Consider the following 53,699-nt stretch of genomic DNA (forward strand, 5'->3'; position numbering starts at 1 on the left):
CTTGCGCCGCGGGCCTTCACCGGGGCGGGAACCGCTGCCGCCCGCGCGCACCCAGCCGACTCCGCGGGCGGGTGGGGATGGCAGCCCTGGTGAGCCCCCAGGGCCCGCGGCGGCCGCTCCCTCCCTTTCCCTAGGGGACTGGGGGTCAGTAGGGGGGATGCCCCCGGGTCTGGTCGCCGCGACGCTGGGCAGGTGGAGAGGGAGGGGTTGTGGATGTCAGGAGCGCGCGTCTTCGAGAAAAGGGAAGAGCTGCAGGAGCTGACACCTTCTGTCCTCCGCCACCTCCGCCCCCGCACTCTCCTCCCCGGCAGCCGAGCCTCGCTGCGGGCGGCGGCGGCTCCTCTGTCCTCAGCTCACCTCCCCGGCGGACTCGGCTGCTGCCCGCCTGGTCCACGCCTCCGCCTCTCTCTCCTCCCTTCCTCCCCTCCCGCCTCCTGGGCCCTAGCAACTTTCCGGAGTGCCCGGCTGGGGCCGTGGAGGCGGGGGGAGAGGCGCCCCCCCCCGCCCCGGCCCAGGGTGGCGCGGACAGAGCGGACGCCTGCGGGAGGTGCGGGCGCTGTCCCCGCCGCCCGGGTCCCACGGCCGCGCCGGGCGCTCCCGCAGCCGCGGGCTCCGAGCGGGCTTGGCCGGCGAGGGAGGGAGGGAGGGAGGGAGGGAGGGCCGGGCAGGCATCTGCTGCGGGCTGGAGCGCGGGGACGGGGCCAGCCTCGCCAGAGCCCTGCCAGCCGCTGTGAGTCATTTCCTTGGAATCCTACCTTTGGTGTTTATTTCCCTTAGAAGGAAACTTGTTTAAAAAAAAAAAAAAGAAAAAGAAAAAAGAAAGAAAAGAAAGAAAGAGTAATAATAGCTCTTATTCTTCAGGAGAGGCGCACGGCTCGCGCACCGTGGAAAGACAACTTGCCTTTGTTCCCAGACACTTGGGGTGTTGTTTACTTTCTCCTGCGGCCGCCGGCCGGCAGGGCTCTGCTCCCTACGTGAGAAGGGGCTCAGGGGCCCAGGCACCGACCCCTTGGGGTGTGTCTGTGCCGGAGTCTCCCGGACGTGGTGCCTGCGGGGGGGTCGGTTCTCCAGACGTCGCGACCCTGGGCCTGGGATGGGGAGACCTGGTGCCAGGGCTCGGACACCCGGACACCTCATCTTCCCCCTCAGGCCCAGCACCGGCCCTTCTCGCCCTAGGACCTGCCCTAAAGCTCCTGATCTCTCGAAGCTACAGCTGAGAAATGCACTTCTAGGGCAGACAGGTGTGCTGCAGCGAGTGGCAGAAAAGCGACATCTGTCTATTCGGAAGGGTTGAAGGATTTTATTCCACCCATTCAGCCCCTTCCACCACCACGAGCGGCAGCGGCAGCTGGACAAGCTGTTGGGATCTTGTTAAGGACAAGGAGGAGGTCGGGTTGGGGGTGGGGTGGGGTCTTGGTCCACCTGGGCAGCACGTTTTAAGACTGGCAGCATTGAACATACCAGCCCTTCTCTGCGTTTCAGTGTGGGAATCAGATCTCTAACTGCTGTGATGCTTTTAATGTTCTCTAATTTCCAGTGCGGGGGGAGGGGGAGGGGGAGGCAAAGGCAAAGAATGACCAGGAGCCCCTCTTAGATTCAAGGTGCCGCTGAACCTGTAGCCACCCTGTTCTATGTGCCTATCTCTCCTATTAGCGTTATAATGGCTCTGAGGAAAAAACATGCATAAGTCATCTGGAAAAACCAAATTGTATAGCAATGCCTGGTAACTTTACTGTGAATATTTCCTGAAAAAGCATGACATTTTAGTCGTTAGCCTTTGGGGAATGCGTGAGGTGTCATTCTGCTATGTCCAGGTGGGTGACAAAACTGACCTGCAGGAACCTGGGAATAAGAGGTTAGGACCTTTTTATTTTTTAAACCCATGTGTAGACAAAACACACTTTAACAACCTTCTTTTGAATCCACTCACCTCTGGTGTTAAAAAATACAAATCTTACCATAAATGTACATCTTTGTGGTTATATCTAATAATAACAGCACATGAATTTGTGGATTTAAACTTCTGAACTCAGTAGCAGAATTACAATGTAAATCTCATCGTACAGAGAATAGTGACAGTTTGGATCTGCACGTATAATACAAATAGTCATGTGAAACATGAGTGCTTAGCACCGCACACTCCCAATTCTTCCTGAACATTGAACTTGCCTTCTTAATTTGTTAACATCCTGGTGTAAATTCTAAATAGGCTTCCTAGGAAGACTCCATTGGAGAATCTTCTCCCAGCCCCCAAATGATCCAAAGTCACTCATATTTTATTCAGACTTACATAAATCACTTATGGAAGGGACTCAGCTTCTCCACCGTATTTGTGTGTACAGGTTTCCAGTTCAAAAAAGAAAAAACTTACAGAAATTAGATTTCACGAAGGAAAGAGCCAAGATAAGACAACTATGCCGTGTTTCAAGTTCAAATGTGTAACTGATAGAATTGCGTGTGTTGGAATCAATACTAACAAGTAGAAACACTGAAATCCTTAACCAAAAAAGCTACAACAATAAGTTATTAATATGTAAACAAACTCTTAGGAACATAAAACAGCACAGGGCCCATATAATGTCCTATTAAACAAAGGTAATTGCTTCTAGGGGCCTACAAATGCTTTCTTAAGAGGAGTGGATTTGTCAACCCTCCTCTGGTTTTATGTAATAAAAGTTCAACAGACAAAAAGCTTGGGTCTTATTCCCAGAATCCAGCACAAAAGTGAATGTGAATTTCAAGCTGGAAACCACCACTGCAGTCAACGAGAAAGGGCTACTGACCGAGAAAAAGCTATATAACTCGCGTGCTCCTGGAATAGCATTTACTGAAACAACTGTCTTTTATCATAGGTTAAGAAATTAGACCATTTATGAGAGTCTCCCAGGGAATCTGTCATCGTGAGGCTTGATAGCTTGTTTGGTTGCCGAGTTTGAGGGGTGATAGAACAGCTTCGTTTGTTAAATCAGGGCAGCCCTAAATTTTTTGATGACTCAAGAGCAAAATAAATGGTATGTCCCACTATTGCCTTTTAGAGAATTAATCAAACACCTCTTTTTTTCTTCTTCTAATAATGTTTACTAAGTCCTTGCTGCTGCCTCTTTGCAGGGAGGACAGTGTAAAAGAGAAGTGGTAGGTCATTTAGCAGCCCAAGTCATTTGGGTCCTCCTTCCAGCCACTGACATGGACACTTCCCCCTGTCTGTCAGAAGGCCTTGCTTCATTGTTCAGTGAGGTTGGGACAGAATTTAGGATCTCCAAGAGAAGCCCGAACAAAGAATGGAGTCCTGGCTGCCAAGAGCCGCTCTGTTAGCCAGAGGACATTGTCTCTTCAGTGAAGCTGTTTCCCCTTCCCCTGGTGTTTTTCCTTCTGTTACCTGGAAGTGGACCCTCCGTATAACACGTAGGTAATCACAGTCTCCCAGACAGCAGGAGATTCACCCTTTCCCCAAAACATTACAAGCTGTATAATTTGGAGAAGGAAAACGTGAAGTAGACCTTTGGCGTATGTTTGAAAGACAATCAGTCTTCAGAAAGCAGACCTGACATCACTCCTTGTGACAGTTCTTTAAATGGCAAAGTGGGATAGTGGAGGTTCAGGTCTTGTAAAGGAATTGGCAGCTAATAAAGGTGCTGAGGCCTCTCTGCCTTCACCACTGATCTCTGGCCCATAGGTCTTTTTGCTTTAGTATCAAATCCTTTTCCCCCTTGAACTCACTCTTCACCCTGCCTCGAGCCTTAGGACCAAGTGGAGACACTGAGCCCCCCTGGAAGTGGCCTGGTCCACCTGAGTTAAGCAGGGGCCCAGCGCTGCATCACAGAGCAGAGAGGCTCCCAGTCTCCCGCAGGCCCCAGGCAGGGGCGCGAACTGGAGAGGAGGGCAGTGGTGTGCCTCCTGGAAAGTTCTGCCTTGTGTCTGGGCCTCACCGAGGAAAGAGTTGCCGGCTGCCTCTGGCCCTGAAGCCCTGGCTCCTGTTTAATATTCTGCCTGCTCCGTTGATGTTGTGCTTGGCTCCTGTGGGGCTGCAACTCCCGGCTTGAAACTGGAGCCAATTTTCTGTCTTCATCTCACAGTGTTTTGACTGGAGGCAGATCCAGTTCAGGCCGATCAGGGCTGGTGGAAACAACTACCAAGTGTGTGTCTGTCTGCTTCGTTTTGGGAAAAGAAAGTGGAGGGAGCCCCGGAATGTTGTAGAGGAGCTGGCCCAGCCGAAAGGAGACAAGAGGGCCAGCCACACAGACCAAACCTGAGCGCATCAGTAGGGATTAATGGTGGAGATTTCTGCCTCCCCACCCTTTCCTTTTGATTGATTAGCGGATTTCATCAAAGGAGACTCTCTGGGGACTGACTAGAAAATTGATTTTGCCTTATTAATAGAAAGGAAGCGCAAGGGTCCGGGACTTGCCTCTTAGGGGTACATTTTGTGCGGGAAGGTCAGGGGGAAAATGTGTTAGGAGGCAAAGCAGCTGTCTCAAAGAGGGCTGAGGGGAATCTGAGAACAATAAGAAATGGGATTTTAAAGATCCGCCCATGAAATGCAGATTGCCGAACACAGAGGCTGAGCTAATAGCAGCAAGAGAGTTTGCCGAGGTTTTCTTTGAAAAAATAATCAAATGTTTCAGGGTGAAGGGGAGGACTGAGAAGTGAAAGTTTCCCAAAGCGAAGGAATGAAAATGCCAAGGCCATTCCCTGGCTTATTCTTGATTAGGGCTGTTTTCTTTCTTTCTTTCTTTCTTTTTTCTTTCCTCTTTTTTTTTTCTTTTTCTTTCTTTCTTTTTTTTTTTTTTTTTTTAGATCTGAGGCTGTCAGAGATGACTCTGGTTCTGTCCATGAATAGATTCTGCGAGCCCATTGTCTCGGAAGGAGCTGCTGAAATTGCTGGGTACCAGACACTATGGGAGGCTGACAGCTACGGAGGCCCAAGCCCCCCTGGGCCAGCACAGGCTCCTCTGCAGGGAGACCGGGGAGCCGGTCCCCCGCTGGCAGGTACTGCCCTTGACCTTCCCCTGCTGCCCTCTGCAGCTCAGCTGCCAGACTAGTGGGCGGGGGTGGTGTCTGGGGCGCCCTTCTGAGCTGAGAGAGCTCATGTTCCAGGGACTTCCCAGGCTGCCTGTACACCTCTCATAAGTGAGCCCAGGGCTCCTGGGAGGGGACCAGACGTGATACTCAAGTTGCATTCAGACCTGAGGCTACACAGGCTGCTGCTGCATGTATAAGTCATGCACCTATATTTTTAAAAGAACCAAACCAGATTTTGGAACTCTTGAGTTTGGGTTTTGGTTTTTCACCCTGTAGCACTGCATGGCTCTCTCAGAGCTACACAAGTCCTGGTGAGCTTGACAATGAAATCTTTATCCCATGAGACATAAAGGAATCTACACTTCGGGCCAGAAGCTGTGTGTCTCTTCTTTTTATTAAGCACACAACTGGCTTTCATATTCAGGGGGAAAATTTTTGAAATCTAGATGTATGTTCTTCCTGATTCTTTATTCTTATATTTTAAGGTAAGTGCCTTGGGTTTTTGTGTAGTACCCCTTAAAAAAAAACCTATAATGTAAAATAAGTACTCTTTGAAGTTTGTTTTGGATTAAAAGCTCTGTTCTTTAAAATTTAAACCCTACTTTTATTCATGGCTGACATACTATGTTTTTGAGAGGAAAAAGGACTTTGGATAGCCCAAATTTTACTTTTAAATTAAAAAGTTTTTGATTTCATATATTGAAAGAAAGAAAATTATAACTCTAATATGCAGGTAGTCATTTGCTTCCTTACCTACAGCCAATAACATTTTAAAGTTATTTGGTTGTTAGTGCTGACAGTTAAAGATGTATACATTTGAGCAGTGGTGTTATGTTATCATGGATTTAATTAAACACTTTGAACAAATACTGTTCTTTCCTTTTAGGAATTTTGCTGTTTGTGCATACAGTTAAGATTCTGAGTATTTAGTAAATGCTGAAATAGATCATTTTCCTTTATAATTACCTCGAAATCCTTGCCTAGCCTGGGCCACAATTCTGTATGATAGCAACCATTAAGACAAATGTTTATTTTTAATCACCACATGTACAGACAGATACGTAGCCAACTTATCTTCTATAAGGAAATTAAAGGAAAGTATTTTGTTTGGAGAGTCTGGCAAACCGCATGTCATTTGTCATATCTGATTTATTACCACAGGATCACATTACAGGGGAATTTCAAATCCTATAACAACATCCAAGATCACATACTTTAAGAGGAAGTATGTGGAAGAAGAGGATTTTCACCCACCACTCAGCAGCTGTAGCCATAAAGTATGTTTTTTTAATAGTCATTCTTTTTATTAAGAGTTTAAGATACTTAGTAACAGTTGCTTGATCCATTTCCAGAAATTAAATTGTTCCACCCAAGCAATGAAAATGAGCCACTTCTCAGCAGAGCCATATTAATCGTTGTCCCTTTTTTGGGTCCTGTGTTATTTTCACAAGGAATTGAGGAAAGAGCCAGCAGGAGCTCCTCTACCCAGAAATAACAAAATTACATAATCCAAGGAACATCTTTTTTACAAATGATTTGATTTTTCTTAAGTTGCATTAATGGTTATGAATGGTGTGTGCTTTCACGTGTGAACAGAAGAGCACTTGTTCTTTCCTGACCTTCCCCTTCCCCAAGCTCTAGCTCCAGTGGCCAGTGCCACTTCTGTGGGTGCCCACCTGGGAGCGGTTCCCCAGGGCTTCTCAGGACCCTTTACAGGTGGACTCCCCATCTGTTGAAAGCATGGGTGGAAGTAGAAACATGCACTTGTACACTGGCTGCATATGTTTACTTTGTTAAAATATGTAATTCATTCCCAAGAAAAGACCACAGCTAACTCTTTTGCATACATAAGAAGAAGTAGGAAACTGGCCACTAAGCTTTTCAAATACCATTTCTTTTTCTTTATGGTTATCCTCCTTTAAAAACTATCTACAGATTTAATCGAGGGAGGGTATAACCCCAGGGCTTCTGGGTGGCCCCGGTTAAGCGTCTGACTCTTGATTTTGGCTCAGGTCATGATCTCAGGGTTCCATAAAGTTCAAGTTCGAGCCCCACTTCAGGCTTCGAGCTTATAGTACAGAGCCTGCTTAGGGTTTTCTCTCTCTGCCCCTCCCCTGCTCGCTCACTCGAAATAAGTGCATGAACTTAAAAATAAGAAAAGGGAGGGTATAAGGCAAAGCATAGTTGTCTGAAACATGGAGAGGAGTTTTAATTTTTTGATGCACTTCCTCTCTGTCTCCTCTTACCCCATCTCCCCACCACCCCACAAGCTTATCCTTCAAGGTGTTGGCTTTGGCCTTGCTCATAATGACCTGGGCATGCATTGGTAGGTGCTGAGCTTTTCTCTGAATGTACAGTTCCTGCCTTTGATCCTGGGCTGGCTTTGTTCATAGTTCCTCAGGTCATGCTAACAGTTCCTTTTTTTTTTTTTTTTATGGCCTGGAAGAGGTGGCCCCCCAGGACACAAGCTGTTTATTTCTACTCTTTGGTTTTTGTGTTACGGTTGCAGCGAATTTCTAGTTGCCTCTGTACCAATCATCACATGGTGATGGTAGCACACTGCTCAGAAGTGAGTCTTTCTCATTTCTTCCTTGCATCTCTTCTCCTGCCTGGCTCCAGAAGGAAGCCTACTTTGGCCCTTCAACTGACAGATCCTTTCAGGGGAAAGGCTGTTGTCCCTCGTTCAAGCAAAGATAATTGCAAGTGTTAAACCCACAGGGACAGCCCTGAAAGCAGTTCTCATGCTCCTGGCCAGGGTTTGAAGTATACTTATTATGACCTGCATTTTGCCATCTTTCAAAAGACATTTATTTCCATGTAATGTATGAGTATATGTGTGCGCGTATGCATGTGTTTGTATACACTCACATAAAAGCACAAGTGTCTTAAGGGTACAGCTTGATGCATTTCACATAGTGAACATACCCGTGTAACTAGCACCCAGATCAAGAAACAACATAGCCAGCAACTGAGAACCTCTCTTCGTGCCTCTTGTTACTACTTTTCTGCCCCCGCCCTGAGAAACTGCTCTCCTGATTTTTAGCAGTGTAGATTTGTGTCTTTCAGCATCTCCCTCACGGGGCCATATAAGAGCGAACAACCTGACCTCCACCTGCTGAGGTCTCCATTGTGACTGGATTCCCAGGTGCTTGACCACACCAGGGATTCAGGAATGGGGGCTTGGGGGGGGGGGGGGGGGGAGACATTAGTAACACCAGGGACAGCATCCCTAAATGAATTTGGGAGAAGCAGGAGCCCAGTATTCCCAGATCCAGAGACTACCAAGAAAGAAATGTACTGTGATGACATTTTCGTGTAGTCCGTGACCTAAGTTTTCTCTTCCTTTTTTGACTTTTAGACCATCTCAATTTTTGAGGAACGAGCCCACATCCTTTATATGTCATTAGAAAAGCTAAAGTTTATCGATGATCCTGAGGTATACCTGCGAAGATCTGTCCTTATAAACAATTTGATGAAAAGGATCCATGGAGAAATCATCATGCAGAGTAACTGGTGCTTTCCTGCCTGCTCTTTCAATGGCACCTCTGCTCAAGAGTGGTTCATGGCTCAAGACTGTCCCTACCGAAAACGACCACGGATGGCCAAAGAGGAGTGTGAAAAATTTCATGCCTGCTGCTTTTACCAAGAATGTGGTGGTCACTACCTAAATGTACCCCTTTCTGTCCATGCTAGCGTTGGAAGTGCCTCCACCACTGTCCCCTCTTCCTCCTCATCCTCCTCTTCCTCTCCCCCTCTACCTTTACCGAGTTGTTCCCACCAGGTGGATTTTGACGTAGGCAGCGCACCTATTTACAAGGGTGATGGCCAGATACCTGCCAATGAAATCTTTGTTACTAATGTCAGGTCGCTAGGTGTTCAGGAAAAGGCCACCTTAAGTGATGAGAAAGCAAATCATGACACCAACAGGGATGGTGGCCCCATAAGCCATGAACCTGTGGGAAATGACCTGGCTTTTGAGTGCAAAGGCCAATTTTATGATTATTTTGAGACTGCATATAATGAAAAAAGCAATGTGAGCGAGTCTTGGAAAAAATCCTTAAGGAAAAAGGAGCCTTCACCAAGTAACAAACTGTGCTGCAGCAAAGGGAGTAAAATATGAGCCATCTTTTCACCGAAACTCTGAAGCATGCACAGCATGATCAATTAGCTCTCATAAATTTTATTTTGAATGGATTTTATAGTTTTGTACAACTGATAAAATTATGCCATGAACATGCCGTGTCGTTTTAATGCCTGGAGAGCAGATTGCATAAAACATCTGTATAGTAGGCATCAGCGAGCTACTACTTATAAATGTGGTGATTTTGCCCAAAAACCAGCTGACTTAATGCTTAAAAGTAGACCTTACTTTTCTTATGGAAAAGGTCAGTAGATTAGCCTGGGGGCAGTGTGCCCTTGTGATCTTTCCATTACCCCCAAGGAATCTGTCACTAGCTAGGAAACTTCCAACATGTTCGCCAACTAATTAGGTAGTTATTTGGTAAGCAGACCAAAACAACCAGCAAAAGATGCCTGCTTCTACGTGACTATTGTTTTTTCTGAATAAAAGACTGAAGACAGGGAGCTAGATGAAGTGGCCTCGTGGTGCCGTTAAGTATTTATATTTAACAGTCTTGCGTGACAGATGAAAAGAGGATGGAACATAATGAAACACCAGTCTTGGGGTGGCAATCAACAATATGTGTAGAGGGGTGATCCCTGCAAGTTCCTGGCTTGCCTGTGATGGGTGATTCGGCTGTTAAAGAGAGGTGTTATACAGGGCGATTTTTGGTGCCTTACTTTATCTTAATTTTTGCCAATGTGCAAATTAAGGATAAATCAGAGTTACAGCAGGGATTTAACAAACAGGAAAAAAAAAATACACAGGGTGGATCAATATCGTTTGGAAACCGTTAACTTCGAAACTATTGCGTTCAACTTTTGATTCAACATCTCTATCCTTTCTTTGTTTTTGATGCCCAATTGCTTTTGGATTTGGCATTTTTAGAAAGGGATGGGGGCAACAATAGAGCTGTTAGAAGCCAGCACTAAGCTGCTTGAGCTTTTTCTATGGCAACGGTCTGTTGCTGGGGTTTGGGTTTTTTGGGTTTTGGGTTGTTTAGTTTTGTTTTGTTTTCTTGTCCAATGCAGTTCATGAACCAGTGGCATGCATTATACTTTAATCTGTTTTGCATCATTTCACTCGTTTAGATTATGAAAGCATGTGGTTTTTTATATATGACTTTTGCTGTTGATTAAGAAGCACAATGTTAATAAATGATGTGGTGATCAATAAGGTTTTATCTTAAAGAATGTAAAGATTTTCGTTTTTGGAAAGTTATTTTGGAGAAATGGGACTCAGCTGGCAATAGCTACCATGTATTTGGTCAACATGTTTCTCAGTGATTTCTTTAATTTGCACGTTTGCAAGAGCGTGTTCAGAGTGCCCCTCTGACCGTCTGCCCTTCTGCAGCCAACTTCTTCCGCGCTGTATTGCAGTTTCCAAGGTTGCTAGTTGACTTGGGCCTCCTTAAACAATACTTCACAGGAACCAAATGCCAAACGGAGGAAAGAAGTACGTCCTCCCAGTTTCTCCAAGATAAAGCTTTTTTATTATTGCTATTAATATTAAATATAGGTCTCATTCATACAGTGTATGAGTAGGATCATTTGGACAATGTCCACAAGGACCAATTTTTAAAACATGTTCTTGTGTTATGGCTAAATAGTCTAGTAATGTTTTGTCCTTTATTTTCAATATTTGATAAACATTTGATGTTGAAAACTTAGATGATAGATGCTTGTATATGACTGTGTTGTTGTAATAAAGTGAGGTTTTCTTGATATATATTTATTAAAATGATCAAAATTCATTAAGATTTTCTTTTTTCCATTGCTCTTTCTCTTTCAAAAAACTCTAAATGTCTAGTGGACAGTGGCCATGCAGGTGTCTTCAAAATGAAAGACTACTTTAAGAGGTCAATTGGACAGGTATTTTAGAATGATGCTAGTTTGTAAGTTTAGATTCCTGTGGATTAAGAGGACAGTATTTTTTTTTTAATTTTTTTAACGTTTATTTATTTTTGAGACAGAGAGAGACAGAGCATGAACAGGGCAGGGTCAGAGAGAGAGGGAGACACAGAATCTGAAACAGGCTCCAGGCTCTGAGCGGTCAGCACAGAGCCTGACGCGGGGCTCGAACTCATGGACCGCGAGATCATGACCTGAGCCAAAGTCGGATGCTTAACCAACTGAGCCATGCTGGCGCCCCAAGGGGACAGTGTTAATAAATGATGTGGTTGGTTGTCAAGGCTTCATCTTAAAGAATCTAAACATTTTCCATTTTTGCAAAGTTTCTGACAAAAACATAGCATAATGTAAACCCTGAGTAAATCCTAGCTGATTTCCATTATGAAATGCCAAATTGTCAAAAAGATGACTCGTGTCAATGGTTGAAACCGCCATAGATCATTGCTAGTGTTACTCCATACAACTCTGTATTAATGTTATTCTTCGAGGCTAATATTTCATTTGGTAAGAGAAGGCTAGTTGAAAGCTAATTAATTTGTCGGACATAGCATTCTTACTCTGTCCTACATCATAGAGATTTAAATATGAAAGAAATAACATCCTTTTGCTTTTTAAAATCCCCCAGCATTATTAATGTTTCTCTTGATGGCCAAAGCTATAAAATGACTGAGTTGGTGATTTCCCACAGCACTCACCTGAGCTGGGGTTCAGGCTTCCACTCTGTAGAACCCACCAGAGCTTCTCTGCTGGAAGATCGGTGCCTTTCAATTCAGCAGCATTAAAATTTGTAATTTTTAGTCATCAAGTTTTTGTTTCTAGGATATTTCCAGCATACCAAAAGACCTTTCTCTTTCCCCTGCCTCCCAAAAAAACTCCTGCTAAACACCCATCGGAATAAAAATGTTCCTTTTGTTGGTGTGAGAGCATTAGGGCCTCCTGTGTGCCTGGATTGCCATGTCTACTCAGAAGATACTCAGATTTTTCCAGAGTGGCCAAGACAGGTAAATCTAGGGACTGGGTTCTATAGCTGCATCCTCAGAGACTGGTAAAGCTAAGACACTCTTCACCCCACACACTGTGTCTGTCCACCTGGAAGGAGCACCTTTTCTCATTGCTGTGCTTTGCTTTAAGGAAAACCTGATAGGGCAAGATTCTGGACTTTTAAAAGTTAAATGAAGGGAAATACTTAAGAAAATGACCCAACTCCCCCAAGAATGCCATTGATTGCTACTCCCTGAGGCATCTCGGTGCATCTTGTTAACCAAATCATTCACCTTTGCCTCTGGTTGTTCCTCTCTAAAAGTGGAGCGGAGGCCCTTTAAAAGAGCAAAGATACCGTAGTCTTCCTAGCTTCCACTCTCAAAAATCCTATTATTCTGTGCTTCACCTTGAAGGGGTCCCAAGGACAGGATTACAGCAGCCAGGATGTGGGAGGAAGGTAGAAACACTCAAAAACTTGAGGAAGTGACTGTCTGCTGACCAATTAGTAATTAGGGTCAAGCATCTTTGGCACGATCTTTTAAGACAGTGGTGATTTAGAACATTTTGTTTCGTAAATGGTGAAGCCAGCGAATGAACATTTAGTTTTGGAGATCATAGTTAACTCCATCAAAGCAGGGCTACCCACCCCTCCAATCATGAACTTGTATTACAGCTCTACTGAATGCCTTCCTTTCTGTGTATCTAGAGAAGAGCTGGGAACAACTTGGCAGCAGACATGGGCGTTAAGAGATGTCAACCTCACAATAAACATCAGACAAGGATATAAGGATTCGTATGCAACGCAGCTCAGGCTTTTATATTCCTCAAACAAATTGTGAGCAGAAAACGTTTTTGAAAATAATTAGTTGTTCAAATCCATTTTCTGTGACAGCCCCTGAAGTTTGAAGCCACTTCATTTCTACTGAAGGTTATCCATGCCAATTTTGCTAGGCCTTTTCAAAAACAGGGAGTCAGCAGGCCATGAACAGTGATGGTTTAAATGAGATGCAGAACTGTCCCAGGAAGAGGGGAAGGAAATCAATAGTTCGGTAACAAAAGAGACAATGTATGGTTTCTAGGAATTCACATTAAGATTCCTGTGTTTTGATTGTGGTTTAAAATAAAATGCATTCAGGATCTTGCAAGTTACTACTCACTGCCTCCATTGCTCTCCTAGAGTGTGTAAGCAAGGTAGATTATCTCCACATGGCTAAAACTTCTCCATTGGATGTGAGAGCTACAGGACCAAGGGTGAAACAGTTACCAGTTGAGAGATTGTTTCCAGCCCTGTGTACATGCCACATTTCAGCTGGGGGAATTCGCTTAGGAAAAGCACTTGCAAAGATGTAAGTCATGAACACTTGAATCTCGCATCCTGCCATAAAGTGCATCAGCAAGTGAGTTTAATAAAACATGCTGTTTAAAATAGTCTGTAATTTCCTGTTTCTGCGTTTTCCTTCAGTATGTGTGACAAGCTGAGGAACCATGACTACACGAAGGGCATTTACACAAGCTCGTCTGGTGGTGTTTGCAAACCATTGCCACGAGCTTTATCTTCTTTGGTAAACAATTCTCTGGTGGGCTGTCTATGATTGTTGTTTTTTTTCCTTGGTGTTGGTCCAATTTGTTAATTCTGAAAATGCAAACTACTTATTCATAGCCTGGAAACACCTGCTTTTGACCGCAGTGAAACTGATAGAACGTATGGAGATGAATTAGTCATTTCTCATGAAAGTACCCACGTTTTTCTCAACCCCATTTTTATAACTGTTCCCTTGATTTAAAATTATAAAATCTTACAAAATGCCAGATCTTGGGAGATAGAACACACATAGAAAAGAACTTGCAGAGACGGAAGTTGTGATCTTGCCTCTTGCCAAGATGCCAAGACAATGGACAAAGCAAAATTTGGGAGAGGCCCAATCCACGCGAAGGCCTGTACTGCCCAGACTGGCTTGGCTTTCAGCAAGCACTCCCTTCGTCCAGGTCATTCCATGGCAGCAGCTGGATTCAAACATCAGGCATGTGATGCTCCCTGCCCCCTGATACTAGCCTGGGGTACTTCTAGATACAGTGTTTTTTCTGCAGATGTTTTCTGAGGTGACTGCAATGAGCTACGATCAGATGTGACATAACCCTGTATCCTGGTGATCAAGAAGTGAGCAGAGCTCTCTCAGTGCACCTGGCCCAGAACTCAGGCATCTATAGCTTCCTCAAAACTCACAAACACCTCTGTGCGTGATTGGGAAAAGACGGAGAATGACAGATTATAAGGCAAGGGAATTCAGCAAAAGGTTAGGAGTTGCTCTCTGATGGAGTAGAGTGTGAGAAGTCTGAGAAACACAGTACCCCACGTGCATTGCAGAGTGAGCTCACTTTCTTTAAGGAAAAGTGTAAAGATCCAAACAGAAAGAAGAATTTCCCTGGGGGGGGGGGGGTGGTGAGTCAACCTCTTTAGGGAGATAGGAAAACTATTTCAGGGACTAAAGGATTTCCTTTACGTTTTTGCAAGAAGAGAGAAATGGTTTGTTTGCCCTTTCTGGGAGCTGGGTGTGTTTCTCATTGTTTCCCAAGTCCATAGATGCTGTGGTTTTCAATTAATCCACCAAATGATCTTTGTGACTAGGCATAGTTCTTAGCCTAATGTACCTCTCTCCTATTCAGTTCAGGCTCAGCAGTTGTGGTTTTCTCGTGAGACTGGACTATAGCAGAGGGTTAAGAGTGGGATTTGGAATCCCGCTGCTTGGATGCATCTGTAGCTATGCAAGCTTGACCTTGGCCTGCAGCCACTTCACTTCCTGGTGCCTTGATTTCCTTGTCTGTACAATGGGGTGGCATAATGTACCCACCTGACAAGGTTGCCAGGATTAAAGGCTTTATTTAATATTAGGGAAGTGACGCACCCTTGCCTAGATGCACATGATGGGTATGCAGTGACGGTGAGCCCCCATGACTTATTCACTAATGTCCCTGGATGCCCTGAAGGCTGGACCTTGATAAAACCAGATTCTCCTTTTTGTGGAAAGCGCTCAGCCTTTTGGGTTCCGTATAACAAGCTTGAAACAAATAGAGGTGTTGTCAAACCTGGGGAACCAAGACCCTTAAACACCTATAAAATAGTCATTGGTGTCCTTGAGATATTTTTAACATTTCAAAAGGTTTACTGGAAATCAAAATTTCTTGAAAGCAGTTGCATAGACTAACCCATGGCAGATTTCTTTACTGTTACTTGGAATTAAACCAACTCTGGGTTAACACAGCACAAGCTGAGAAGAAACTCTGGGAAAATGAAAGCGTTATCCTTAGTAATTACAATTGGTTTCATAGAATCTCTGAGAACATGGACTATATTAAGGGAATAAGAGGTATCCCTTATAAGTGAAAAGATGAAAAACTGCTAACCTCTGACTCATGCCTAGGATTTGTCCAAGTTCAAGTTAATTCAATTGCTGTATTAAATGATTCTCTTAAAGTTAGTTTTTACTCAGAAAAAATACAGTTTTGAGTATTTATATAATGTGGATAATTTAGACCCAAAATGATTCCTAGTGTTCTTACATCTGGCAATGGAGGCCAAAGCAGTATTTTCCGGATAATCCTAATTTTGGGGGACATGGCCTATCATAAATAAGTAGGATACAGTTTCCACCTATAAGAAGTTTAAAAAGCAGATCAGCTAGGGAGTAGTTATTCCCACTTCAAAATTTCATCTTTACCTATGTTGCCTTTCAGCTCAGAGCCCAACTGATGGCTTCAACATAAGATTCCCTTTAGCAAATGAAATTTCCACTCTCTCAACTTTTCGTAAGCGTTTGTTTTTCCATGGGGCAAAGTACACTTGTAGTGATGCTTGCTGACTGGTAAGTCTTCAAAGACAACCACCCGAACCATACAGTTTGAGAATGAGAAACAGGCACCTGGATATAATGAAAGAAAATGGCAGTGCTGTGCCATGACCATTCCAAGACTTCTCCACAACAGGTTCTCCTCCTACACTACCAGGCTCTTAGATCTCCAGTGAGAGAGATTGATTGGCACCAGCAGTTGCCATTTCAGCTGAGAGAGGCACTGGGAAGCCAGGACACCTCATTGTGCCCAGGGAGATCTAGGCTGGCCATCTCCAGACCCTCGTCCTCTCTGTATTTGGAAACTCAGCAGCTAGAATGGATACTTTTATTTTCCTGTGAGTAGAATAAATACCTACCAGCAAGGATGATTGATTAGAATTCTCAACCAGTCCAGGGAGGCCTGGGTGGCTCAGTTGGTTAGGCATCAGGCTCTTGATTTTGACTCAGGTCATGATCTCACGGTTCGTGGGAACCCCATGACAGTGCAGACCCTACTTGGGATTCTCTCTCTCTCTCTCTCTCTCTCTCTCAAAATAAATAAGTAAACTTAAAGAAATTATATTAAAAAAAATTCTCAACCAGTCCAGCCTTAACCCAAGCTGGTTTTAGCCAAGATGACTTAATGTAGAAGGGCTGTGGGGGATGGGGGCTGGGGGGCATCTCTCTGTCTGAAAACAGTATCAGTCCCTGCACTGAAAGGACCCATAAAGAAGTCCTGGGGCCATCAGTCCATCTGGGTGTTGTAATGGATGAAGAAATAAATACATACTAGAAAGAACCCTGGGATGGAATTTGTAAGAACTGACCGATTTCCAACTCTTATTCTCATTACAGATCAAACAAGGTTTATAATAACTCAATCTCTAAGATTTTCTAACTTTTTATTTCCTTGAGGTCTATTGTACTGATTTCTGATCAAATAACTGCTGTTTCTTAACAACAAAATTATTACCAAGTTAATGTCGCGCGCATGAGAGTAGGAGTTAGGAGACAGGTTCTTGCCCATTCCTGCCACCCACTAGCTGTCTAACCATGACAAACCCCTTGACATCTCTGGGTCTTAATATCCCATCTGTCAAATGGTGAGGCTGGACTCAAAGGGCATCTAAGATCTCTCTCCTTGGGAACTAACATTTGTGATTCTAACAACCAGTGGATCTTCCTGAAGATTTTTCACCCTCATTTTCTGCACGTCACCCCATCCTTTCCTTCCCCAGGATGCCTCCCCACCACCCCTACACCCCCGCCACCAGTCAAACCGGGAAACTGCTTCTGGATGTTACTTAAAAGGAATGAATCTCTGAGTTTTCCTGTCCAGAATGATTTTCTGCATATGGCTGCTAACCTATTGTCTGAAATACATTCCTCCAGATATGCCATGCTCCCCCCGCGGTGTCTCAGTACAGCCCCTTCGCTCTCCCCACCCTCCCCGGAGAGGATCTCCCCCCCCCCCCGGCCCCCCGCCCCATCCCATTAGCCCATTAGCTCCACACATCCCGAGCCAGCCAGCCACAGACAGCACTGTTCCTCCTGACACAAAGTTATCCTCCCCTTCAAGCAACCAGCCTGCCTGCCCTACGCAGGCAGGAGATCCGCGAACCCTCTTTTCTCTCCTGTTTATGAGTAATAAAATAGCGGACTTTCCCCCTTCTTTTTATGAAGACAGTCCTTGCAGCTGTGACTATAACTGTTGGGTTTTTTCATACGAGCCAAGATTATGGTCCCATAACCCAATTAGTGTCATTTGGTGGTGGTCCAAGTGCTTCCCCTGCACGAGTTTTAATTTGGGGATCCCCGGAGGCTGCACTCCACATCTGTAGCCGGCCTGTTCTTCCTCTCCCCTTATTTGCTCGAGGTTTATGGGAGGATTAGCTGTGTGGTCTGGGAGGCGGCTGCTTCTCTTTCATCCGCACTGCTCTGGAGCCGCCGAGGAGCCTTTTACTTTTCATCAAGCCCTGGCACCTGGAGGGCGGGCAGCCGGGGCGACTGGAATGAATCAGTGGATGCCCTACAGGCCCCGAGGGGCGCGGCCCTGCGAGCGTGGGGGAGGGGAGGACGCAGGCAAGGATGCTTATTGGGCCGCTCACCACCTCGCCAGGCTGGGCCAGGCTAGGATCCCGCGTGCAGGGCGCGGAGCCCCCACCCCCACCCCGCCCCCACTCCCTGGCTGGCGAGGGCTGGCGAGGGCTCCCGGCGCTCATTGTGCAGGCAGCTGGCACCAGCTGGGAAGGGGAATTAGCATAACAAAGAGCCGGAGCGAGCGCGGCGCGGCCCGGCGGGGGCTCTGCGGAGCGACCCGGGCCCAGAGGAGCCGCGCTGTCACCGGCAGCAGCGCGCCCTGGGCCGCGGGGCCGGAGACCCTCGGAGCGCCAGGGTATCCGCGCCAGCCGGAGGTCTGCCGGGGTCCCGGCCGCAGGGCTCTCCAGGAGAAGACAGGCGGTGTGGGTGTGAGTGTCCGTGACGGCGCGAATGGGCGTGCGTGTGGGTGTGTGTGTGTGTGTGTGTGAGCGTGGGTCCCTCCGAGTGAGCGTGCGTGTGTGCATGAGCGTGCATGTGGTTGTGTCCGCGGGCATGTGAGTGTGGTGCGAAGGGGCCACCGGCAGAGGGGAGAGGACCCACCTGCTCCCTTCCCTCCCTCCCCACCAAAGCCTCTTTGTTTATTTCTTCCGCGAAACTGGTTCTCAAGTCCGGGAGCACCGAGGAACCCCCTGGGGAGCTCTGACGAGACACCCAGGCCCCAGCCCCACCCGGGAGACAAGCGGGTAGTCGCCCCCCGCTAAGGTCTCAGATTCATCTTGGGGCGCTGACCTGCCTGCCCGAGAGCCCCCGTGCAGGGAGGAGCCGTCTGAGCCTTGAGGTCTGGCCTTGAAGCTTCTGCACCTGCACCTGACTGAGTGTGCAGTCCACTGACCCTGGCGCTTGGGTCACCAGCTTCCGACTGGGCGACCTCACCGCCCTGGTTGCATACAATCCTTACAGTTGCTCCGTGGGAAGAAACTAAGGCTCAATAGAGCCACAAAAGGTCACAAAGCTAGTAATTCGGCCGACCAGCCTGGAGCCCAGGGCTGTGGGACTCAAAAGCCCACGTTCTTTCCACTGTAACACTTAAAAATCTTTTTAATAAGCTGCGGACCAGGTTCCTGGAAGGACCCGGGGAGGACAGTGGGGAAGGGGGAGTCAGAGCACGTGGACTCACGGCCCCTGAAGACATACACAGCCCAGACGACGTCCCTAAAAATTCCCCGGGGCCTCTCTTCACTCCTGCATGGCCGCACCACCTTCGATCTGAGTTGTCCCCTTCCGCGCCCCCTTCCCGGGTATTGCTTTAGGTAGCGGTCCAATCCTCTCCAGGCTCTGGCTCCCAGGCTCCCTGCAGGAAAAGATGACAGCCGTTCGCCCTCACCCGGGAGTTGTCGGCAACTGTGCAGCCGGGGGCGGGGTGGGGAGGGGCAGGGGAGAGAGCCTCGGTCGGGGACCCAGGGACCCGGAGATGGGGGATCGCAGAGCTACACCTACACGCCTCGGGCCCGGCGCCTGGGTCTCGCCTCGCTACACCGCACCCCGCTTCTTCCTTGCGGGAGGCAGGGCGTCTCTGAGGCTCCTCATGCGTTTCGCTACAAGAGTGCCTTGCCTCGGCTGCCTGCACAGCCCTCCCGAAGAGGGAGGGGAGGAGAACCGCAAGGAGCTGCGTGGCTCTGCCGGTCCCAAGCTCCCGCATTACCCAGCGGTGTGCCTTTCTGGGAGTGAAGGCTCCATCAGATGCCTTAGCACCGAGCTCCAAGAGGGGTAGGGACCTCTGAGGCCATGCAGCCCATCCACCCTTTTGACACATAGTCTGGGAGGCCGAGACCCAGGGAGATGGAGTGAGGCCTGAGGTTTCACAGCCTGCCTGCCCAGCTATGCTCGGTGCGCACCAGGCTCTCTGACAGGCAAACCGCCCTGCTTCCATACTCGGCCCAGACTCTACGGTAAGAACCCCAGTGCAGGAGGGGGGTGGGTGGGAAATGAGCATCCCTAGCAACGCAGGCAGCATGTGGTCCTGGAGGCGCCTGGAGAGGGAGGGGTTTGAAACCCTGGGCCCCCAGGCAGAGTACCACCCCATTTGAATTCAGGAATGGGGCAGGTGAACTGGTGGCCCACAGGGCTGCTGATGGCTGCTGTTATTATTATTAAGAGTGCAGAATTCTCCTAGGTTCTAACAACTGTGTTCATTCTCAATAAATGGTTTCTTAATAATCATTTTAATTAGCAAAAAGGCTGTCTTATTAAAGCTAATTAAAGGCAATTTGGGAACCTTATTTTCATACAATCATAAAATTAGAGAAACAAGAAGCTGGAGAAGTGAGGGATGTCTCCAGCTTTCTGCAGAGGGGGTGGGGAGGAGCTGGGAAGGGAAAGCCCAACCAGAGGTCCTGCTCTGTAGGGCAGGAGTGCCCGGTGGGTGGGTTGGAGCCTCCAGACTGGGATGAAGCCTATGCCCTTCTGGGGGGCAGCTGCTGGGAGACATCCTCTAGTCACATCTTTGAAGCCAAATCAGAGTCACCAGAACTTCAATCCCCTGTGTTTCCACAATTGGTCACTTCCCTCCCACTAGTTACCTTTAACTTGAAAATGTACTACTAATCTTACTGTGTAAGATTCCCCCCTCTCTATAATGAGTTTTCAATGAGACTCATAGGTTTTTGGGTTTTCTTTTGTTTTTAGAAAGGCATTAAAAGTAGGAATTAATCATGGGTTTTTGGAATCAGAGATCTTAGTTACTAGCCTGGTTTCACATAAATTTGTGACCACAGGACAATGGTTTATGGGTACATAAATGTACCCTTTCTATAAATGTCTTGTGTCTAGCAAATGACTTCCCTAAGCTCTGGTTTCCTCATGAGTAGAATGAAACTCATGATAAAACCTACACCTCTAGGTTGTTGGGATGTGTAAACAGATAAAGGATAGAAGTCACTTTACACAATATAGGCATACAATACTAATAGCTCTGTGATTCTTGTCCTTGTTGTTATGGGCACAATTCAGGGAGCACATCCATGAGGGAGAGATAGACCACAGTCGGAGGGATTCCCTGGCTGCCTGCCCTACTGTCAGCCTCAGTCTCCAGAGGTTTGGGTGCCTCAGTGCCTGCCCTGCATTCCTTCTCTGTGGGGTCCCTTCCAAACCCTAGGACAGGACTCTCCTCAGCCATCCTTGGGACAGTGGTTTATGGGCATATACCTAATCTCAGTGTCTATTGTCAGAACTCAGCACAAGAAGGACACTGGGTAGAGGCTCAGTTCCTTGCCTTCTTGCTTTAAGCTTGTCAACAGCCATCCTCAGCAACCCTCCCAATAAATGAACCCTTTCTGGAAGGACTCCAACAGTTTACAAGAGCTTTCCAGTTGGGGCACCAAAGTGGCTCAGTTGACTAACCGATTAATTGATTAAGCATCCAACTTCAGTTCAGGTCCTGATTTCGAAGCTTGTGAGCTCAAGCCCTGCGTCCGGCTCTGTGCTGATGGCTCAGAGCCTGGAGCCTGTATCGGATTCTGTGTCTCCCTCTCTATCTGCCCCTCCCCTGCTCACACTCTGTCTCTCTCTCTCTCTCTCTCTCTCTCTCTCTCTCTCAAATAGATAAACATTAAAAAAAAAAATTAAAAGAGATCTCCAGTAAATCCTACCACAACGCCAAGAATTCTTGCCTGTCCTTGAAAGCTCAGGTTGGGGAAATATATAGATTTTGCACAGGAGGGCTTGTGCCTCTCCTTATCTGTTGCTTAGGCCATGGGACATTGAATGGCCACGAACTGGCAGAGGGCTCCCCTGCTGTCCACCCCTGAGCACCTCTGGATGAGGCCTTAACCATGGCAGAACTGACTGCAGAGAAAGGACAATAAGCAGATCTATGACATATTAGTGTTCAGCTGCCTGTTCTCAAAGTAATTGTTTAAGTAGGGACTTCTATCTTGATAATGACTATTATCACAGGCCTTATGTTTATTAGCCTCCTCACCAGAAGGAAATGCAAACCTATAGCCTTCCGATTTTGATAAGCAGTCCACTTTCACGTAGCAGGGGCTGTAATCAAAGCAGAAATGACACACAAATTAACCAGCAATCCCCATGCACATCAGATACAGTGTATATTTTCTTCATCTCAGCCAAGAAAGGGACTTATTTCCCATCTGTGAGCATCAGCGGATTGTTAGCCCCACCACAGCTTCTGATGGGGCCGGGACTACCCTGACATGTCTGATTAAAGCTCCATGTTATACAGCAGTAGCTGTGTTTTCAAGGAGACGGAGGGAAGCTCACAGGACCCCTGGGGCAGGACACAACACTGCTCCTCTGAAAATTCCCTTTAAAAAAGTTGTCATGAAATCCAATTAACCAGCTGGAAGGCCAGCGTGGGCAGCCCTCCTCGGGGTTAATAAATAATAGAACACGCCCTGCATTGCAAGGGCTATCTCTCTTTTCTGAGTTGGGAGGCTGTGACAGCCTTCCTGGCAGGAAGAAACATGTACCACCACCACCCAGGTCCCTGAAACCTCAGTGGGTCCACGAGACAGAATGCCCCAGAGTCCTGGGGACACCTTCTCCCTGGCCTCTGCCCCTAGCCAGTAGTTCAACAGCTCAGCCCTGAGAGTGAGGGAATGAGTGAGGCTTGTCTTGAGGGATTTGAGCATTGGAATGGGCATCAGGTGTTCTGCTTTCTAGCTCCAGTTCTGGCTCATTCTCTTGTAAACTCTTCAGAGGCTCTGATCCTAGCTGAAGTTCTGTGAGGTAGGCTTTCCTTACTGGTCCTCTCTCCAAAGCTGAGTGTCCTGGGTGGGCTTTTTGCTTTGCTTTTGTAGGACCTGCACTCTTCAGTAGAAATTTAATGTGAGCCACATATGTAATTTCAAATTTTCTAGTAGCCACATCTAAAAAAATAAATTCAAAGAAGTGGGTGACACTAACTTGAATAATATAATTTACTTAACCTAATATATACAAAAATTATCATTTTAACATATAATCAATATTAGAATTATGAATGAAATATTTTTATATTCTTTTTGTTTGGCATTAAGTCTTAAATCTAGTGTGTATTTTGCATTTACAACACATATCACTTTGGACAAGATACATTTTAAGTGCTCGATAGCCACATGTATCTGGTGGCTGCCATATTGGATGGTGTAGTTCTGGACCCTTGGCCCAGGGCAAAGGCCTGGCTGTGGGTCTAATGTTGGATTCCCTTGATCCCTTGTGCAGGGAGACATGCAGCCCCCCCACCCCCTGACTCCCCACACCTCCTCCACCCCCCCACTCCTCCCACCTCCCCCACCCACCCCCCCACCTCACAACAACATCCCTTCTCCTCTCTGCTGCTTGGGCACCATGATCTTGCTTCTTGGGGAAGATCCCCCCGTTCTCTAGTTCAAGGCTACAGAACCACAGAAAGGTATTGAATGCTGCTGCTACTCCCAGCGATTATCCAGAGAAAACTTGCAGACACTGGAGAGTCAACATCCTGGGGTGTCCTGGCTCTGGTCCATTCCCTCCTCACATCATTCACCCTGCCTGGGAGGGGGGATATGTGGAGCCATCCCAGAGTGAGTGGACCCAGGACTGGGGGGGGGGGGCAGGTAGTGGAAGAGGCTGCAGGCAATAATGTTCCCTGGGGTGGCAAGGGCCTTTGTTAGGAGCAGAGCGATTGTTAATCCTCTTTGCTACCAGAGAGGGAGGATGTGGGTGGCAAGTAAAGTCTTGTCAGGGAAAATACCGGCAGGAAGGTGAGCCACATGCCCGAGTAACCACCAACTCCACCACTCCTCTTCTTTGATGTAGTGCCTTGGTGCCGTGCAGGCCGGGTCAGGCCTGTGACAGACACAGCCCTCCCCAGGTGAGTGTGACTGTGTGTGTGTGTGCGTGTGTCTGTGTGTGAGTGTGTGTGTGCCCTAGCCTCTAATCAGGCTGCACATGCCTGTCTCTATCTCCCTCCCACCTGACAGTACCATCCCAAGGAGAAATGAGTCCTGGGTTCATATGTTCTGAGCCCCAAGTTTAGACACGTGGTCTGAGAAATAGGAGTGATGGAGAGGACCACAAGGCTGAGACAGATGTCACCGTGCTTGCTGCATCCATCCACACTCTCTGCCTGCTCTCTGCCATCTTGTAGAATAGAAGTAGATGAATGATTATGTGCCTGTCCTCAAAGGGACAGGGTCTGAGAGATGCCACCCTAAGTGTGTCGAGCGGAGGGGGTAGGCTGCAAGGAGCAGAGAGCTTTGAGGGAAGCCATGTTCAGGGGCCTGGACTGTGGAACGTGATGCAGCCTCAGTGAGGCCCCACAGGTGGGGAGAGGGCCACCTGTTGGTAAGAGAACATCGGAGGGGTCCAGCTCTCATGCCACGAACTGGGAACTCTGACTTAATGTCACCGCCAATGTTAGGAAAAACATGCTGGCCAATTGATCTCTCAAAGTTATAAAACGTTTTGTAGCTGACAAAACCCTTTTAGCTCAGTTTTGGCGTAATTCTCCTAACAATTCTATATGGTTGCCCAGGCAGGTATTACGTCAGAGGATACAATCCCTTTGAAATTTTACAGAAAATACCTTGTGTGCATTTTTGAGGGGTGGAGGCAGGGACAGGAGAAAAAGGATCAGATTTTTAATGGAGTCTATGACATCCAAGAGGTTAAGAATTAGCAAGCTGTTCCAGTTTCTTCATTTAACAGGAAAGGGAACTGGAGCCCATAGAAGATCAGTGACTCACCAAGGATTACTCTGCCTCAGGGCAGAGATAGGACTCGAAATCTGAGTCCAACTGCTCTTTTCACTGTACACCAAGCTAATGCAGATGGCTGAGGGGCTCAGGGCTCCAGGGATTCCTGGCTTGGGAAGCACCGGACTCCTGAATATAGAGATGGAGGCCGAGAGCAAAGGCGCCATCCCGGGTCTACCCTTAGCCAGCTGCACAACCATGGCCAAGACCTCACCCTCTCTGGACCTCATCTTACCCTCCTGAATGATAGAGAGACATGTCCTCTGACTCTCTACATCTGACGGGCAGTGTAAGGACATGTGGACAGGAAATGTGATGGAGCTCCAGAGATGGGGGCAGGGAAGGTGGGGAGGGCAGAGGGAAGCAAGTGGATATAGACCCAGGTGGAAAGAGGGACTGGTCACTGGATAAATGGGATGGTTTGTTTTACAGTTTCATTTCATCCCTGGGGCTAAATCTCTCCTGGGGGGGTGGGATGAGCCTCAGGCCTCACCCGGTGTGTTACAAAAAGCCCCTCAAACTTTGCCTCTGAATCATCTGAATTGATCAGTCTTTCTTTAAAGCAAAACAAAGAAGCTGGAACCTTTTCCATCTGGTTTAAGCATGAAGAGACTTAGTAAGGATATTGGAAGGACTGAAAAACTAGACTCCAGGCTGAGTTTTTAGGACGTTCCCAGAGTCACACTGTAGATCTGGCTGCCAAGGGAGATGCTGCCTGTCAGGAGCAAGAAGCCGCTGTGATCTGGTGCCAGCAAAGAGGATGACCCCTACCATGTCCCTGTCTCCAGGTAATTCTGTTCTGAGCCAAAAGTGCATCTGACTGGTGGCACCGAAATCACTAACCTGCCCCCTCACGGCAAGGGAAACTGGAAAGTGTGGGCAGTTTCATTTTGTTTTACTTTTCCCTGGGAAGGTGGCAGGTATATCCTGAAGAATTATTCAGATATCAAGAGGGCATCCAAACGATTAGGGCAATCACAAATAACATACATCTGTGACAGCATCCCTTGGGATGCTAAGGTTTTCGAGGTCTCTCATTTTAAGTTGAACAATCTTTGAGGGGCGCCTGAGTGGCTCAGTCTGTTAAGCATCTGACTCTTGATTTCGACTAAGGTCATGATCTCACGCTTTGTGAGATCGAACCCCACATCTGGCTCTGTGCTGACAGCGCAGAGCCTGCTTGGGATTATCTCTCTTCTCTCTCTCTGCCCCTCTCCCGTTCAAGTGCTCTTTCTCCCGCACTCTATCTCAAAATAAATACAAAGTTTTGAAAAAAAAAATACTTTTTGAAAATTCGTTGGGGTGCCTGGGTAGCTCAGTTGGTTAAGCAGCCGACTTCAGCTCAGGTCATGATTTCACGGTTCGTGGGTTTGAGCTCAGAGCCTGGAGCCTGCTTTGGATTCTGTGTCTCCCCCCTCTCTACCCCTCCCCCACTCATGCTCTCTCTATTTCTCAAAAATAAACAGTAAAAAAATTAAGAAAAAGAAAATTCATGAAACTTCTATATTATATGGGTATATATCTCTGTTTAGCTATCTGTATAGACAGAGATGTATGTCTATACGTAAATACACACATACTATTCATAAGTACACATGTGCTACATACACACATATTTTATTTAGTATACTAATCATATTTGTCTAAAAATCTTTGAGTACAAATGAGGCACTGTGGAGGATATTTGAAGCTAATCTTCAGTTTCTTAAAACCTCAGCTGCACACACACCTAGACTCGTAAAGATTTTAGGAAGGGAGAGTAGCAAAGTGTCCTGGTTTATCTGGAATAGGCCTAATTTATGCCTGTGGGCCCAGCATAATTACCAATAACATTCCTATCTGCCTCCAAAGTGTCCCCATTTAGATGATAAATTATATGGTCATCTTATTCTTGGGGACACCTGAAGTGACTGGTCTCTGGCCTCTGGGACGTGCTGACAGCAATGTCACTGCAGTTTGAATCTCTCCGGGAAAACTTGGCAGTCAGTGGACTCGTCTTTATTTTACTGTCAGATGTTGGACATCCAGGCCCTGCCTCACTACCTCCAACCAACCAAACTGAGACCTCTGGGGCTGTGGGCTTCTAAGTCCTGCCCCCTGTGAACTAAGAACGTGTAACAGACTCTCACACAGGCTATTGTCCTATTGTTCTTGCCAAGCATGTCCCTCCTGCTGCTCAGAACTACCCTCCTCCAGGAACCATCCCTAAACTCATCTCACTGTAAATAAAGTCCTTTAATACACCTTGTCCTCACTTTGCATGAAATTAGCTGAAGCCCGCTTTCATGCTAATTTTGTATGAGTTTGATAGCCATTTCATTTACCAAGGCTCTGCCCCTGACCACCGACATGGACTCCCACGTCCCCATCAGACTAGAGACCCCGGGGTCAGGGCTATGTACTGGGGGTTCCTAAGAGCAGAGATTGAGTCTCCCGCATCACTCCTGCATCACACCGGGCTCCTTAAGGGCAGGGAACCGCCTCCCCTCTCAGGGCCTCCAGAGATCAGGAATCCTGAAATCTGGAAGACAAAGATTGAATCTCCTCCTCGTTCCCACCTTTGCCTTCCATGCCTGAAGTCAGCTCCCAAGGTTCAAGGGAAGGTATAGGTATGAGTCTTTTTCTCCTGATTCCTCACCCACTTGGGCTGGTGGAGGGGTAAGGTTTGTCCCTGCAAGTCCCCCCCCCCCCCAGCCCCCCCTACTTAAAGCAGTTCTGATTTTTCCAGTCTGCCTGGGCCTCCAGGCTGCAGAGCACACTCCGTGCTTAATGAAGCGCATTCTCCATCTGTGGTCTGGCCCTCCTGGCAGCTCCAGCTGCCTGGGGCCTGGCTTTGGGGAAAGCAGTCAAGAAGTTCCCTCATCCCTGGCCCCCCCCCCCCCGCCCCCCACGTACACACCAGGGGATCCACTCCCCCACAGCCTGCCCTACCCCACCCATTTTAGGCTAATGAGATCCAGACCTCACACCAGAGCTGCTCTGACTGGGTTGACCTATTTAATTAAAACAGCAGCTTCCAAAAATGGAGGTTCAGCTCCAAAAGCTCTGCCCCTGGCCACAAAGACAGACTCTGGCTGTCTCTGGCCAGCTCGGGCTTTGGCATGCCTTCTCAGTCCCTGACTTTCTTCTCTCCCTCCCACCTTCCCTCTCTTCCCTTTTCCAACATCTGTGTCCAGAAAGGAAGAAAAACCCTGTTTGGACTGGCCTCCTTCCATCTGTCATTTTCCCCCCCCTTTCAAACGTCTTGTCTAAAGCAGAGTCAGTTACATAAACATTCCACCTCTTTCCATAAATTGGCCGCAGTTTCTGAACAATAGGGTTACTGTGAAGGGAAGAGAGAACCCAAGGCCACACCCCACAAGTGCTGGTGCCCCCCCCCCCCCCCCGACCCCCCCTCCCCCCCCAAATAGAACCAGAGACTTATTCTTTGAAAGAACCAAAGAGGAAATCCAGAATCTTCAGGCCAGACCTTTTCTGTTGTGCTTGGAACAGTTTCTTCACCAACTCCCCTCCTGGTCTGCCCCTCCCGCTGCCGTTCCTCTCCTCAGCTTCAAGCCCTTTGAGCTAATGCCCAATTTCTGTTTTTCCCTTCACTGCTTGACAGTGTATGTCAATGTGCATCCCTGTCCCTAGGGCAGAGCGTGTGGATGATGAGGTTGGTGGTGGTGGTGGTGGTGGTGGTGGTGTGTGTGTGTGTGTGTCTTCTGGCATGATTTTTGGAGGCACGCCCTGAAGATTTTGTTGCCTTTTTCTTTAAATAGAAACAGTTGGACCTTGCTAATTCAGACCAGTTGGAGAAAAGTCCAGAAGGGAAGGGAAAAAAGTCTGACTTAACAGAGCATGCTTAAACGTCGGCCTTCTTATTTCTCCCGAGTTCATCCAGTCGCTGGAACTGGACTAACCACATTTGCAGATACGGTCCTGCCAGGCCTGCTTCACGTGTAGATGAAAATCGTTCTCAGCATCATCTTGAACACCTAATTAAATGTGAGGGCTACTCAGGGTGTGAAAACACATTTTTCCTTAATAGGTCAGATGTCTTCAACATTAGTAACTCTTCTCATTGGCTTAGTGAACTGGCTTCTTAGCCAGACTGTGTGCTCTTTAAGGACACATTCCATCTCTCTCTTTTTTTTTTTTTTAAGTTTATTTATTTATTTTGAGAGAGAGCGCACAAGCAGGGGAGGGCAGAGAAGTGGGGGGTGGGGGAGACAGAGGATCTGAAACAGGCTCTGTGCTGATAGCAGAGAGCCTGATGCAGGGCTCAAACTCATGAACTGTGAGATCATGACCTGAGCCAAAGTCAGAGGCCTAACTGACTGAGCCACCCAGGCATCCCAAGGACACATTCCATCTCTTAATCAATTTGCTATCCAGCACCTAGTGTAACTCCTAGCACATAGTAGGTGTGCACAATCGATGTTGAGTAGGGGATGGATGGATGGATGGATGGATGGAAGGAAGGATGGGTAGAGAGATGAAATGAGTGAAGCAGGAGTAGATGGGGAAAGAGCGTTGGTACGGGGTGGTTAAAGCAAACTTCTATTGGCCTTACCCCGATGAGTGGGACTGGAGTGGCAGAGACATGCATCAGAGCAAGAGCAGGGCACTGAAAACACGATCATTAGCCCCCACAGAAAGTGATAGGAGATGGTGAAGGCAGAGATGGTGGGATGTGGCTGGGGCAGTGAATGAGTATTGAGAGCTCATGCAAAGCAGGGGTTAGGAAGGCTAGGATTGAACAGAGCTGGCAGAGAGGTGTAATTGTGTGAATGGGTTTGTGAGAAGGTCTGGGGTTAGAGGCAGATGTGGGCATGACAAGGTATAAAGAGATTAATCTCTCATGGGTAACAAAGATCACTGGGGTGCTGTATCAGTGCTTTTGGCTGCAAATAACAGAAAGTTTAGTTCCGTTGGTTTATACCAGTGGCTCTCAAGCGAGGATGACTTTATCCTCTAGAGGACATTTGGCAATAAAGGGAGACAATTTTAGTTGTCAAAACTTGGCTTTGGGATGCTGCTCAAATCCAGAGGGCAGAGGCCAGGGGTGCTGCTTAGTATCCTACAGAGCCCAGAACAGCCCCCACAACGAAGAATTATGCTTCCCCAAATGTCAGCAGCGGTGTTGTTGAGAAGCCCTGGCTTAAACCAATTGGAAACTGTTTTGTCACATATCCCAATTTCAAGTTGGTGATTTTGTCCACTCATTGAAAAGGTGGGTTCTCTCCATTGGTAGGCTTTACCTCTGCCATTTACAGGGCCTGTATTCTCTCAGGGCCACAAGACACTACCATGGTTCCAAATGTCACATCTTCATTCAAGAGCATCTTCCTGTCCCTGGTTAAAGCTCAACTTCCCTTGTTGTCTCCCTAGCCTTGTGTTTCATGCCTTTTACTAAATCAGTCCTGGGCAAGAGGATTGCCCTGATTGGTTTAAACTAATCGAAATCGTTCACCTCCACCCCTGGAACTGGTGCTGGGGTCTGAAACCTAAAGAAAAATGATATTTTGTTAGAAAGAAAAAGTGTCTTATGGAGAGGGGAAAGGGGCTGCATAGTTCATGTCAAAATCTCCCCCAACTTACTAGGTTCATAAAACTGAGCAATGAGCTGCTGGCCCTCAAAGCTGGAGCTTGCTGCTCAGTCATTCACTTTGCATCCTCCCCCACCTCAACCAAATCATTTCTTCCAGAAAACAATAGATACTTACAGAATGCCTTCTGACCATGCTAGTGACAAAACAAACACGAGTGCTACTGGCTTGGAGCTTGTGGTCTTGTAGGGGACATATTAATCAAATAATCTCACACATGATATGTAATTATAGACAGAAATATGCTGTGATTAAAAAGTAGCCAGAAGGGTGCCTGGGTGGCTCGGCCAGTTGAGCATCTGACTCTTGATTTCAGCTCAGGTCATGATCCCAGAGTCATGGGATCCATGTCAAGCACGAAGCCTGCTTAAAATTCCCTCTCTTTCTCTGTCTCTGTCTCTCTCTGTCTCTCTGTCTCTCTCTCTCTCTCTCACACACACACACACACACACACACATACACACGAAGAAAAAAAGTAGCTGGAGCTATGACAGCATATATCAGGAGACCTTACATGGGGAGTGAAAGAGAATCAGGAGAGGTGTTCTTGGTTGGGCTAAGATCTGAAGAATGGAAAAAATTAACTACATGAAAGATGGGGGCAGAGGAGATTTTCTGGGAGGGTGACCACATCTGCACATCCCTCTGTTGAGAAGAGCACAGCTCAATCCAGGAAATATCCTAGAGCCAAGCACAGGTCTAGGGGAAGCTGGCACAAATATTGAGAGGTTAGGCAAAGGCTAGATCTCCCAGGGTCCTGCAGTGCATGCTAAAGATTTTGCTCTTGACCTTCACAGCAAGGAAAAGGCATTCAAATGCTCGACAAAAGGATCACATTGGTTGTAGCATGAAGAACAAATTGGAGAGAATCAAGTGGGATTTGAGAAGACAGGGAACCACTGCAGGGATGAAGGCAGGTGAGAAGTGATGGTGGTTTGGACCAGGATGGTAGTGACAATGAGGACAGGTTGTTAGATCAAAGAGACATTTAAGAGATAAAACTGACAGAATTTATAGAAGGATTTGTTGTGGATCAGGGGAGACAAGAAAGCGTTAAGGATGTGAAAATGGACTGTGAAAATGGTTAGGAAGGTAGAGCCATTTACTGAGAAAGAAAACACTGGAAAAGGAGCAGAGTTGTGGAGAAATTAGAGTTTAGTTTTGGACATGGTGAGATTGTAGTTCCTTTAAGACATCCAAGTGGTGATGATGAGTAGACATTTAGATACATGGATCTAGTGATCAAAGGAGAAGACTGGGGTGGAAATATAAATGTGGGAGATACCAGCATACATGGCGTAGTGTTATCTATTGCTGAGTAACAATGACCTCGACACTTAGAGGCTTAAAACAGCAATGATCATTTATTATCATTTATTTATCTCTTATGGTTTTGGTGTATTGGAACTTTGGACAGGGTACAGAGAAGATGACTTAACTCTGCTCTACAATGTCTGACATCTCAGCTGGAAGACTCAATGGCTGGGAGCTGGAATTATCTGATGTTGATATTGGCTGTTGGTTGAGACCTTAGTTTAGCTGCTTAGCTGTTGGCTACAACACCCACATGTGGCCTCTCCATGGGGCCTGGGCTTTCTCACAACAGGATGGATTGGTTCCAAAAGTGAAACTCTTAAGAGAGAGAGCCAAATGGAAACTGTATTTTTTATATGACCTAACCTCAGAGGTCATATAGCGTCACTTCCACCATACTTCATTGGTCAAGGAAGTCATAAGCTGCCACTCAGATTCAAGGGGCGGGAACTCAGATCCCACTTTTTGGTGGCAGAGTGTCAGTTACATTGCAGAGGAGGTATGTGGGATGAGATAGATACATAGATGTACTTATCCTTATACTTATCCTTATCCTTATACTCTGCCACAGATGGTAATTGGGAGGTAATGGATAAGACTTCCCAAGGAAAGAGAATATAGAGAAAAGAGCCTACAATGGAAACTTGGAGTGATCTCACATGGCAGGATGAAAATGAATCTACAAAGGAGACAGGAGCAGGAAAGGAGGTAGGGGGAAAATTGGAGAGTATGACCTTACAGAAACCTTTGGAAGAAAGTTCATTCATTCATTCATCACTTTCTACACCAGCTGCTCTAGGTGTTGGAAATATAGGAGTGAATGCAAAATTTCCTGATTTTGTGATGGTTACTTTCCAAGAGAGAAGTATCCAGCTACTTGAGAACTGCAAAGATGTGCTTTGGAGATAGTCACAGGAAGGTCACTGGTGACCTTTGTAAGAATGACTTTATTTAGAGTGATGGGGTGGAATGCAGATTGGAGTGGATTGAGGAATGAGTGTAGTAAATGGGTAGGCATTTGTAAATTTGTAGTAAAATGGGAAGGCAAAGATATCTCTGGTTTCCTGAAGGTAAAGATGTCTGCCACAGAACGCCACTCTGGGCATTCCATCTTCTGTGTACCATGACCTGTTGTCAGGGTGCATGTCTGCATTGGTTCTTCATGCCCAGGGGCTCAGAAGTTGGAAGAGGCTGAAGCCCCATTGTAATTGGTAAGGAACCTGGATGAATTTTCCCTTGGCTCCATTCAGTGTTATTTGAGAGCGAACTAAGAGAATGTGCTGCCTTGTATAGACCCAGCCTCTAAACCCCGCCATACTGGCCTATCACAGGCTATGCCTGTTCCTACCTTCCTGATGACCAGACTTCCATCCTTCCTTCCCTCCTTGTTTCTATTCCCTTCACCTCTTGAAGCCCACTTCAAGACTTCTTCTCCATGAAGAAGTACACGCTCCAGTCCTCATGGATCCCCTCCCCCACCGAAATCCTGACCCAAGCTTGGCCCTGCACCTGGCATGGGTCTGACCCATTATGGGCCCATAATCTATGTGTCCTATTTAGTCTCTTCATATCACACGTAACCTTCCTAAAGAGGACCAGGATTGAGATGTTTCCTATGTCTTCACAGTGACTGAGCAGAGCTCAGCATTGGGCTAAACTAACAGCAAGGGACTGATATTTGTCACATCTACCAAATGAATCAATGCAAAGCCTGCCCGTGGCCTCCCACACTTGCCCCAGACTACATGCCCCTCATGTCCAGTAGCTGGATCCGGGAAAGGAATGGGTCTGACTTTTCAAGAGTCTGCTTGTGAATCTCTTGGGAAATAAACAGCGGGAGAGAACCTCTCTATACTCAGGAAGCTTCAATATGGGGAAGGAGGAAAAGGGACCTGGCCCCTCATTCCCAGAAGAGTGCCCAAACCAGGTAGCAGAACACATCAATTCACAGCAACAGCTGAACAAGTCCATTTAGTTACAGTACATAGATACAGAATAAAGGACTGACTAAGGCAGGATGGTCCTCTCTTCTCTGGCAATATTTTTTCTAAGTGAAATGCCTTAAATTTGCTGTGGGAGAAATACAAACACCACTGGTTAGCTGTATCACCTTGTGCAAACTGCATAACCCATCTGATGCTCAGTTTTCCCATTTTTACCAGGGCAATAATAATCCCACTACATGGGATCATTAGAAGAAGTGAATGAGACAATGTACTGTTGGTTTGTATTATTTGCAGACTCTATAAGTTACAAATCCACCAATTCACTAAAATTTATTTGTAAACCCCAAATCAATCTTTGCAGGACTCTCAGGATCATTCTGGAACACATACAAAGAGGTGGAAAATTTGAGTCATCTGACACACGTTTCCAGCTGAAGTCGAACAAGGCACAACACCTTCTCGTTTCAGCTCTCATACTGTAAACCAGTGTCCTTTTTGTGACCAATTTATTGCCATATTTTTGGCATTTTTGTGTTTTTTTCTTTCACTGATGATTTTGCTGTTTAATTTTTTTTTTTAACGTTTATTTATTTTTGAGGCAGAGAGAGACAGAGCATGAACGGGGGAGGGTCAGAGAGAGGGAGACACAGAATCCGAAACAGGCTCCAGGCTCCGAGCTGTCAGCACAGAGCCTGACGCAGGGCTCGAGCTCACGGACCGCGAGATGGTGACCTGAGCCGAAGTCGGCCGCTCAACCGACTGAGCCACCCAGGCGCCCCTGATTTTGCTGTTTAAAATGGGCCTAAGCAGAGTGCTGAAGTGCTGTCTACTGTTCTAAGCACGAGAGTGCTGTGATGTGCCTTGAGAGAAAATACAGGTGTAAGGTAGGTTTGGTTCAGGTGTGAGTTATAGTGCCCCTCAGCCGTGAATTTGATGTTAATGGATCAGCAGTATCTATTAATTAAACACAAGCACGCATACATAAAAGGAGGTTGTGTATTGATGGGTTGATGAAAATGTAACCAGGGGCTCTCAGGAACTTAACCCTGCAATTCCCCCAGAAACAACGGTTCGGTATTTGCTAGCTCAGTGAGTGTTTGCAGTGACTGTATAGAACATAACTACTGGGACTAATGAGAATCCACTGCATATAGAAGCTCCTACACATTGTGTGGTGACGACAAGGCTTTAGGAAGTGTTTATTCTGAATCTCAGTGAGAAGGCAGGAAACACTCCGGGCAGGTTTTTGCCACAGTTGTTCAAGCTTTGCCAGGAATTTGGTTCTGAAAAGAGTCAAAAAGGAATTTTCACATATCCCCACACCATGCTCTCCTGTCAAATACAGTATAACAACAATGGGTTGTAACCACCCCTTATACCTCAGTTGCTGCTACGAATAATGTGCTCTTGTTAATAAGTTTCTTACTCCTCTTCTGCCCTGTGGGTGCCTCACGTTTCTGCCCCCAGAGAGGGAGCTCTAGGCTGAGCCAGTGTCTCCTTGCAGCCTGAGGGGTCTGAAGGGGGTCTCATGTCCTCCTCTCTGGGTGTTTTCTGCCCTCCTTCTCTCTCTGTCCCGACTAGCTTGTATTTGTTGCTTCTCCTTTCATTGACCCTGGGGGAAGCAAAAAGCAATCAAAGCCTTGTCTGGATCCTGGCTCCCTGGCAGGGTGACAGGGCATCTCTAAGCATAGGTGGTGGAGCAGGACGTGTGGAGAGGGTGAAGGGACTCTGGCCACCAGGTTTCTCCCCATAGGAAAGGCCCTCCCCGATCAGGCCACTGCTGGCCCCCACCAAGGTGGGGGTGGAAGCAGCAAGAACAATGGGAAGCTGCAAGATTTACTCTACACCTGGGTCTGATTAGAGTCCCATTCCTGAGGTTCTCCGGGCTGAACGCGTTCTCCCCAGGCAGCCAATTGGAGAAAATCTGCAAACCTGTGCTGAGGCCAGGCTTAGGGAGGCAGCCCTCCCCCTCCCACCCCGGGTGAAATGGAAGGGCTGTGGGTACTTGATCTTTATCTGAGCCCTCTCCGCCTCCCGGCCTCCTGCCAGCAACTAGTAGCCCCCAGCCAGGATCCTCTAGGAATTCAGAGCCTGGTGATTGTATTACCTTCTGAATTCCGTTAGCACACGCTGGCTGAGGAAGGGATGGTGGGGGGGGGGGGGGGGGGGGGGAGGTGGGGGGAAAGGAAAGTAAGGGGAGCCATCCAGCAGTGCTTGGTGCCAAGCAGACACCTTCCTTTGCTTGTCTCTGCCTTTCCAGCTTCAAATCCATCTTTGCCCCCATCTCTCATGCTCTCTGCAGGGAAGGACATGGATTATGTATATATAAACTGAAAAAAATAAGCAGTTTACAGGTTGTTCATAGGAAAACAGAAGTTAACAGTAATAGTAATCATAGGAAAACTATGTGCCAGGAACTGATTGAATTGCTTTACACATATTAGCACCTTTAATTTTCATATCTCTATTTTACAGATGAGGAAACTGAGGCAGAACTGTATGACCTTCAGGATGTCAACACGTCCCCATTTTGAACTGCTGTTTCCTCATAACTATAAAGAGGCATTAGACAAGATGAATATACAGTACGTCCCATCTCCATTTTTTTCTTTTCTTTTCTTCCTTTCTTTCCTTTTCTTTTCTTTCTTTCTTTCTTTCTTTTTTTTTTTTTTTTGTCTCTTTTTATACCAGGAAGGAGGAAAAGGAAGGAGAAAAGAATTTATTGAGTCCCTACTACCTTGGGTTCTATAGCAGAGTTGGTAAAGTTTCTCATAGAGGGCTAGAGACTAAGTTTGTTAGACTTTGAGGTCCATCTAGTCTCTGTCACAACCACTCACCTATACTTTTATAGCATAGAAGCAGCCATTGACAACATATGAATAGATAAGCATAGTTGTGCTTCAATAAAACTTTATTTAGCCAAAAAGGCAGAGGGCTGCATTGGCCCTCTGGCCTATTTAGCTCTATAAGAATCTGATTATCCAGTCTGGGGTCCTACCTTCAGAGAGCTTACACTCTGTTCCAGGCTTCGTCATGAGCTCCATGGCTATGACTGATCTATTCCATCTGTGAACATGCAAAATATACAAAACATGTATACACACACACACACACACACACACACACACACACACACACAGTGCTCCCCAGCCTTAGTCCATTGCACAAGCCAAAAGTCTCTTTTACACATTGTTTGGCAGTTCATATGTCCAGAAGGACATTTACTGGGCATCCACTGAGTCCCAGGCACTATACTTAATGCTTTCTTATACATTATCTCAATTCAGTAGGAATTATGATCCCTGTATTAATGTTTTAGGTCTACCATAACAGAGTACCACAGATGGGATGGCTTAAACAATGAAAATTTATTTTCTTACAGGTCTACAGGCTAGAAGTCCAAGATCACAGTGTTAGCAGGGTGGGTTTCTTCTGGGACCTCTTTCCTGGTTTTGTAGATGGCCACCTTCTCCTTCTCATGGTCTTCACTTTCTGCTTGTCTTTGCCCTAGTCTCCTTTTCTTATAAGGACACCGGTTGTATTGGATCAGGGCCTACCCATATGACCTCATCGTACCTTCATTACCCCCTAAAAGACCCTATCTCCAGTCACATTCTGAGGTGCTAGGGGTCCTGAGGGGTCAGGACTCCAACACAGGAATTTCTGGGGAGGACAGCTCTGCCACACATTTCCTCCTACAGAAAACATAACAGAGACTCTGAGGGGCCAGGTTATCTACCCAAGTTCACACAGTAATTTGAATGCCTAACTCCAAAGCCCCTGCTCTTAATCTCTTGGAGGTAGTTTGCTCATCACAGGAAAATCACAGCCTTTTTTGAAAATCAAAGATAATAGTTTCAGGGAGCTTTATAATTAAAGGCTTCTCTATGGACAATCTTTAAAGTAATAACTAAACACCAGCTTGGCCATTTCTTTGGCCACTAGAAATGTGATAACTTTCAAAAGAAGGATGCTGTCTCCTCCACTGACTGCCCTACCCATTAGGAATTGTCTTGTAGCCCACTGCACACTACCTCTTTCAGTCCTTCTCACCCCCAGCTTCTCCCTCCTCTCCCTTACTTAAGTGTCCTCTCAGAAGTACAGGTTTCATCCTAAGTGCCCGAAAAAAAGGCACCAGGTCCCAAGAGAACAACTGCTGAGACAGAGGAGGGCTTTCCCAGGACCGCTTTAGCCACAGCCCCACAGGGACAGGCCCTGCCCCATGAGACTGGTGGTCAACCAATGACCACCAAGCTGTAGGTCTGCAGTGGCCACAGGGCAGACCCAGGACAACCGTAGTCACTGAAGTAAGTAGGCAAGGGGTTGTTTGGCTAAACATATTTCTCAGATGAGGAAGAATCACTCACACTGACTTTCATTAAGTTTTGCAGAGTATTCTTTTATGTTCTCTATATCCTATCCAATCTTCAGACATCTGATTAGATTCTTGACACTCCTCCACAAATAAGACATTTCTTCTTATCTTGGTCCTTTTTTTCACCTTCTAAGTCCATGTCTTTCTTTACTTATGCTGTTTGTATATATTTATCCCACTGACACGGTTGTCTCCCCTGGTCTCTTCCTTTAAGAGGATCCAGGCTGTCTTCTGTCCTTGCATTATGCACTTTGTCTGGTTTTTCCTTCATTTTCTAATATTGGCTTGACTCACATTTAGTGAAATGCACAGATTTTAAGAGTAAAAGCTCTATGAATTTTGACAACACTGGTATAAGCCATACTTTGGTCAAGACACAGGCCACTTCCATCACTCTAAAAAGTTTTCCCATGCTCCTTCCTTGCCAATCCTATTTCCATCCCTACCATGACCCCCAGGCAACTGTTGTCCCAATTTTTTCCACCAATTTTCATCAATTTTTTTTGATTTTTCTAGAATTTCATACAAAAGGAATATACATTTCTGTCTGCCTGGTTTCTTTGGCTCAGCCTGATGTTTTCGAGATTCAGCCACATTGCTGCTTGTGTCCATAGTTTATTCCCTTCTATTCTTTTTTTTTTAATCTTTATTTATTTTTGAGAGAGAGACAGCATGTGAGCAGGGGAAGAGCAGAGAGAGAGGGAGACACAGAATCCGAAGCAGGCTCCAGGCTCCGAGCTGTCAGCACAGAGCCCGACGTGGGGCTCAAACTCACGAACTGTGAGCTCATGACCTGAGCCAAAGTCGGACGCTCAACCAACTGAGCCACCCAGGCGCCCCATTCCCTTCTATTCTTGAGCAGTATTTCATTGAATGCATATATCAGTGTTTTTTAAATCCATCTTCTCATTGATGGACATCTGTGTTGTCTCCAGGTTATTATGAATAAAGCCACCATGAGCATTCTCATACAAGTCTTTGTGTGGACATAAGCTCCAAATTCTCTTTGCTAAATATCTAGGAGTAGAATTGATGAGTAATAGGGTATGTGGAATGCTGAGTTTTATAATCAAGTGCCAAACTATTTTCCAGTAGTTTTTGTACTATTTTATACCCCACCAGCGATGAATGAGACTTCTGATTGTATGATATCTGCATCCACATGGGGTTGTCTCTTTGATATTGAGTTGTTGGGGTTTTTAATATAATCTTATGTTTGAGAGGTTGGTTTCTGGCATGATGGTGTGAGGAGCTCTGCAGAACCACCCCCTAGTGAAATTGGTGAAAAGCATTTTTTAAAAAACACGATACTTAAAGGCTCTGGAAATGGGAGTAAGGACGTATACATTTTTTAAATGTTTATTTATTTTTGAGAGAGAAAGTGAGACAGACAGACAGAGCATAAGCAGGGGAGGGGAGAGAGAGAGGGAGACACAGGATCCAAAGCAGGCTCCAGGCTCCGAGCTGTCAGCACAGAGCCTGATGTGAGGCTCGAACTCATAAACCACGAGATAATGATCTGGGCCAAAGTCGGACGCTGGGAATAAGGACATATAACAAATAAAGAAATATTTATTGAAGGGGTGCCTGGGTTGCCCAATAAGTTAAGCCTCTGATTTCAGCTGTGATCAGGATCTCACAGTTTGTGGGTTTGAGCCCTGTGTTGGGCTCTGTGCTGACAGCTCAGAGCCTGGAGCCTGCTTTGGGTTGTATGTCTCCCTCTCTCTCTGCCCCTCTCCTGCTCTTGCACTGCTTCTCTCTCTCAGAATAAATAAGAGTTAAAAAAATTAAGAGAATTTAAAAAAGAGAAATATTTATTGAAGGAAATCTACAAATATCTAGTAAAATGAAAGTGACAGTCTGTGGCATTTGAACCACTAGTTCTTCATAGAAATTGATAAGCTGATTCAAAAATTCATATGAATTTTCAGTGGACCCAGAATAGTCAAGACAATCTTGGAAAAAAAAAAAAAAGACAAACGAGTACTCAGGTTTTCAATTTAAAAACTTACCAAAAAGCAAAAGTAAACATTGTTGTACTGGCACAGGAAAGACATAATCAACAGAATACAATTGAGAGTCCGGAAACAAAAACCATCTGTCTATGGTCAACTGATTTTTGACAAAGGTGCCAACACCATTTAATAAGGACATAATAGTCTTTTCAACAAAGAGTTGAAATGTGAATAGGTACGTGCAAAAGAAGGAAGTTGGATCCTTACTTCACAACATATACAAAAATTCACTCAAAATGGATCAGTGATCCATAGGTAAGACCTAGGAGTATAAAACTTTTGGAAAAAAAATAGAATAGCATTCATAACCTTGGACTTGGCAAAGGAGTCTTATGTATGATACCAAAACCATCAGTAACAAAACAAAAATTAGATAATTTGGACTCCATCAAAATGAAAAACTTCCTAATTCAAATGACACCATTGAGAAAGTAAAAAGACAACCCAAAGAACAGGAAAAAATACTTGCAAATCATAGATCTGAAAGGGAATTGTATCTAGAACATAAGAATTCTTACAACTCAGGTTACAACAAATGATTCAATTTGAAAATGGGCAAAGGATCTGAATGAACATTTCTCTGAGGAAAATAAACTAATGGCCCATAACTACATGAAAAGTTGCTGGACATCATTTGTCATCAAGGAAATATAAATCAAAACCACAATGAGATCCTAGTTTACATCCTCTGGGATGGCATGAATCAACCAGAAAGTTATGTAATAACAAGGGTTGTTGAAGATGTAGATAAATTGGGACCCTCATATATTGCTGGTGGGAAAGTCAAATGGTGCAACACTTTGGAAAGTAGTCTGGCAGTAACATAAGAATCCTATCCAAGAGCAATGATGACATATGCTAACATAAAAACTTGTACACAAATGTTTATACCTTTACTCATAATAGCCAAAAGATTGAAACAACCCAAGTGTTCATTGACTGACAAATGGATAAACAGAAGGTGGTATATCCATACAATGGAATATTATTTAGCCATAAAAGGGAGAGAAGTACAACATAGATGAAATTTGAAAACGCTATACTAAGTGAAAGAAGCTAGGCATATATTATGTATTATATGATCATATGTTGCATGCATATATTTGTATTAAATAATCCAGAATAATGAAATCTTGTTTGCTTAGGGGCTCAGTGGTTTAGAGGACAGGGAGTGATAGCTAAAGGGTACAGGGTTTTGTTTTGTTTTGTTTTTTTGAGGTGATAAAAATGTTTTAAAATTGCTTGTGGTGGTAGTTTTACATATCTGCAAATATACTATGTGGTATGTGAATTATATCTCAACCATGCTGTTAAAATAATAATCCTTTGCTGATATAGGAGTATGTTTTCGTGTGTGTGACTGTAGTATTAGTTTCCTACTGCTGCTGTAACAAATTACCAAAAAGCTTAGTGGCTTAAAACAATACAAATTTATTATATTACAGTTATGGAGGTCAGAAATCCAAATGGGTTTCATTGTGCTGAAATAAAAATGTTGGCAGGGCCATTCTTCCTCCAGAAGCTAGGAGAGAGTCCCTTTCCATTCCTGTTTCAGCTTCTAGAGACTACCTGCAGAGTGACTTCCTCCATGTTGGCAATGCTTCACTCCATCCTCTGCCTCTGTCCTCACATCTCCTCTCTGTGACTCTCACCCTTGTCCCTCCCGCTTATGAGGACCATTGTGACTACATGGAACCCACTTGAATTATCCAAGATAACCTCCCATTTCAAGATTCTTTTTTTTAAGTGTATTTATTTGAGTGAGACAGAGACAACGTGAGTTGGGGGGGGGGGGGGGGTGGCGCAGAAAGAGGGAGAGAGAGAAAATCCCGAGCAGGCTCCGCACTGTCAGCACAGAGGCCAATGTGGGTCTTGAACTCATGAAACCTCAAGATCATGACCTGAGCCAAAACCAAATCGGACGCTTAACTGACTGAGCCACCCAGGCACTCAAGACTCTTAATTTAGTCGTTTCTGCAAATTCCCTTCTCCCATTTAAAGTAATGAAGTCACAGATACCAGGGGGTAAGATATAGACATCTTTGGGAGACCCATTGTATGTCTACCAGAGTATATGTGCATGCGTGCATGCATGTGCATTTATATCAAATATTTCTGCAAATTCATGGCTTGTCTATTCACTTTATTAACTACATTCTAAGATTAACAACCTTTTTTTTCCTTTCTTGTAAAGCTAGACAAGGGGATTCAAAACTTTATATGAAAATGCCAAGGACCTAGAATAGCTAGAATAGTCCTGAAAAGGAAGACTATTTCTTTTCCTTTTCTATGCTTTGTGAATTCCGTTTGCCAATATTGTATTAAAAATTTTTGTATCTTTGTTTATGAGAGATATTGGTCTACAGTTTTCTTTTCTTGTAGTGTCCTTGTCTTTGTCTAATTTTGGTTTTAGTTATAAAGTAGTTTTATAATATCAGTTGGGCAATATCTGCCCATCATTTAGTTTTTGAAAGAGCTTTGGTAACGTTGGCATTATTTCTTCCTTAAGTGTTTTACAGAATTTATTAAAGAAGCTCTCTGGGCCTAGAGGTTTGTTTTGCTGTTGCTGTTTTTTGAAAGACTTTAAGTTATGAATTTGAATTCTTCAAAAGAGGTAAGACTACTAAGATTTTTCTATTCCTTCTTGTATTTACTTTAAAATGTTTATTTATTTATTTTGAGAGAGAGGGAGAGAGAGAGATCAGGGGAGGGGCAGAAAGAGAGAGAGAGAGAAAGGGAGAGAGAGAATCCCAAGCCGGCTCCACACTGTCAGCACAGAGCCCTACACAGGGGCTTGAATCCACTGTGAGTTCATGACCTGAGTCAAAATCAAGAGTTGGATACTTAGCAAACTGAGTCACCCAGGCGCCCCTCTTTTATCTATTTTTATAATTTGTATCTTTCAGTGAATTTCGTCCATGTCACCTCAGTTGTGAAAGACCCCTTGTTTTAACAAACACAAACATCTTTCCCTTTGTCTTTGCCTTGAAGTGGTTAAGATTCAGTAACTGCCTCTGGCTTCAATGCAGTAGTTGCTCACAAGGTATGTTTTCTTTTTTTCTTCTGATTACAACAGCAATACCAGCTTATTGAAGACAATTTTGAAAATACATGCAAGCCTAAAGAAGAAACTAAAATTCACCACCAATCCCACCACCTGGAAACAAATCACTATTAACACTTAGCTCTAATTTTGTCTTATGGTAACTTAGGACAATAGTAAATAATAATAAATATTGTTTAACTGTACATATAGTAAAATTGACTTTTTTAGTAGTGTATAGTTCTAGGAAAGCACAAAATCCACAACATGAGAAATTCCAAAAAACACTGCACTCCTGGGATGAGTTCTCTCTCTTTTGTGGGACAGGGGTTCAAGTGTTCCCAGAGGTAGGGAAACAGCAGATTCTCCCTAAGTGGCCCAAGCACTTTGTGAGCAGTAACCAGACATACGCTAAGTGCAGTCCAATGGTGGGGGTCTCATACGGGGTTTAAATAGACGAAGGATTCTTTTGGTTCATCCACAGTGGAAATAATTAAAATAACCCTATTCTAAGTGGTAATTCAGAGGGGATCTTGTATCTCAGGGTGGAACTTGTAGACGGCTGTTCCCCCACCAGAGTCCTTGATGATGGTTAGAGAAGGGCCTGGGTTCCTAAGATTTTTATCAGCTGAGTCTCCTTTTGAGCCATTAAAATAGCTCCCCTCAGATGTAGGGTCCCAGTGAAGGCAACCTAAGAAAGGATTGTCTCCTGGGGATTCCTGAGGACACATGACAAGGTACCACTGTAGTTATCAATAAGGCTTCTGAGATTCTGGACTGATAGCAGTCTCAGGGCCCTAGCCAGTATCATCCACCCTATTCTAAGTTTGTCTGTGTGAGGAAGCACCCAAAGACCAAAGTTGAGGTGTATCTGGCCTTTGTAGTTTCCCTAGTCTAGATCCATTGTTGAAGTAGAATTAACCGAGGGGTGAGAGGTTGACCCCCTCCCATCCTTCCCTATCAGTCTATCTCTCCTCTGCCTCTCTTTCCCCAAAGAGTTCTTTCAAAGGCCAGAAGCTTCTGCTATTATGAAAATAGCCCTGCTCACTGAATATGTTATCAAGAGTACAACTCATATATTTATCATGAAGTTTTTACTTTTGGGGAATGGATCCCAATATTGAATCTCTGCTCAGTGCTATAAGACAGGAAGGGGCATCTGGGCAGAGCCCCTAGCAATCTGTTCCTATGGGGCCAAGCTGACCTGTAGTAAAGACACCTGTGCTTTGAGCTTTATGGCAACAGCCTTCAAATGCCAGGTACGTGTCCACAGGACACAAGTGACTATATGTCTGGGAAAGAGTGTGGACCTATTTTGTAGTGACTTCATGTGAAGGGGTGCGTTTAAATGCTCAGCTAAGGCAGCCTGAATAGTTGAGACTTGGGCTTGATTTGAAGAAAGTTGACGATCTAGGCATGGGAGGAAACCAAGAGAGTCCTTCCAATGGGTCCACAGACCTCCAAATTAGACTTCCCTGAGTAGAACTCTATCACAACATAATTGCTTTCCTGGGTAATGCTATGTATTTATTTTATGTATTTGAAAACACTATCTGGAGAAGGGGGTCCACTGGCATCACTAGTCTGTCAAAATAGTCTATGGTAGGAAAACAAATCAAAAGGTTAAGTGCCTCTCTCTCCTCTCTTGTCTTCTCTTTTATCTCCTTTCTCAGTTTTCATAGCCGGGCAATTGCAAGACAAGAAAAAAGCCCCCTGATGCTAACACTGATCCCTTTTCATAGCATACTTTTGATGTTTGTTTAAAAATGATGCATCCCTATCAGGAGAGTAATGGAGAGAAACAAAGGAGCTGGATCATTCCCACTTTCTAGTTGGGAAGGTATCCATCCTGTGGTTTATTTGTATCCCAGCTCCCTCCAGAAAGGCCTTGGGGCAAATAAAAACATGCGAACGTATGCAAAGCTGTGTCTTAGACATTTAACAGCAGGACGAGAACATGGGAGTGATCTTGGAGTGCTTGCACAGATCTTGCTCAGCTGTTGAAATCAGCATTAGCATTTGGCTCTATTCCAAAAAGCTCCTTCATCACCTTCCGAGCCTATCTCAAAATCTAATAATAATCTAAGTGAGTATTTTTGTCAAACTTAAAAAGCTTGGCATGTTCTGTCCTTTCATAATCCTTTCCCAGAAAAAGGTAAGCTGCTTAATAAATCTCGGTGGCAATGGATGGAATCACTCAAGAGGAAGAGTTTATTTAATACTCATTTGACTTCATCTTCTAAACATTTTCTGGGAAAGGAATTGGACAATTCAAGTCTTTTTCCATCGACAGTGGTAAAAGAAGTGGCTTTGGTACTCAGGTGGTAGGGAGGGTCACTGTAGGAAGCTTCCAGTTTTGAACTCCATGTACAGGTTGGCCTTTTGAATATGGCATAAGTTTGCCGGTGTTTTCAGAAATCATTAGGAATAAAAATTCTATCAGAATCCCAAAATATGCACAAGTCCGGTAGCCAACAGTACTGGTCACTCCCCAATAGCCATTTTCCCTTCCTTTCTTTAAGAAAAAAATCACCAAAATTTAGCTGGGCACATGACTACTCGGCAAAAGACCAGATTTCTAGCCTCTTGCATTTCAGTATGTACACATGACTGAGTCTTGACTAATGCGATGTAAGCAGAAGTGACATGTAGTTCTTCTAGATCACTCTTTTAGGAAATGGATGTGCCCGCCATCACCTCTTCTTCCCTTTCCACTGGCTGGAAGGTAGAAGTTGTGGCAGGGACTGAAGCACTCATCCTAGAGGAGAAGGTAGAGTCACGTGTCACAAGATAGAAGAAACCTTCCTCTCCAATAAGAGAGAAACCTGGATCTCCAAACACCACAGAACCATCCCTCTCAGTCCTGAATTATCTACCCTGATTTTTATGTAAGAAATATACTTTTTTAGAGACATCATTATTTTGGCCTCTAGTAGAACAGCCACATATGTATTCTCACCCATATCGGCCCCGGCCAAGTTTCTTCCTGGTCCTAGTTACCTTTATTCTCTTGGATGCTCCATTCCATCTTACTGGTCAACCTCTGATCCATTGCCAGTTTCCTCAGTCACTGTCCCTTGCTGCAGCTTGCATCGCTTCCCCACCCAACCTCCTCCCCATCCATTCTCACCTTCTCCACCATGGGCTGTCTCTAAATAATCTGGGATCTCCAACTTCTGGAAAGAACCCATTGGAATAAGACAACAAATGCTGACAATGGTTACTCAGCGCTTATGATGAGCCAGTTTCTGTTAGAAACTAATTGCATGTTAATGTAATGTCTAAACAAATTAGATCTCCATTTAACCTTTCAACAACACTTTGAGGTGAGTAGTTTTATTCCCTCTATTTTAGAGATGAGGAATCTGAGGTACAGAGAGGCAAGGGAATGCTCTTACCACTAATCTGACAGGGATCCTAACTCTAGAAATCCTGAACAGACATAAGCAAGGGAAGAGAAATCCTTGAGGTCACTGAAGAGTATGAGAGTCAGGCTGCATGTGACCAGGAAGGTCCCAGGGGCAGCTGCTGGCTCTTCTCTGATGGCCCTGCAAGCCTACCAGCAGAGGGCAGCCTCTTGTCCAAGCTGCTTCAGAGGAACAGCACAAGGTAAAGAAGCAGAGTCCTGGTTGTCTCTTCTTGTTATTCCAGGCTTTTGAGCTTTATAGGACAAGCTAAAGGGTCCTCCAGGTGGACTTTCCTCAATGTGCAATTCCATTTATTACCACCCCCACCCTTTTCTCTCTTATCACCATCTCCATAGCTCCTCCTGGCTAGGCCTCATTTGGTCATTGACCAAATCGGTCTTACTCTCCAAGGACCAGGTCTTTGGGCAGTGTTCTTGAGTGGGTCTTAACTCAACAGGTGGGCTTACTCCAACAAGGGAGTCCTGCCATTGATTCACCAGCTCTAACCAGGGGAGAGGCATCCAGAGCCTAGCTTGTTCTGGTGCCAGGGATGGCTCTGGGTAGAACCCTAATGGGGGTGTGGAAAGAAGCTGAGTAGCTTGGGGGCCTCTTCCTATGCTTCTGGTTCTTAAGGAGCTGCTCCACTATTGTCAGGGTTCTGCTGTCACTTACACACTGCTCTGCACTGTCTTCTCTCCCTGGCACCAAAATACTCATTGTTCCATTGTTGTTCTCCTCAGTGGCCCCCCAGAATCCTCCAAATCCCACCCTCAGGCCCTCTCCATTTTATCTCATTTTTTTTCTTTGTCAAGCTTTGTGTTTAATTAGAACCACATTAAGCTTTGTGTATTATTAGAACCAAGCCAGACCCCCAGGGGACACTAGAAGGAAGAACTGGGTCTCTCCCCTCAGCCTGGGGACAGTTGTGTCTCTTCCCCACCCCACACACTGACCTGCTGGAAGACATTCAGTATATCCACAGAGAAGTCAGTATGAAATCAAAGATATGTATTCAAAGTGGGCAACGCTTCTCCCTCCCTCATTCTTCCTTTTACCATCTAAAATGTCTCACTGTTCCTTGCTCCCTCTGCCAGCTTCAACAAGGATGGTGTTTGCCTTCACATTAACTGCGTTGAAATTCCTCTTCCCATTAAAGTGGGTTTGTGCATGGAGTTTAACACTCTCATACTAGGGATGCCACAGATAGTTGTTTCTTCTTTAAACTGGCATAGAGTAAATGCCGTATATTAGCTGTATTGTTATTCTTCCCCCAAATGGGGGAAAGGACTGGTTACGGTTGCTTGGCACTCAGTATCTATTCCACACTCCCCACTACGATTTGTTATACTGCAGGCTGGTAAACTAAATTGTTTCCGACTCCCTTGCAGCTAAGGTTCTGGATGAGGATTAGGTTCTGCCGATGAGATGTACTCAATGCAGGTAGGCAAAGGCTCTCTTCCTGCAGCTGTGGTTGTTAAGCAACCACCTGAGAACCAAGCATCCCAGCTTATCCTACCCCAGGGTCTTGCCCAGAGTCATCTGGAACCAGCCATAAGCATGACTGTGGAGACACTGTGTTTTTCTACAGCATCCTTCAGTGTTTTGTCACTAGCTTTGTAGATGTCGAGAGGTCATGGCTGTGGTAGCATTGGTGACAGATTACCAATCCCTGAATCTAGCAATGGCCTGTGGGTTTTTAAATTCATCAGCTTCAGATTCACCCATCTGGCAGCTCTCTCAGCAGGCCATTTCCGGGGTGTGGGTCTGGGAGTCATTCCAGGAGACCTTCTACAATCTGCTGCTTCACCTCCTGCAATAATTTTTCAGGTACCTAATGCCTAAACATTTGTATTTAGCATGGTTATAATGGTTTCTGTTCCTTACAGCTAAACCCTCTTGAGACAAGGGGCTTTGGAAGAAAAAGAGCTGAAAAACATGGAATTTTTTAAAATTTTTATTTATTTTTTATTATTTTTTTTTAGAATTTGCCAGTGGAAAACAGCAGTCATAATATTCTTCTTGCTGAAATGTTCATAAAAAGCTGAAAAGGTATTTCCTTATGCCAGTATTTATTCCAATTTGGATAGAGGACTTAGACTTAAAGCTTGCCCTAGGAAAGTTTAATTCATTCATTCAACAAACATTTATTCTGCACCAGGGATTATATCAGACACTGGGGTCAAATGGAGAATAAACCGATAATCTTTGCCCTCCAGGTACCTGGGGCAAATACCCTAATTAAAAAAAAAAAAAAATTAAAGGTAATTTGGAAGAAGCATTTTAATAAAAGTTTGAGAATAAGACCAAGCTTAAATTGATATTGATGACAGTCAAAATTAATCAATTCTGTATGGTTTTTTTTCCCTCAAATCCTTTTTGGAACTGACACAAGTCAGTAGATAGATATCCTTGCCTATGTGCTTTATTGAAAAGCTTGCTTCCTGAGTATCTTATCCAAATGAAATGCCTGGGTTCATATGCTTTAGCAGAGAATTCTATTTTTCATTTTTTAAATGTCTGAAAATTTTATCATTCCAAACTAGATCTTAGGTACAACACATACACTGAAGTTGGAATGTGATATCAAGGCATCTACCACCAGCTGGGTGCAAAACATTCCAATTCTGGAAAAAATAGAGCATCCTGAGTGCTGAATTTGTTAAACTAAAATTTTAAGAAACAACAATAAAGTGCCACCGGCTCATGCTGTATCCACATATCCAAACGTTTTTGATAATATTGATCAGCTACACCGATTGCTTGTTTTAACATGCACAAAACAAAACTCTTTTTCATTTTTTTCTTTACATCTTCCTTCCTGGAGCGCAGGAAGCTTTTAAATTTAAATTTTGTTTAGGGCTGAATATCCAGCCACTAAAACACACTCTAGCACATAGCTGGGCTCAAGAAATACTTGTTGAATGTTGAATAATTGTTGGGAAAGGATCCTCTGACTACTGGGTAAAGGATAGGCTGTGGGGGACAAGATGGAAATCAGGACGACTGTTAGCAGGTTGATGTGGTAATCCAGATGAGAGGTGGTGGTGGCTGGGATTAGGGTTGTTGATGGAAGTGATAATAAGTAGTCTGATTTGGGATCTCTTTAGATGTAAACCTGTCACAACTTGCTAATGGATTGGCTGCGGAGTGTGAGAAACGAAAGGAGTCAAGAGTGACTCTTAAACCCATGGCCGGAGCAACTGGATGATTCATGGTCTGTTTATGGGAACTCCAGGCCTAGGCAGGTGTGTGCTTGGCCTGTTAAGGAAGAACAAGGAGGCCAGTGAGTGAGCAAAGGGGAACATGGTGAGCTGAGGTCAGAGAGGTATTGGAACCAGATCCTGGGGAGCTCATCAGCCAAGGCAAAGACTTTGAGGGTTGTTTTAGGCGATGGGAAACTCCTGGAGGCTTTTGCGCCATGTTGTAACATGATCTGATTTGCATTTTAAAGGGATCACTCAGGCTGCAAGTGTGGAAAATTGACCATAGAAAACAAGAAACAGAATCTGGGAGACCAGCTAGAGGTTATACGGGTGGACCAGGTGGGAGACAGTGGTGGCTTGGACCAGGCTGGTAGCTGTGGAGGGAATGAGACAAATCTGATGGTCTCCCTTCTGCTTGCAAATTTGCTCCTTCTAAGATGTGCCAAACTCACGTCCTCCAGTCTAATTCCTCCAGCTGGACTGTGCTTTACTCACTGCCTCATTTCATCCAGATCTCTGTCCAAATATCATCTCCTTGGAGGTCTCTTCTCAACACCTTGAATTTGGTGCCAGATACTCCTCTTCTGTCTCCATCTCTTTCTCTGCTTTGTTTTTATTCATAGTCGGTATCACTCCCTGTCCTAGGTTTTATTTACTTGTATTTATCATCTGTCTCTCCCACTAGGAGGTAAACTCCATGAGGGCAGGGGCTTGGTTTTGCTCTCTGCTACATCATGGCCCCTCCACGGGTACCTGCACAGAGAACCTCAGCAGGTCTTCCTTTAACACAAATGAAGCACTTGTGGAAGTGCTGGGAAGGTTTTCTTCATGTGTGAAGACATTTTATTATGCAAATTTGTAGTATAGACATGATTAAGGGGCAGGGGGAATAGTCAGACTACCTTAGGGAACTTTCTATTTTAAATACCCAGTGACATACAACCAACTTGTGATTGAAGCACCTTAGGTGGGTACGTACTTGTATGGGAGAAATCTCTTGCATCTTGATACGAGTTTAAATGAAACATTTTCTTTATTTCTTTACTTATTTATTTATTTAAAGTTTGTTTATTTATTTTTGAGAGAGAGAGAGAGAAAGCGCCAGCGGGGGAGGGGCAGAGAGAGAGGGAAAGAGGAGAATCCCAAGCAGGCTCCATGCTGTCAGCACAGGCTAACATGCGGCTCAAACCCACAAACTGTGAGATCATGACCTGAGCCAAATTCGGACGTTTAACCAACTGAGCCACCCAAGCACTCCACATTTTATTTATTTAAAATAACTTATGACTGACTCAGCTTCTTAAAATAACACATATCCACAAATATATATCTTCACACAAATGCATGGATTTGAGCACATCCACGCTCTTTCATTAATTTAATTAATTTATTTATTAAAGTTTATTTACTTTGAGAGAGAGAGAGAAAGAAAGAAAGAGAGAGAGAGAGAGAGAGAGAATTCCAAGCAGGCTCTGCACTGACAGTGCACAGGGCTCAAACTCACGAACTGTGAGATTATGACCTGAGATAAAACCAAGAGCTGGATGCTTAACCAACAGAGCCACCCAGGTACCCCATTATTTTTAAATCCAATCTTCTTTCCCATTTTTTTTTATGGTCAGCCCTATCCCTGTTTTGTATTCTCTTTAATGCCTTAAAAATTTTTTTTTAATGTTTATTTATTTTTGAGAGAGAGACACACACACAGAGTGTTAGCATGGGAGGGGCAGAGAGAGAGGGAGACACAGAATCCGAAGCAGGCTCCAGGCTCCGAGCTGTCAGCGCACAGCCTGACGCGGGGCTGGAACTCACGAACCAGGAGACCATGACCTAAGCTGAAGCCAGACAATCAACCAACTGAGCCACCCAGGCGCTTTCCCCCTTTAACGCCTTTAATAAAAAGTACATATTCTCATATTTTTTCTTTGCTCAGATAATTCTATGTGGAATACATGCACATACACACACTGGAGGGAGTGCCATTTGTTGTTTTACAAATGTGAGATCACTTGTACACCTTTTTCCACATTTTTCGCCTCCAACAGCACTGCATAGAAATTTCTCCACGCTATCTGGCATAGCTCTGATTTTTCATTGTTCATTGCTTACATACTGTTTCAAGGTGTGGATGGGCAATCATTTTATTCAACTATTCTCTCTTGGAAGACATTCCTTGCGTTTCCTGGCTTCTGCTCCTTTGAACTATGCCACAAGGAATCCTTGACGTCTACAGTTTCAGAGCTGAAGGTGAATCACGATACATGTTGTTTCATTTAATCACATAGTTTTACAGTTGAGACAAATGAGGATCAGAAAAGTAAAGGAAGGTGCCTAAGATCACACAGCTAACTACTCTGTACTTGAAAATTTGGATAGCCATTATTTCACATAATCTTCACAATTAGGGCAAGTATTATCATGTCAATCTTAAAGGTACAGAAACTGAAGCCAAGACTAATTGCTTTGATTTCATGGCCAGTAAGAGCTAAAGCCAGGGCTCAGAGCCAAGATTTGATTCCTGGTCCCTAGTAGCTTCCTCCAATTCCTAGTTTCATCTGTGCCGTTAACTTCTACAGGACAGCATTTTGTTAATTTATTCTGGACTTTAAGACTCTGCGTTCTGCCTGAAAAAAAGTTTTGCTGAAAGAATGACACAGTTCAGATTTGCCCACGATTCAGGACACACTTTCATGATCCATCAGGGTAAATCAAGAGGCTGCTTGCTTCTTGGCCCTTTGGCTTAGATCAAGTGTAAGAGGTTGTTTGAAACAGACTTTGGAATCGGACAGACTTACTTCTGAATGTTGGCTCTGCTGCTTTGTGAATTTTGGCAGATGACTCAGCATCCCTGAAAACCAGTTTCTTCCTTTAAAAACTGGGGACATAATTGTAACGCACTTACCTTATTGGGTATTCTTAGGATTGGATGACACAAGGTATGTGTGCAGATAGGACAGTCCCTGGCATATAATAAGCTGTCAATAAGTATTAGCTATTATTTTGGGTGTCGTGATTGTTTTTGGTCCCATTTAACTGAACTGGTAGATAGCTTTCCTTCTTAACTGTTCTTTATCTGAATAGGAAAAGGCTTTCTCATCTACAGATCCAGGACACTTTGGATGCCCTTGCTGGTTGTTGTTTCCTCACGGGCAGAATGTAAGAGAGGGGAAGACCTCGAAAGAATTTTCTCTTTTTGCATTGTACATTGGCATCAAGTGGAGGAGAATCCGTCCCTTAAAAAGGCAAGTGGGAACATTCTGACCTTCCTGAGTGTGCCTGCCTGTGTGAGACATGGAGCGCGCAGACATTTTTCAGCAACAGACCATAACTGTCATTGGATGTGTTACAGCTATTTTAGCGCCTTCTCCCTTCCTAGAGAAAAGCCATTTCCAATCCAGTTGCTTGCAATGCATCAAGTGATGAAATACAGATAACAAATTGTGCATTTGCTGGGCTTCATGCTTATTACACCCCCTGTTCTGGAAAGCATTGCACTTAGCCCCTTAATAATCCCTCTCCCGAGATCAATTACCAGGATTTATCTGGTTCCTTGAGCATAGAAGTGTTTTATTGTTTTTATTTTTGCTGAAAGTGAAGTGTGAGGGGATAGGCGGGGTTGAAAAGGACTGTCCCAGGCGAGAGTGTGAAGCTGGGATCATTGGCCCTGCCTTCCTGTCTACTAAATCCCCATGAAACAGGAACGTAGGAACATTTGGAAGTGTGTCCCCTGAGGAGTGACCAGGTCCAGATGTTCTCATCTCTGGTTATTTGCACGTAGAATGTAGGTCTGCAGGTGCGTGGGAAGGTGGGTGCTTGAGGGGAGAGGCTGGAAAGTAGAGCTGAGTTATCGTTTCAGACCAAATCATTTTTCCTCTAAAGTTTCGCTGTAATCCAAACCAGTTGAGCATTTGAGAAGAAGTAGGTACCATGAAAAGGGGTAATGGAATTAGCTTTCATGTTTTTCCAGGACTCTAAACCATATTTCCTGTCACAACTGTACATTATTAATACAAGGCATCTGTTAGCGCAGAACTGCCCGAAAATGTGCACCCAAACCCTTACATCTGGTTTCGATAATTTATTTCTGACATTTGTAGTTTGGCGGGGGGGGGGGGGGGGGGGGGACTCAAAAAGGGGGGTGGGGTGATTAGCGACACAGGGGGTCCGCCCC

The 53,699-nt window shown here is 45.2% G+C and overlaps 1 protein-coding gene and 1 long non-coding RNA gene across 2 annotated transcripts; one reads left to right on the plus strand and one right to left on the minus strand.

Moving 5' to 3' along the window:
* The first annotated feature begins 1,444 nt into the window (after positions 1-1,444).
* Positions 1,445-10,892, plus strand: SERTAD4 (SERTA domain containing 4). Its single transcript, XM_040446360.1, has 3 exons — positions 1,445-4,986; positions 6,181-6,296; positions 8,378-10,892. Exons 1-3 carry the CDS (start codon positions 4,668-4,670, stop codon positions 9,137-9,139), a joined length of 1,197 nt encoding a protein of 398 aa, XP_040302294.1. The 5' UTR covers positions 1,445-4,667; the 3' UTR covers positions 9,140-10,892.
* Positions 10,893-34,288: 23,396 nt separating this feature from the next.
* LOC121011681 (uncharacterized) lies at positions 34,289-35,567 on the minus strand. The gene is made up of 3 exons (XR_005781692.1): positions 35,491-35,567; positions 34,865-35,097; positions 34,289-34,768 (listed from the first exon to the last, which is right to left on the minus strand). It is a non-coding gene; the product is annotated as an uncharacterized LOC121011681 (long non-coding RNA).
* Between the last annotated feature and the right edge of the window lie 18,132 nt (positions 35,568-53,699).

This window comes from Herpailurus yagouaroundi, unplaced genomic scaffold, assembly GCF_014898765.1.
Source record: "Herpailurus yagouaroundi ecotype Mexico unplaced genomic scaffold, PumYag 195, whole genome shotgun sequence".
Lineage (NCBI taxonomy): Eukaryota > Metazoa > Chordata > Mammalia > Carnivora > Felidae > Herpailurus > Herpailurus yagouaroundi.

Bases quoted from the DNA above. Each gene is read 5' to 3' on its own strand.
- SERTAD4 (XM_040446360.1), top strand. From the start codon at position 4,668: ATGAAAATGCCAAGGCCATTCCCTGGCTTATTCTTGATTAGGGCTGTT. The intron at 4,987-6,180 runs GTACTGCCCTTG...TTATTACCACAG, and splicing joins AGCCGGTCCCCCGCTGGCAG to GATCACATTACAGGGGAATT. The intron at 6,297-8,377 runs GTATGTTTTTTT...TTTGACTTTTAG, and splicing joins TCAGCAGCTGTAGCCATAAA to ACCATCTCAATTTTTGAGGA.